At 36.7% G+C, this 60,948-nt stretch overlaps 1 protein-coding gene across 1 annotated transcript; it reads right to left on the bottom strand.

Moving 5' to 3' along the window:
- Nucleotides 1-5,533: 5,533 nt before the first annotated feature.
- On the bottom strand, nucleotides 5,534-47,148 carry VN2R555 (vomeronasal 2 receptor 555). Its single transcript, NM_001102452.1, is given in 5 exon segments — nucleotides 5,534-6,456; nucleotides 15,553-15,676; nucleotides 20,359-20,586; nucleotides 36,737-37,540; nucleotides 46,861-47,148. Coding segments are annotated over 5 exon segments (2,115 nt in total). The 5' UTR covers nucleotides 46,897-47,148.
- Between the last annotated feature and the right edge of the window lie 13,800 nt (nucleotides 47,149-60,948).

Raw genomic sequence — 60,948 nt, 5'->3', positions numbered from 1 at the left:
CATGAAGATCTCTGGGGACCAGAATGCCTGGAGCATCTCCAGCTGAGTCTCTGCATCCAAGGGAAAAACATAAGAGAAAAGTTAACTTTTGAATTCTTAATCCCCCCACCTCCTAGTAGAGAGTACAGTATAGAAACTCCTTTCTAAAAAAGCAATGTCTATGTCTTGGTTCAAAAAAGTACCTATGATAACTTAACTAAATGAAATTTTTCCATGTAGGAGACAATATTTTTTAAAAATAGTTTTTGGCAATTTCTATTAATGGCTATATGAATGATGGCCTTATTGCCACCCCACCCCACCCCTGCAACAATTTGTTGTACCAGATCTAATACTCAGGATTCACAAACTAAAGATCAGGACTATCAAGACAACTAATGAACAAAAATGTGAAGGATGGGGGCCTAGTAGTACCAGATCTTAAACTGTGCTATAAAGTAGTGATCATCAAAACAATACTGGAACTGGCTAAGAGATAGAAGGGTGGATCAATGGAATAGACATGGGATAAATGACCTCAGCAAGATAGTTTGGGTTCAATTAACCCAAAGATCCCAGCTTTGGGGACAAGAACTCACTCTTTGACAAAAACTGATGGGAAAATTGGAAAACATTATGGGGGGAAATGAGGTTTAGATCAATATCTCATACTCTATACCAATATAAATTCAAAATGAGTAAATGACAAAGAAGGAAATCATAAATAAATTAGGTGAACATAGAATAATACTATACTTAGATCTCTGGGAAAGGAAATAAGTTAAGACCAAGCAAGAGATATAAAACCTTACAAGATATAAAATGAATAATTTTGATTATATTAAATTAAAAGGTTTTGTTCAAACAAAACAAATGCAACCAAAATTAGAAGGGAAACAACAAACTGAGGGGAAAAAATAACAAAATTCTCTGGCAAAGGTCTAATTTCCCAAATATATAAGGAACTAAGTCATATTTACAAGAAATCAAGCCATTCCCCAAATGAAAAATGATCAAAGGATGTGAATAGTTTTCAGATGAAGAAATCAAAACGATCAATAATCACATGGAAAAGGGTTCTAAATTCCTCTTGATTAAAGAAATGCAAATCAAAACAACTCTGAGGTATCACCTCACACCTAGCAGATTGGCTAACATGACAGCAAAGAAAAGTAATGAATGCAGGAGGGGATGTGGCAAAGTCAGGACATTAATGCATTGCTGGTGGAGTTGTGAGTTGATCCAACGATTCTGGAGGGCAATTTGGAACTATACCCAAAAGGCGCTAAAAGACTGTCTGCCCTTTGATCCAGCCATAACACTGCTGGGTTTGTACCCCAAAGAGATAATAAGGAAAAATACATGTACAAACATATTCATAGCTGTGCTCTTTGTGGTGGCAAAGAATTGGAAAATAAAGGAGTGTCTCTCAATTGGGGAATTACTGAACAAATTGTGGTATATGAGGATGATGGGATACTATTGTGCAATAGGGAATAATAAACTGCTTGATTTCTATATGAACTGGAAAGACCTCCATGAACTGATGCAGAGTGAAACGAGCAGAATCAGGAGAACAATCTGCACAGTAACTGAAACATTATGAGATGGTCAAATGTAACTGACTTTGCTACTAAGAGCAATGCAATGATCCAGGACAGTACTGAGGGACTTGTGAGAAAGAGTGCTATCCATATCTAAAGAAAGAACAGTTGAAGAAGAAAGCAAAAGAAAACATATTACTTATCACTTATTTATATGGGTATATGAATTGGGATTTTGGTTTTAAAAGACTATTACAAAAATGAATAGTTTGAAAATTGGTATCTAGTGATTATATATATATATATATATATGTATACATATATATATATATATATATATATATATATATATATATATATATATATATATATATATATATGACCCAGTGGAACTGCTTGTCAGCTCTGGGAGGGGAGAGGAAAGAAGGAAGGGAGAGAACATGAATCATATAACCTTAGATAAATATTTTAAAATAAATAAATATTTAAAAATAAAATAAAAGAGCTAATCAGAGAGACATTTGGAAGAGCTAAAGCAAAAACCTACTTTTTCTCTTCAATCTTTGCTCTGACCCCTCCTATTATTTACTCAGAAAAAAAAACTGAAATGGAAGGCAATATAACTACTGGGAGGAGGCGTCTTCCATGGAAAAAATGCTCAAGATAATTTTTTTTTCTGAAATGCCTTCATTCTTGGATTCAAAGTTCTGACTAAACCTGTCCTAGCTAATAAAGAAATATAAATATAAAAGATAAAGTATGAAATAAATAACATATATATAACATATAAAATAAATATAAAACAAAGGTTCGAGCTTCTGAGCTTAATAAACCTGGCCAAGACTCCTTAAATTGTCAGTGAAAACCAATACATACATACAGAATTTTATTCACTAAAAAAACAATTAATATTTAAATTACAACACAAAGTTGAGTAACCTGACTGTTAACTGGAGGAAAGATTAGGGATTTCCAAGCTGTGAGGGTAAGAATAAACAGGTTTAATTGACTGAAATTACAAAAAAGGAATCCTAATCTCCCTGAGTATCTGTATTTAATTTTTAAAAAATGGAAACAGAAAATCTTTTAATAATACAGGGCAAATTTTCACAAAAGATTCATGAGTAGCTTCAAAAGTATAATTTTTTATTAGAATGTATTCATTAGTCACAGATCCTTTCCCCCTCTCCCATCACAAAAGTCTGAAATCTAGCAGACAAATATGTTTACATAGATTTTATCTTTCATGCTTAATTCTCTAGAGATGACATTTTAAAAGTTATACTTCAAATGTTAAATCTATAGCTACATATAATATTTTCTTGGTTTGACTCATTTTAATGTTTATTATTCAATGCAGTTCTTTCCACCTTTTTTTAATTAGCCTGCTTATTGTTTCTTATAGTGCAGTAGTATTCCATCATATTCATATACATATGATTAGTTTTTCTCTTCTTCAATTTATGATCATCCCCTCAATTTTCAGTCCTTTGCCAACACAAAGAATGTTTCTACAAATATATTGAAATATATATGTTCCTTTCCTTTTTGCCTGATCTTTTTTGGAAATAGCCAAGTAATAGTGTGACTAGGTCCAAGGGAAGACACAATATAACTTTCTGATTCCAAAATGCTTTCCAAAATAGTTGGATCAGTTCACAGCTCTACCAATAGCATATTAGTGTTTCCATTTTTTTCACATTCCCTCCAACATTTGTCATTTTGTACCATTCTAATTTTAACCAATCTCATGGATATAAGAGAATACCTAAGAACTCTTCTGGTTTCCATTTCTCTGACCAGTAGTGATTTAGAACATTTTTTCATATACCTTCTATATGGCTCTTATTTCTTCATCTGAACATTGTTCCTATCTTTTATCCATTTGTCAAGTGGGGAATGGCTCTTTTTCTTATAAATTTGACAAGCCTATATATTGGATATGAGGAAGCTGTCTACAAATTTTTCCCAGTTTCATGTTTTCCTTCTAATTTGGCAACATCTGTCTTATCTGTTTTATTTGTACAAAATGTTTCAATTTAATGTACTCAGAATAACATACTTTACATTTTATAATGCTCTCCATTTCTTGTGGACTCAAAAATTTCTCTCCTAACCATAAATCTGAACCCTTATTCTTCTAATTTACTTATGATATCTCCTTTTATATCTAGATCATTGTCACAATTTTATAAAATACTGGTCTAATACCTAGCTTGTACTGAATTACTTTACAGTTGTTGCAACAATTTTTAACCAATCATTCATTTCTTATCTCAAAAACCTGAATCTACACTTTTATCAAATACAAAGTTACTACAATCTCTTCCTACTTTGTATCCACTGATTTACCTTTCTATTTCTTAGGCAATACCAGATAGTTTTGATTATTACTTTTATAATACAAGTTAAAATCTAGGCTAGACCTCTTCCCTTTATACTTTTTTCATTAATTATTTTTATTTTCTTGAACTGTTGTTCTTAAAAGAACTTTTTCTAGCAAATAAAGTATTTTTTGATAATTTAATTGCATGATATTGAATAGGAAAATTATTTTAGGTAGGATTGCCATTTTATTATGTTTGCTCTCCCCATTCATGAACAATTAATATTTCTCCACATTTTAGGTCTGATTTTGTTTGTGAAAATAGTGTTTTATAATTATGTTTACTAGTTTCTGGTTTTGTTTTTACAGGTATACTTCTGGGTATTTTTCTCTATCCCTGGTTATTTTAAATAGAATATCTCTTTCTAGCTCTTTTTGCAGGAGTTTATTAATAATATATAAAAATATTGATGACTTATGAGAGTTGACTTTATATCCTGCATCTTTGCAAAAATTTTTGATAGTTTTGGCCATTTCACTGAATCACTGATATTTTCCATAAATATCATCTGCAAACAGAAATAATTTTTATTATCTCTTTTCCCATTCTGATCTTTTATCTTCTTCTCTTATTGCTATTGATAGCATTTTTAATACTGTATTTAATAATATGGATGATAATGGGCATCCTTGTTTCACTCCTGATCTTATTGTAAAGGCTTTAGTTTATGACTATTACAAATAATACTTGCTGGTGATTTTAGTCAGATGTCGAGTATCATTTTAAGAAAAAATCCACTTGTACCTATGCATTCCATTATTTTAATGAGAATGAGTGTTGCCTTTTGTCAAAGGTTTTATCTGAGACTACTAATATAATCATATGATTTTTATTCTATTCAGATGTATAATTTTGGGGAAATCCTTACATAAATCTTCAGATCTGACTTGGTTTATATTCAAAATTACCTAGATCTTTAGTTAAGAGACTAAAAAATAGGAAGAGATTTCAACAATGAAATAATTTTTTCTTGCAATTCCCATAATTGGAAACAGTTTTCTCACAAAACAGAAATTGTACTAGATCCACAATTTAAAAGAAAAGGAAGAGATTTAGCCTCAGAATTGAGACACAAGATGATATTCGTGTAGTTCACTGAATTCCCACAATTCCCTGTCACTGGTGATAAACAATAAAGAAGATACATTCAAAACAATTTAATAAAATGATTAAAATGCTGTAGAGTTCTGGATAAGAAACCAAAGATCCCAGAGTTCAGCCATTAAGTTATAGTTCACTCAGCTTGTGAAGTAAGCCTTAAACATAAGTGACACTTGGTAGGAGGGATAGGAAAGATTCATCATAACTCTTTTTCTCCCATTCCCTCACTCCCCCAAAGGAAGCACTAAAACCCTGAAACATTCTGAAAATCTGGTACTTCAAGATTTTACACGTTTCTCTGGAAGCAGTGTCTACCATAATTGGCAGCAACATCTGCATAAAGCAAAAGTCATTGTATTCTGGGAAATTTTTGTGAGTAGAATTTGAGAAAATAGCCAGAGATAATGTGAAACATATTAAATAGGATTTGAAAACATAAAAACGGACACAAATGGCAATGCTGGATTAATGTGGGTTATTCTTCAAGCCTAATGTTCACAGAACTGGAAGCATAAGTCCTTGCTACAGAAAAATCTTGCCTCTGGAATCTTTTTTATTCTGGATCTGTTCCAGGGTATTCCTGTCTGGGCACAAGAGGATCACATAACATTTGGGAATAAAGATGCATCCCAGTAACCCAGCACTGGAGGCCAAGATGGAGAAGATCTCCACCACCACCATAGCTTTCCCTTTGGTACTGTGATATGTGGGCAGAAAGGAGGCCCAGACGCTACAAAACACCAGCATGCTGAAAGTGATGAACTTGGCTTCATTGAAGGTGTCAGGCAGGTTCCTGGCCAGGAAAGCCATGGAAAAGCTCCCCAGGGCCAGAAAGCCCATGTAGCCCAGGACACAGTAAAATACAAAGTCAGAGCCTTCATTGCATCTAAGAATTATGTGACCATATTCGGCGTGTGTGTCTGCCTCTGGAAAAGGGGGAGAGATAACCAACCAAAGAGCACAGAAAATCACTTGAATCCCTGAGCAGAAGAGAACAACATAGATGGACACTCTAGGATGCATGAACATGCGGATCCTGCTCCCTGGCCTGATACCCTTGAAAGCCAGAACCACTATCATAGTTTTGGCCAAAATGGAGGAAACAGCCACTGTGAAGACAACTCCAAATACTGTTTGTCGGAGGAGACACGTGGCAACTGTAGGATGACCTATGAAGAGCAGGGAGCAGAGGAAGCAGAAGATAAGAGAGATGAGGAGAGTATAGCTGAGAGTCCTGTTATTGGCTTTCACTATGGGAGTGTCTTGGAACTTCACAAAGACCCATAGAATCAGAGCTGTCAGAAATGAGAAGGAGACAGCCATGAGGGCCAATGTCATTCCCAAAGGTTCTTGCACGTTCAGGAAGGTGACAACCTTGGGGAGGCAGCGATCTCTCTGCTTATTTGGATATTCATCCTCTGGGCACTTTGTACAATGCTCTGCATCTATAGAAGACAGAAAAGAGGTCAACACTCAATATTTATATTCCTGGAAATATTCTTATACCCAGGTTAGGAAATAATCATGATAGCTGCAACAGTTCCTTCAGCCTCTATCGATACAAAATCCCCTTCCCTCTTTTCTAAGAGGCAATGTCACTGGTAACCAACAAGCATGGCAGCCAAGCTTAGACCCACTTTTTTTCTTTTCTAAACCTCCACCTCAAAATCCTGACCTTGAAATACAGTTTATAATTTATCTCATCTCAGACTCTCATTTTAATTTCATGAATTTTAAATATGATCTCAAATCATTTTTACTCAGCCTCTGACCTTATTCTGATTGACTAAGCACCTGAAGAATTGTTAGCTGACAAAAGATGGGAGACTTGAGTAGGCAGCATAATCCACTGTTATCAGCAAGCTCTATGACCTTGTGAAAGTCATTTAGAATCTCTGGAACTCAATTTCCTCTTTGACAAAAAGACAGAGTTGTATTTAATGATTTCTAAGATCTCTTTCTACTCTAAAGAATTCTAAGTTTTGAAAATGGACACTAATGATTGTTTGAAGAAGATAATTATTCATTTTTTTCAGTCATATCCAACTCTTTGAGATCCCATTTGAGATTTTCTTGGCAAAAACTGGAGGAGTTTGGCATTTCCCCCTTCAGATCATTTTATAGATGAGGACCTGAGATGAATAGAATTAAGTGATTTGTCAATATCATACAGCTAGTAAATGTCTGAGAACAAATTTGAACTCAGGAAGATAATTCTTCCTCATTCTAAACCCAATGATCCATCTAGGGCACCATCATGGGTACCTAGGTAAATGTCTTTTGAATATAGTTGAATTTGAGAAGTTTCCTTGGCATTTTCATTGTATATATTGGTGGGAAGTGCAGTTGGTCTACATATAACATGATTTTTGGTCATTTACGTTTTCAAAACAGGAAATGTTTATAAATATATAAAAATTTATAAGGATTTATTTTTTTTTATCCCCAGCAAAATAAAAATAAAAGATCTAAGTGTAAATCAATAGTTTCCATAAATAGTGATCTGGGAACAATAATGACTATTTTATTGCAAACCAAAAAAATATTTATCATGTCCAAATAATAGGAGGAGCATGAAGATTTTATTTTCCAGAAGGAAAAACTTCCTTCCTTGTATATCTGCACTCAAGAAATATTTCTACATTTTATTTTTTATTTTGATTATTTTTTCAATGATTTAAATTTTTTATTATACTTAGTAACCACTATCACCAACAAAGTACATTTAATTTAAAAATGCATTCAAATTATGTGTAAAACCATAAACTCCACATTTCTTACAATTTACACAATTTAAGTATTGATTTGAGACATGGAAAGCAATACCACAGGATCATGCTTCATTGCATGAAAGGGAGTGTTCTGTTTTATGAGGAAAGTCAAATTGGAGTTGCTCAAAAGGAAGTCGAAATCGACAAACTTAGAGATATCTCCACCCCAAATGTTCATGTCATCTATTTGTACTCAACCTACTTATTTTATAGATGAGGACCCAAGGTAAATAGAGTTAAACCATTTGGCAAGATCACACAAATAGTAAATGTCTGAGACTGAATTTGAACTTAGGAAAATGATTCTTCCTTATTCTAAGTCCAGTGCTCCATCCACAACACCACCATGAGCATCTAGGTAAATGGCTTCTGAATATAGGAGACACTGTACATTGACCTAAAAATAGTGATATCGTTTTTGTCCTCTTTGAGTACAAAGGAAAATAACCAACTATCTTGACTTGAATAAAGCTAAGGCAAGGCAAAAAGTTTATATCATTTGATGAGTAATGGGACCATTCAGTCTTCTTCCAATATCTGATAATATATTGACTTCAAAAATACCACAATGCAGAACTCAATTTACCCATTCTTACTAACTCTCTTAAGTCCTCCCTCTTATACATTTGATTTTCAACCCTGTTAAAGGTATTCAGCCCCTCAATGTTCTAGGCAAAGCTAAGAAAAGAAGGTTCAGCTAAATTGCTGATCTGTAGCGTTGGAGTCAATTCCATTAACTCCTTTCCTAATCCTTAAATTCACTTTACCTGTGAAGTCATAGGTCCTGTTGTAGACCCTAGTCACATAACTTCATTTTTGATGTTTGTTAAAATGTTAAAAAGTAAAAGATAAATTATTTTAGCATTCTCTAACAACTCTGATATTTCTATGTCACGCTCTAGATAAAAATTGGCATATGAGTTGAACAATAAAGCAGAGAGAAAGAATATTTGACTGTTAGTCTGTCTATGGGTATTAATCTTTGGAAAGGGCATAGCAAACATTTTAGAGTCATGTAATTACACTAGGTTTCATGTGTTAAAGAAAGCATGGGGAGAAAGGATTTCTGAAAAACCTGCTATGCTTTAGCAGTTGTTCAATTACAAACAGAATTTCTTCTGAATGTAGACATATGTTAGGGCAAATAGTGAATTTTTTAAACCATTTTTCATTATACTCATTTGAGAATTAGGATCTTCCCTGTCCACCCACATCCTCAGTCAGAATTATGCATGACATTCAAAGTCAATTATTAAAACATTCATCTCCTTAACTCATCCTCCATTTTCATCATTAGTCTTGTTTACTTGACTGCTTTCAATGTTCTTTCCCTCCTCACAATTTCTTCAACACTCAAAATTCAGATGCATCGATGAATCCACTGATTTGGGGTTTCTTTCCTTTCTGGAAAATCAGAATTCATCTCTGACTTCCCAACCTGTGACGCTCTTTTGTCCTTCTTGTCCCACAAGTTTGGGAGACTACTGCAGGTCTTCCAAAATGATGAAGACTTTCCCACTAATTCCTAATGTGAACATACCAAGGAAACAATGTGACTGGCCACTTCTCTTTCTTGACACTCACCTTATAACACTTTCATTTATTACTACCCTTCATTGTTTACTCTTATACACCTGGTATTCATATTCTTCTTTTAGTGAGCTCATTGGTTACATGATAAAACCAAATCTCTTCACATCCACTATGTGCCTCTCAATTGCTTTTGGAGTCATTTTCCTTTTCAGTCCTTTGAAAAAAAGTCTTACTCCATATCCCACAAAAGGTAAATAACACTGTTAATAGATTGGTTTTTAAAATACCAGCTTTCATTTCTGGAATAAGATTGGGGTAATAGAGTTATAAGGTTTCCATATTTATAATAGGCTACTCTCCAGCTTCTGTACAACACTGGATCCAACCCAATCACAGTACTATCTGTTCTAGATATGCAGTCTAATGTACCACCTGTAGGTTGTCTTTCTAAAAAAAGTCACAATCTGTGACATTATGTGACATCAAATAAATAATCTATATGAACTCTGTCTGCAATGTGAGAAGTCAAGTAAGGCTCTTTTGAGGCATTATACAGCTCTACTAAAAAGCTCTGTAATGTCCCGGAGCAGGATGCAAATAGAAAAGTGTGGTCTAGAATAGAACCATCTGAGGGACCTTAGCAACTTCTGGGGATACCTGAAACATTTAATGGAAGGACTGCCTCTCTTAATAAGCTTGTTAAGAATCTGTGGAAAGAATGTAAGGTTTGCTTTAGGAAGCCAGTCAACAATCAGTAAGGAGAGACTACAATACTGAATTCATAATTGAATCAAATGCCAAGTAGTATCACTGTGATCCATTTTTGTGTATCACTAAACAGTTTCCTTCTTCCCATATGTAAATGTGTAATCATACTGCCTTCTCGGTGAGTCTAAGGCTGTGAATTCTTGGAATTATACTCCTAGAAAGAAAATATTTTATCCTTGTCCTGTAGTAGACATTTGTTTGACGTTATGTGGACAAACCCAGGTAAGCAAAGGCACAGTTAAAACAACATATAAAGCCCAGAGTTCCTGTATGGCACCCCCAAAGATAAGCAGTGGGGAGGAAGAGGGAGAAAGGACACAAAAAGAAAGAAATTGAGAGAGATTTCAGAGAGAGAAGTATAAAGAAAGATAGGGAAGGAAATTGGAGGCAAAACATGGAGAGACAGAGACAAAACCTGAAGGACAGAGAATACAGAAAAAGAGAAAGAGAGAGAAGAGAAAAGGAAAGAAAAAACTCAGTCTGATAGGGGTAGCTATAACCTACAAAAGCTACCAGTGAAGATTTAATTATTCCCTAATGCTTTCCTTTATTTCTGTTGCTCTCAGGCATCTTCTGACTGATTTTATGCTTCCTTAAGATAGCCTGCAGAGTCAGAACAAAGCTACTGTTCAGGGACTCAAGGATACTCACATCATAATCACAAATGTTGTTTGGAGGGAGGGAGGAAGAGCATTAAGCAAACATTGCCTCTGAATTGGAGCAAATGGGGAGTGTAGCACCACTATATTTCAACAGGAACCCAACTTGTTTTGGTGACCTTTGCAGGTTGATCTCAGATCATAATCCTCACATTGTCACTCAATATAAGCATCACTCTGCACTCTTAGACATCCAGCATGTCTCATTTCAATCACCACTACTAATTTCCTTTGTGTCTGGAACACTTTTCCTGGAACTACCTCCACAATTCTTATTTGTGACTAATTCCCCAATGAAATCTTGCACCCACTACCTTATACACAGTGTGGTAGACTTGAAGAGAGAGAGGTTTTGTAGGTCAAGCCAAGATGCAAGAAACAAGGCTGGGGACCTGTCTGTCCATCAAGAAGAAGGTTCCAAATGGAATGTTGCCAGGAGGAGAGGCAGTTGAGCCTGCCTGAAGGGGGAAGAAGCTGAGAACTGATCCCTGTTAGCTTCTGTCCATGGGTGAAGGACCCTTGTAGGGCTGGTTTGGCTTTGGGGCTCTCCGACTAAGGGAAACCTCTGCTCTCTCTCTCTGAGATTTGACTGACCAAGAGTTGGAGGAAAGCCAGGCTGAAGGAGAGACTTTTCTTGGTGGCTGGCTGAGGGGGAAGAAGCTGAACTGATCTTATTTAGCTTCTGTCCCAGGCTGAAGGACCCTTGAGGGGGGCTTCTGAAATTAGGCTGAGAGACCTTGGTGGCTTTGTGAAGAAGAAAGAAGATTTTAAACAGTTCTCCTCCATCTCTCTAACTGTCCCTCTGAATCACAATTGTGGCAAGACTGACTTTTTCCATAACCCTCCTAAATTCTCCTTATAGTTTAGGGAAACCCTCATCCCTCTTTCCTCAGTTTCCCATCCTGTTGTTTTCCAATAAACCCCTTAACTGAGAAAGAAAACTAGAGTATTTTATAGTCCACTCAGGGGGGAGGGAGGGAGCCAAAAGGCTTCAAGAAGCGGGTGCCACGGTCAGGGTCCAACCTCACTGGTGACTCCAGGGTCCCCAACAGATGGCGAACAATCAGTCAACAAAAATAACAAATGGAAGACAGTTTAATCATAACAGCCATGGGATTGCTTTGCATCTGACAGCTGCTCCGACATTCCCAGGCCTGGGATTTATTTTTATACCTATTTTCTTGGCATGCAGATATACAAAAATCAAAGAGAGATAATTGGAAAAGTGATACATTAACTTTTAACAAATCACTTGATTAACATTCTATATTTTTGTATTGTGATTACAGACAGAATACAAGATAAATGATTTCATCACAGGTGGCTTACTAGGGACTTTGAGTTACCGATTTGTATAATTGAGTCACTGAGGCATATTGAAGCTTAGTGTACCTGTACTGTACCTGTACATATTGTATGGGCCTCTATGATTGATTTGTGTGCTGACTTCAAGATAAAGTTTTGGGCTTGGCCTGTAGCTGCAGTTTTGCTGGGAATTATATACCTAAGTAAAAGTTAATCCATGATAGTTTTTTTGGGATTGGGTTTGAGGTCTGATCTTTTGGTGATGTTTTGGAGAATTAGGGTACATGTGTTTTGCTCTTGCATTATTTCTTTTGAGACTAGGGGGAATAATAATCATGTCAATTCATAGGTAAGGGACATTGATGAAAGAAGTCATGTAAGGGGGATAGAGTGGGCAGTCACATCTCACCAAGGACCACTCTGTGGTCTCCCCAGCTACCACGTGTGACTCTGTCAAGGCGTCATGGACTGATGGCCCCCAGAAAGCAGGTGGTTAAGGGAGGGAGTGAGGGAGGAAGAGGGTAGGAGGACATTAGGAAATAGATTGATCCATTAGCCTCAGTAGGGATCAGTAGGCAGACCCCAGCGCATTCCCCTGTGGCAACATCCCTATATCTGTAGCAGCATCTCCCTCTATCTTTCTCTCTATCTCTCAGTGTCTCTCAAAGTACTTCTATCTCCATTGCAAATAGGCAAGTGTGACCCCATACTACTAGCAGCTGATCTCTAGTCACAAGCCAGAGTATCCAGTCATTGCAACAAGAAATAATTCACAACAGATTAACATTTTCTATTTCATTTGGCACCTCTAATTTGACTCGAACCCCACAATCCTTCAAAATGTTCAAACAAGTGGTTTTTGGTATGGTGGTCTTGGCAGCTATTGCCTGCTTTTGGGTATACCATATTCTATATAGTAGAATAACCCATATGGTAGGGACAGTATAGATTATGTAGGCAACATTGCAATGTCTGTTTTACAATAGTCTACCAATTCAAAATGAAAATCTGATGATCTGTGTGACACTAATTCTGGTTGCTGCAGTGACTGATGTACTCTGGCTTGACCAGGGGCTGCTACTAGTATGGGGACACACCTTGAGGTACCTGGTTACAATGAAGGTAAAGGGACTACTTCAGAGATAGAGATAGAGATGCTGAGAGATGCTGCTACAGAGACAGAAGGATGCCAAATGAAATAGAAAATGATAATCTGTTTTGACACCATTTCTTGTTGCTGCCACATCTGAGGGTACCTAGTTACAATGGAGATAGCTGAGAGAGAGAGAGAGAGAGAGAGAGAGAGAGAGAGATGCTGCAGAGAGAGATATTGCCACAGGGGAATGCTCTGGGGTCTGCCTACTGAACCCTACTGAGGCTAATGGATTAATCTATTTCCTAATCTCCTCCAACCCTTTTCCTCCCTCACTCCCTTCCTTAACTACCCACTTCTTGAAGCCTTTTGACTTCCTCCCTCCCCCCTGAGTAGACTATAAAATACTCTAGTTTTCTTTCTCAGTTAAGGGGTTTATTGGAAAACAACAGGATGGGAAACTGGGGAAAGAGGGACGAGGGTTTCCCTAAACTATAAGGTGAGATTTAAAATGGTTGAGGTCTTAAACTGTAGTGAGTTAAAATGGTGGAAGATATAAATTGTGATAGATATAAGAGAGGGTGAGTAAATTTGACCACAGAAAATATGTTTCTCTACAGTGTCTTGTTTTAAATTAAATATAAGGTGGTCGCCAGGGAATATATTCCCAATTATGAATATGCCCAAGTCAACTGGGTTTTATAGAGAATTTTAATTAAGAATACAATGAGTAATCAAAGAGAGAGAGAGAGAGAGTAAGAAAGGAATAAGTATGAAGGGCCTCGAGCCAATATGGCCTAGACCTGAGTCTTAAGAGAGAAATCAGTCAGTTTTTTAACACTCACCACAAGATCTGTCTAAGCAAGGATTCTAGTGACACCAGGCCAGCATCATCTCAGCTGCTTTCACCAGCTCCCTCCTCCATCTGAATGTTTCAGAATCAGTCTTCCTCAAAATGAATCCTCCTCAATCTGAATGAGTTCTAGCTCTTCTCTGAGCTGTTATTTTTAAGGGCAAAATCTCCTATGTCACCTCCCCTAAGTTCTTCCATCTACCAATCACTGTAGATGTTTTCCAAAAGACAGCCCATTTTGAATTCACAGCTGAGTAGATTAATCTCTTTAGAAAGTCAGGAAAAAATGCTGCTGTGTCGACTAATTTCATTAAGAGAAAACCTCTAAGTAAGTTTTCACCTTTTAGGTCTAAGTAGTTTACAAGTTGCCCCACCTTTATAGGCACCTAGCATCCCATTGTATCAATTCCAAAAACAGCCATGACTCAAAGAACTCCTTTCCTTTATAAGTATGGTTTTCAAGTACTTTCATTGTTTAGCAAGGAGTTTTCTCCCCTAAAGCAGTCCCAAGTAGGGATGGTGGGGTAGAGATCCTCCCATAGCAAGGAGTTTTCACATTCAAGTAGAGTTCTCACTATCTGGTAGGGAATTATTTCAAGTAGGGAATTGGAGGATTCCTCAATGTGGAGTAAAATTTTTAACATTCTTAAGTCTGTGAAATTTTAAGGTTTACAAAGGAGAATTTAGGAGGGTTGTGGAAATAGTCAGTCTTGCCACAATTGTGATTCAGAGGGACAGTTAGAGAGATAGATGGAGGACAACTGTTTAAAATCTTCTTTCTTCTTCACAAAGCCACCAAGGTCTCTCAGCCTAATTTCAGAAGCCCCCCTCAAGGGTCCTTCAGCCTGGGACAGAAGCTAAATAAGATCAGTTCAGCTTCTTCCCCCTCAGCAAGCCACCAAGAAAAGTCTCTCCTTCAGCCTGGCTTTCCTCCAACTCTTGGTCAGTCAAATCTCAGAGAGAGAGAGAGTGGAGGTTTCTCCCTTGGTCAGAGAACCTCAGAGCCAAACCAGCCCTACAAGGGTCCTTCACCCATGGACAGAAGCTAACAGGGATCAGTTCTCAGCTTCTTCCCCTTCAGTCAGGTTCAACTGCCTCTCCTCCTGGCAACATTCCATTTGGAACCTTCTTCTTGATGGACAGACAGGTCCCCAGCCTTGTTTCTTGCATCTTGGCTTGTCCTGCAAAACCTCTCTCTCTTCAAGTCTCTACCACAACTGTGAACAATTTTTGTTTCACCCCAGTACAGCATATATGTATATATCCTCTCTCATCAAGTATTGTATCAAAGACAAGATGAAGATCTATCAACTTATCAGAGAAATAAAGCAGGAAGTAGTTGTTTTGTAGATTTTATTTATCATCATGTAGTGAGGTCAAAGGCACCATATCAGATGTTCTAATTTTAGGATATTTACTCTGATATTCTTTGACCTAAAATGATCTCTTACACAGAGCATGATATTCCTGGGAGTTGTGGGTATGACTACAGAAGAAAATCTCATTAGTTATTTTCCATATGAAGAACAACGAAAAGAGAATTCTTGGCAGAAACTCACTTATCTGGCTGGAAATCTCTCCCTCTGGGCACTGGGAGCACTCGAAGCAGCAGATGGGCTGCCCTTCCAAAGGAGTCTTCCTGAATCCAGGACCACAACTGTCACTGCATACTCCACAGGGAACCTAAAGCAATAACAGGAGAATGGGCTACATTTCATTAAATGAGAGTTTCTGAGGTTGGGGGGGGTGGGAAGGGGAAGCTTATTTTTCTATGTAACTCTTTCTTTAGCAGATGCTGCTGAAGAAAGTTATTGGTAGTATAGATACACTGCTGATCTTGGATTCAGGAAGACCTGAATTTAAATCCAGCTTAATATATTAGCTCTAATACCTTGGCCAAGTCATTTACATTTTCTGTGCTTCAGTTTACTAAAGCTTTCAAATAGGATAATAATACTACTTAACTCATAGGATGGCTGGGAGCATAAAAAGATAAAATTTATAAACCACCTTGCACTCATTAACTGCTTAATAATGCCTCTTCCCTTGTTACTGCTATTTGTAATTTTTTATTGTATGTGATATAAAATACTCATTTTATTTCATTAATATTTAATGTAAATTATATGAAGGAGGTAAGAAATCTAGCAGAATACCCTGTTGTACTGGTAAGTTTGGATTACAGTCTTTGTGGATATCTGCTTGTTCCTGTTGTCTCTCCTTTTTTTCCTTTTTTCCTTAAGAATATTTTTCCATGGTTACATTATTCATGATCTCCCCCCACACACACACTCTTTCCTCCCCCTCCCAAATCTGACAATTAGCTCCACTGAGTTATACATGTACCATTGTCCAAAACCTATTTCCACATTATTCATATCTGCAGGAGAGATTCTTTAACATCAAGTCCCCAATCATATCCCTATTGCACATATTTTTCTGCCATTTATATATTTTCAAGTTGAAAGAGATTCTTTTTGAGAGTGGTAGTTTTAGTGCTATTTTGGAGAAGTTCTCAACTATCATTACTAGAGGGGAGACTAAGCACAATGTAATCTTGGGCAAGAGGACCCCAGATGACAAAGTAGGTAGAAGTGATGGACAATGAGAATGTCTTATTCAAAAGAAACAAAAATTAAAGACATGTCTTGGGAAGGGCTGAATATAGACTCAAGATGGTTGAATATGAGAATATAGTACAGCATAATTGCAAACCCCAGCTTTTCAAACAGATCTAGACATGGATCAGAACAAATTGTCATAGATTCAAGAAAAATTCAATCATTTTTCAAATCCAAGCTGACATAAAGATTATACAGAGAGATCTAGCAATTCTAGATAAAGGGTTTGGACAGGTAAATGCCATATAAGTCTGTGCACCAAGGAAAGAGCAAGTCCTAAATGCACAACCCAACACCTTGATGGGAACTGGTACTTTCTATTAGGTCTGTCCCTCACTATTCATTTTGGATCACAAATCCACGATGGTATGAAAGTAATGTGTACCCACAATTGATCTTCCAGGAATAAGGATTGGTATCAGACTCTAAACTGTATACTATGAAAGGAGCGTTGTAATAACAAACAGGATTTTTAAACAGTTGATTGTTTTTAATCAGTGAAATCAGTGTTGAATGGAAAATTTAGAGAAATAAGAAAGATTTCAAAGAAAAATTGAAAATAGATTAAATAGATTGAAACAAGATGGATACAAACCTACCCTAATAACAAACTCTGAACACCAAAAATGGACCAAATAGAAACCATTGACTTCATGAGAAAACAAGGATTGTAAATTAAAGTCAAAAGACTGAAAAATCAAAGAAAATAAAGTATCTGAAAACAAAAATAAATTATCTCAAAATATATAGAGGAGAAAAAATAAGAATCATAAGAGTATCTGAGTTCCATTACCAAGATGAGAACTCAGATATCAAATTTAAAGAAATCTTAAAACAAATCTGCCTATATCTTAGAACCAGAGAACAAAAAATGAATTTTTTAAAAATCCACTCACTCACACTGAGACTGTGGCATGATCTCCAAAATGAAACTTCTCAGAAAATTCTAGAGAAAATCTAGAGCTTTCAATTCAAATGAAAAATAACACAAGCATCCAGAAAGAAAAAAAATCATTTGTCTTCATGTAATCATGAATTAATTATAATCATGGTAAAGATCACAGATCTAATGGCAATTGCCACCCAAATGGATCATGTAGTTTGGAATACCATATTCCAGAAGGCAAAGGATATAGATTCATAACCTTGAATAACTTTACTAGAAAAACTAAAGACAGAATGTTAATAAATTATTACTCATGAATAGATTCAACTTATATAGGAATTATGAAAAAAATATCAAGAGAATAAAAAACTAGTATAAATGAGAATACTTGGACTTTACCTGCAAGTGGGTTTTTTATGCTTTTATGATATTAAGAGAGGAATTGAAAGATTGGAAGATGACAAGTCCATAAGGACATCCCAGACCCATTGATGCAAAAGCAGCCAGAAAAGACATATTTGCAAATCAGCCCAGACTCTTGGCAAGACCTGAGTCATGAACCTGCAGGTTTAATAAATCTTATCTTGAGGACAGCTGACTTTTTAATCGGCTTTCTTAATTGGCTCAGAACATTTCCAACCAAGTTGACATAAACCTGACCAGGTTAACACAACTTTTGACTCTATCTTGAGACAGAGTGACTTCCTACTTATCTATAGGTCCTGGCACCACAGTCATACTCCCAGGGAATTCCTGTTGTCATAGATTGCACACCAAAGAGACCCTTTGAAGTTTAGGATATGATGTATATGCATGCTCATTATATAGAATACCTAAATATTTTAATTGGTCTAAGTCCTTTAATTGCCAATTAAGAGTGAATATTTCTGACATGTAATCATCTTACTAATATATTACATCCTTTGTAAAACAGTATAAATACTACACTTACATTCCCAATAAATCAGGTCTCTGTGACTGCACATCACAAGCCTCCCTAGGTCCCATGCATCTCTGACTCAGTTGCCTGATTATTCTTTATGCATCAATCTTTCCCTCTGTCTGTTTCTGTCTCTCCCTGTTCTCATCCTGTCTGTCTTTTGCTCTCAGCTCTCCTTTCTGTCTCACTGTCTCTTTAAGATAGCAGTCTTTGCTGACCAGAGGCATTCTTTCCTGAGAGAGAATTTTGAAGATTAAATTTAACTCTCCCTTGATTATAACAAATTAATTAACTCTCCCCCAATGTGAAAAGTTAATTTGTAACCCAGACTATTTTTAGAATACCCTAGTTAAAGTTGAGTATAGAGATTTGCCCATTTTTCGATCTAATCACCAAAAAATGCAAACATCCCACTTAATCATTAAGTGGGAGATCTGTGACCCGTGTGTGCGATAGTGGGTGATGAATCAGAATTGACTGACTGCCTTATGGGCAGTCCTAGAGCAGAGCATCAATTGTGATTGGTAGAAGTAAAATTAGAGGAAGATATAGGAAGTGACACAAGAGAAAATGTCTTTAAAATGGAGTGACAACTTCCTGAAGAGATTCAATTCTTCATGTTTTCAAGTTGAGGCTGGTGAATAGGGACTGACATGTGGTGAGTGAAGAGCTGACTCTTAACTGTTGGTTGTTCTCTGAAGAGAGCAGCCTCAGGAAAGACCTATCCTCTTGAGAAACTTTGTAGGTCCTCAGCTTTGCCAAGGCCAGCTGAAACTAACTCTCCCTGCCTGGGGGTGGGGGTGCAGAAATAAATTACTTCGTGTTTAGACTAGATATCTTACTTTATCCTCTCTCTGATTTCTTACTTCACTCTTTCTATAATTTGTAAATAAATTGTAAATAAATATCTTTGGAATTAATTAAATTCCTGATGACCACACTCTTAGATAATCAAGTCCAACCCTTTCAACATTAACCCCTTTCCCCGCTCACAGAATTCAACTTCTGAGCTACCTGAGCTAACTAGCCTGAGTTGTGGCTTGACTCTTAGACTGCTAAGTATACAAGCATCTGGGGCTAGATTCTCTAAGCACCATAACAGTAGCTACCAGAAAAACCCATGGGAGGGGCTTTCACATCATCCCCTTACAAGAAAATAAATACAATAAGTGGAGAAGTGAATAGAAGGTTAGAGGAAAGTATCTCACATAACCATGGTACACAAGAAGATTATCTGTTCAAACAAAGGATAAGAAGCTGACACTTCAAATTCAGTCTTACATAAACTGCTCAAAAAAGAGAGAAAGTGGAATCAGAAGGTAGATTAACAGAGAGCAGACAGGTGGCACATCAAAGACAGTGACAGGCATAGTCAGGAACATGAGTCTTCCTGAGTTCAAATATGATATCAGGCACTTGTGAGCTATGTGATCCTGACCAAGTCACTTAATCCTATTTGCCTCAGTTTCTTCATCTATAAATTAAATGGAGAAGGAAGTAGGAAAGCACTTTATTTTCTTTGCCAGGAAACCTCCAAATATGGTCACAAGGAGTCTAACACAACTGAAACAAATGAACAAAAATTCAAAGAGGGGTAAGGACTAAGAAAAATAAACTATAACTTAGGATATACAAAAATATTTATAACTCTTTTTAAAGTGGCAAAAATGGTAATTTGAAATGTTGGCCATAAATTGAAGAATTACTAAACAAGTTAGTGACAGCAATTTTCTCATGGAAGACAATGGACTAGATGGATTATTGAGGTCTCTTTATTAGCTGCATCTATAAGATCATTTTTCAAATACTCATTGGATATCTTATATTCAGAAATATCTGCATTGTAGAGTCAACCAAATAGGACAAAAACTGTTCTCGTGATTAAAAGTGTGAATTTAACATTCAAAATGTCTCTGACCTTGGAATTCCACCAGCCCCACTCGATGGCATCCACATGGATTGTGAAATCGTTGTCAAGTGGAACCTTAGGTACAAACTGACCCACTTTTATCAGAGCTTCTGTCTCATTAGGAAAGATCACATAGTTCATAATGGCATATTGAGCTTCAGAACTTTTACTCTCTTCTACAAACACATCATCACCAGCACTGTTCTTAAACTGGGTGTTCTTCAGGAAGGAGTGCAGCTAAAAAGGAAAAAGCAAACTTTAGTGAAGGGTAATACCCAAGAGAAAGATTCCCCAGAATTCAACTTTATAAGTAATATGAAAGATACTGGGCCTGTTTTTTAGCCTTATTGAATGCTGTAGTCTCATTTGGGTGCATGATAAAAAAATATGGCTTTCTACTGGGACACATAGAAATGGATCTCTGGACCTACCATGCTGATTACATACCCAAGGTTTACAACCTCAGTTTCAGCCATGTCTCTTCACCACCTCTCATCCAAGTTAGCGAATATACTTCCAAGGTCTGTTCATTTATCCTTTGTAATGTCTTTCAAATTGAAGCTCTTTTCTTCCCTAATAATGTTGCAACCTCATTTCCTTGCTAATTGACTATTACAGTACAGAGAGCTTCCAGGTGGCTTTATCTGCCACAGCACAAGTCAATCCGCCTACCATCCATCCTCTATTCAACTGCCAAAGTAATTTTTCTAAAGTACGGCTCTGTCTATGTCACTTAATAATCTCAAGTGGCTTTCTATCACCTCCAAAAAAAATACAAAATCGTCCATATGGCAAAGTATTTCATGTACTAGTGCCATTCCCCTAAATTTTCCAGTCTTCTGTACCTTTACACCACTCCACACCATTTACTTTCTAACCCAGAGATATCGTCTTCCTTGCTTATCCATAAACAAGATACTTCATTCATCTTTTCTCTCCAGTAGACATTTCTCTGGCAGTCTTCTACTTCTGGAATTCTTTCCCTTTTCTCTCCATTTCTTGCTTTTCCTAATGTCCTTCAATGAAGCTATTGTTAATTTGGAAATAACACAGAACTACCAAAGTAGTCAGAAAAAAACCCCTATTTAGTCAGCCCAATATCTGGCCCTTTACTCAGAGTCTGGCACCTCAACTTTCACAGGATTTACACCCTGGATTCTGGGGATATTATCCCTGGGAGTGCCACCACACTAGATAACAACTCCAACAAGGAAAGAATTTGAAAGACCTATATACCATTTGGGGAGGTCCAGGAGCAGGGAAAGATGATTGATATTACCATAACTACAAGAAAATGGGGGTGTTCAAACTATACTGACAGGATATCATGAAGCTTGGGAAAGGAATCATAGCCAGAGGCTAGGGTGTAAGGAAAGGGGCTACTTACAATAGATACTAAAAGGATGCTCCCCGCCCAGGTGTGGGTCTTCTTGGGAAAGGGTCTCTGATACAATGGGGAAACTACCTAAGACAAAAATAGTACTTAGCATTTGCTTAAACCCACCTAACTGGGATTGTCATTTACCTTAGGGTCCATTATTCAGAAACTACTAGCCTGAATACTAGTTGAGCATCAGGCATTTGTCCATAGCCACCAGGGTGCTCTTGGACATGGGTAACAGCTTGTCTGTTGTCCCAAAAATTGGTGGGGGGAGTCAGCAGCCCAAAGAACCACCTAGAAATACGGCCTTGAGTTACATGGTTTTGAAGTGTGGACCTGATAGAAGCAAGTAATTGGATAAATGGCAAACAGTGACAAAGGCCAATCCAAAGGTAAGCTGGCCAAGGTGGGGTTTCATTTAATGAGGAAAAGATATTGTCTCTGAAGTCTGTTTTAAGTGAAGCAGGTCAAGAGATTGAAGAAGTCTTCAACCAATGACTCGAGAAATGAACCCAAAGAAAAACCAGGTCAGAACAGAAGGGTAAGAACAAGAGAGAGGTGAGGGCCAGGAGAGCTGGTCAGAGACGCGAATGGTTGGCTGAAAGCTTTTAATGGGAAACTTGAGTTGGAGTGTGAGAGCCTGAATGTTCAACTGAAAGTCTGAGTAACTGCTTTAAGTTGATTAAGAGAGAGAAAGTTTCTTCATGAATTGAGATACAATGGCTTGAGGTTTAAATGGTTATAAAGGTTTGCCAAAAAAAGCTTCTCATAGAAGCTTAAGAACTTAAGTTCTGGATTTCTTCTCCAATTTTTTTCTGTGGGCTTTTGCATGTATTATATGTCTAATGGATTTCTTAGGTGGAGACTTCTCTAATAACTTCAAATGCTTGTGATTTAAACGTTAGCAAATAATGTCTGAAAGTTGTTAACAATGAATTCCTCCCAGCAAAACTGACTATATTCTTACCGGGGAAAATATGGTCATTCAACAAAATAGAAGAATTTCAAGAATTCGTAAAGAAAAGACCAGACCTGAACAGAAAATTTGACGCCCAAGCACAGAACTCAAGAGAATCATCAAAAGGTAATTAAAAAAGAGGGGGAAAAGAAAAACAAAAAAAAATTTTAAGAGACTCAATAAGTTAAAATGATATGTATCCCTATAAGAAAAGAGGTCATTGGTAACTCTTAAAAACTGTTGTTATTAGCTGGGCAGCAAAAAGAAGTATACTTAGAGGGAATAGCAACAAACTGTATAGGATGAAAGGACAAGACATAAATAGGTATATAGATATATGCATGCAAAAATACATATGCATGAGTATACATACATATATTTATATATATATATAACTAGAGCTTAAAAATAGGTTAATATTAAAAGAAATGGGAAAAGAAACAAATGGGGGTAAATTTATATGTCATAAAGAAGCTCATGGTGGGAGGGGGGAGAACATCGATACACTGGAAGGGTAAAGAGGTCAGAGACAGGAAATACTCAACTTTTACGTGCTTTGAAACTGACTCAAAGAGGGAAAAACAATCCAATCCATTGGGGGCAGAGAATAGATTTGCGCCCTAAAGGGGAGTAGAAGGGTAACAAACAGTCTGGTGGGGAGGGAAGCAGTACAAGAGAGGGAGGGAGAGGGGGGTTAATTTTAGAAAGACTAAAGGAAAAATAAGGGGGGGATAAATAGGGAGGGGGTAGAAAGGGAAGTAAAATAAGGGTGGGAACAAGGGGGACTGTTCAAAAGCAAACATTGGTGTAGAAGACAATAATGAAAGAAGAAAAGGCAGGTAAAGGAGCAGAAATCAAAATGCTGGGAAATACACAGCTAGTAATCATAACTCTGAATGTGAATGGAATGAACTCACCCATAAAACGCAAGCGAATAGCAGAGTGGATTAGAGTCCAAAACCCTACCATATGCTGTCTACAAGAAACACATATGAGAAAGGTAGATACACATAGGGTGAAAGTAAGAGGGTGGAGCCAAATCTATTGGGCATCAACTGACAAAAAGAAGGCAGGAGTCACAATCATGATATTCAACAAAGCCAAAGTAAAAATAAATGTAGTTAAAAGAGATAGGGAAGGTAATTACATCCTGATAAAAGGCAGTATAGACTGTGATCTGTACTCAACATGTATGCACCAAATGGCATAGCATCCAAATTTCTAAAGGAGAAACTAGAGGAACTCAAGGACGAAATAGATAGAAAAACTATACTAGTGGGAGATCTGAACCTTCCTCTATGCAAACTAGATAAATCAAACCAAAAATAAATAAGAAAGAGGTAAGAGAAGTGAATGAAATCTTAGAAAAATTAGAGTTAGTAGACATGTGGAGAAAAATAAATAGGGACAAAAAGGAATATACCTTCTTTTCTACAGCACATGGTACATTTACAAAAATTGGCCATGTATTAGGGCATAAAAACATTGCAAACAAGTGCAAAAGAACAGAAATAATAAATGCAACTTTCTCAGATCACAATGCAATGAAAATAATAATTAGTAAGGGAACATGGAGAGGTAAATTGAAAATTAATTGGAAATTAAACAATATGATTCTCCAAAACCAGTTAGTTAAAGAACAAATCATAGAAACAATTAATAACTTCATTGAAGAAAATGACAATGATGAGACATCCTTTCAAAACCTATGGGATGCAGCGAAAGCAGTACTCAGGGGGAAATTTATATCCTTGAGTTCATATATTAACAAATTAAGAAGGGCAGAGGTCAATGAATTGGGCATGCAAATTAAAAAATTAGAAAGTGAACAAATTTAAAATCCTCAGATGAAGACTAAATTAGATCCTAAAACTCAAAGGAGAAATTAATAAAATTGAAAGTCAAGAACTATTGATTTAATAAATAAGACTAGAAGCTGGTACTTTGAAAAAACAAATAAAATAGACAAAGTACTAGTCAGTCTAATTTAAAAAAGGAAAGAAATAAACCAAATTGACAGTATCCAAGATGAAAAAGGAGACCTCACTTCTAATGAAGAGGAAATTAAGGCAATCATTAAAAACTATTATGCCCAATTATATGGCAACAAATATGGCAATCTAGGTGATATGGATGAATACTTACAAAAATATAAATTGCCTAGACTAAAAGAGGAAGAAATAAATTACCTTAACAACCCCATTTCAGAAAAAGAAATTGAACAAGCCATCAAAAACTCCCTAAGAAAAAATCCCCAGGTCCAGATGGATTCACAAATGAATTCTATCAAACATTCAAAGAACAACTAATCCCCAATATTAAACAAACTATTTGACAGAATAGGCCAAGAAGGAGTTCTACCAAATTCATTCTACAACACAAACATGGTACTGGTCCCAAAGCCAGGCAGGTCAAAAACAGAGAAAGAAAACTATAGACCAATCTCCCTAATGAATATAGACGCAAAAATCTTAAATAGGTTACTAGCAAAAAGACTCCAGCAAGTCATCACAAGAGTCATCCACTATGACTAGCAGGATTCATACCAGGAATGCAAGGATGGTTCAATATTAGGAAAACCATCCACATAACTGACCATATTAACAAGAAAACTGACAAAAATCACATGATTATCTCAATAAATGCAGAAAAAGCCTTTGATAAGATACAACACCCATTCCAATTGAAAACACTAGAAAGTATAGGAATAGAAGGGCCTTTCCTAAAAATAATAAACAGTATATATCTAAAACCATCAGCAAACATCATTTGCAATGGGGATAAACTAGAAGCCTTTCCAATAAGATTAGGAGTAAAACAAGGATGCCCATTATCACCTCTATTATTTAACATTGTACTAGAAACACTAGCAGTAGAAATTAGAGAAGAAAAAGAAATTGAAGGTATTAAAATTGGCAATGAGGAGACCAAGCTATCACTCTTTGCAGATAATATGATGGTTTACTTAAGGAATCCTAGAGAATCAACCAAAAAGTTACTCGAAATAATCAACAACTTTAGCAAAGTTGCAGGATACAAAATAAACCTGCATAAGTCATCAGCATTTCTATATATCTCTAACCCATTTCAGCAGCAAGAATTAGAAAGCGAAATACCATTCAAAATCACCCTAGACAATATAAAATACTTGGGAATCTATCTGCCGAGACAAACACAGGAACTATATGAACACAACTACAAAACACTTTCCACACAGCTAAAACTAGATCTAAACAATTGGAAAAACATTGATTGCTCATGGGTGGGACGAGCTAACATAATAAAAATGACAATCCTACCCAAATTAATTTACTTATTTAGTGCCATACCCATTGAACTACCAAAAAACTTCTTTACTGAATTAGAAAAAACCATAACTAAGTTCATTTGGAAGAACAAAAGATCAAGGATATCCAGGGAAATCATGAAAAAAAATGCAAATGAAGGAGGACTTGCAGTCCCAGATCTCAAACTATACTATAAAGCAGTGGTTATCAAAACAATTTGGTACTGGCTAAGAGACAGAAAGGAGGATCAGTGGAATAGACTTGGCGTAAATGATCTCAGCAAGACAGTTTATGACAAACCCAAAGACCCCAGCTTTTGGGACAAAAATCCATTATTTGATTTAAAAAAACTGCTGGGAAAATTGGAAGACAGTGTGGGAGAGATTAGGTTTCGATCAACACCTCACACCCTACACCAAGATAAATTCAGAATGGGTGAATGACTTGAACATAAAGAAGGAAACTATAAGTAAATTAGGTGAACACAGAATAGTATACCTGTTAGACCTTTGGGAAGGAAAAGATTTTAAAACCAAGCAAGATGTAGAAAGAGTCATAAAATGTAAAATAAATAATTTTGACTACATCAAATTAAAAAGCTTTTGTACAAATAAAACCAATGTAACTAAAATCAGAAGGGTAGCAACAAATTGGGAAACAATCTTCATAAAAACCTCTGACAAAGGTTTAATTACTCAAATTTACAAAGAGCTAAATCAATTGTACAAAAAATCAAGCCATTCTCCAGTTGATAAATGGTCAAGGGACATGAACAGGCAGTTCTCAGCCAAAGAAATCAAAACTATTAATAAGCACATGAAAAAGTGTTCTAAATCTCTTATAACCAGAGAGATGTAAATCAAAACAACTCTGAGGTATCACCTCACACATAGCAGATTGGCTAACATGTCAGCAAAGGAAAGTAATGAATGCTGGAGGGGATGTGGCAAAGTAGGGACATTAATTCATTGCTGGTGGAGTTGTGAATGGATCCAACCATTCTGGAGGGCAATTTGGAACTATGCCCAAAGGGTGATAAAGGACTGTCTGCCCTTTGATCCAGCCATCGCACTGCTGGGCTTGTACCCCAAAGAGATAATAAGGAAAAAGACTTGTACAAGAATATTCATAGCTGCGCTCTTTGTGGTGGCCAAAAACTGGAAAATGAGGGGATGCCCTTCAATTGGGGAATGGCTGAGCAAATTGTGGTCTATGTTGGTGATGGAATACTATTGTGCTAAAAGGAATAATAAAGTGGAGGAGTTCCATGGGGACTGGAACAACCTCCAGGAACTGATGCAGAGTGAAAGGAGCAGAACCAGGAGAACATTGTACACAGAGACTGATACATTTTGGTACAATCGAACGTAATGGACTTCTCCATTAGGGACAATGCAATGTCCCTGAACAACCTGCAGGGATCTAAAAACACTATCCACAAGCAGAGGATAAACTGTGGGATGAAAAGCAACTGCTTGACTACAGGGGTGGAGGGGATATGACTGAGGAGAGACTCTAAATGAACACTATAATGCAAATTCCAACAACAGGGAAATGGGTTCGAATCAAGAACACATGTGATACCCAGTGGAATTGCACATCGGCTGTGGGAGAGGTGGGGGGGGGGGGGGAAGGGAAGAAAAGAAAATGATCTTTGTTTCCAATGAATAATGTTTGGAAATGACCAAATAAAAATAAAAAAAAAAACAATGAATTCCTCCCAAAAAGTGAAGAGGCAAGACTGGAGCTGGCAATCTAGATACGAATATCCAGCAGGAGGCAAAAGGAGGGCCAGAAATTCTTAACCTTAAGGTCTAATTTTTCTTTCCAAAGTTTTGGTCTTGTTAATTTGTGAAATATACTGTATCAAGTGCAGTTAATATTGGTAACAAGGTGCATTTTATTCTAGGTTCTAACCTGGTTATTTGAGTGCTATAATTTCATTTTTTTTCAAGCTGTTAATTGTTTTCTAATAGCAAGGTATGTGTGAGTTCTGGAGTAAAGAAAGTTCATTTTAGGATGGTCAACTACAGACCTGACTGGTCATTGAATTGGTGTAAATGACAAGAAATAATGGGGAAAAGGGATTGCTTTAAAGGGTAAGGAAACCCTGAACCTTTTAAACTGACCCAGTAAATTTCCTCTTTAGGAGCCGCTTTAGCCTTAGGCCAAAGTGGTTTGAGGCAAGGATAAGAGAAAGGCAAACTTGGAGCCAAAAGTAAATTAGAGCAAAAAAAAAAAAAAAGAAAAGAAAAGAAAAAGAAAAAGAAAAAAGAAAGAAAGGAATTGTAGAAGTATTCAGAGTTAAAGGTAACTTTTAAGCTTTCCTAGTAATCCTACGTTTTGTGTTTGGAGAAGAATGTTATGGGTTTTGGTTTTTAAAAGGTAAAAAGAGTCATGGACTATAACCTGATTTTGAATTTTTAAGGCAAATTTCCAGAGTGCAACCATTACAATAGAAAAGTTGTTGTTTAATAACCAGCCAATACTGATAATTAATTTTACTTTTTAATTGGAGAGAACTAATGGTTTTGTGATCATTATTTCTGATGATCTTTGGCATATGACTGCTAATAAAGGCATTTCTCACCTGGGAAACTCAAATTTCTAGGAATGTCCTGTATTTTACCACCCCAGTTCTGGAGTGTGGGTGAAGCGATTAAAACCTATTAAAGTTTTATTTCAAGACATTTCTTAGGAGCCAAAAGCCTGGACAAGATTTTCCCATAGCCTAGAATCTGAAGGATTCCTAAAGAAGACATCTCTACAAGAAATCTAAAGGAGCCCCAAGATATTGGATCTGGATAAGTATTGTTTCTCATCATTTTCGTTGACTAGAAATGTTTCTGTAACAGACATAAAACTGCCCATTTTATTTACCCTGAAAATTCTATTTACCCTGAGCAAAGTCCCTTTAAGTAGAGAACCTAGAAAGAACAGAGCTATTCCAAAAATTTAGTAGAAGTAGGAAAAGTTTAAATAGGATCATTTTACCTTAAGAGGTTGAAAGTAACATTTGTTAATTTAGGAACTTGCAGCAGAAATTCCAGAGTGCTATGTTATCTTAAAGTAGTATCAGAGGTTTAGAGTGAAAGGATGGAACCTAAATGTAATTGACTAATAAATCCCTAGTATTTCAACCTCCCCAAAGGGGAGTGTGTGAGGTGTGTATGAGGTTTTTTAAATTAAGGAAAATTAAAAGCATTTTTTATTGTGAGAATTTTTGGGGTTTGTTTCAATATTGTAACTTAAATTTGACTTTAAAAATAGTTTTAGAGCTGAAATGGCCATACAGTCATTTTTAATGTGGTTTTGGGTTTTGGGGTGATAGAATATCTAGTTAGAAATTTATTTGGTGCTAGACAAACTATTTTAATTTTTGGCCACAAACAGGAGGTAGGGCCATTTCCAGATTTACAAAGTCCTGAATAACCTGTGATATGGATTTTGTTTCTGCTTTTATATTTCTATAGTTTGTAGTAAAGTAAGGCAATCTTTCTGTTTAAGCATGTAAATGACAATTTTATATCGGAGGAAAAGACATTACTAAAATTAAAGAGATGGGATTGCAGATTTAAGGTTAGCAGCATGGATAATCTTTGTAGTGAGTAAGCATATATGAAATTGATCAAGTGCTATTAAAGAATGTGTTTATGGATTTCTCGTTTTCTCTTGCAGCATCAATGAAGCTGTCTGATAAATAAGGAGTCTACAGGAGGACAGAAGTCTGCGAGAGAGAAGGCTGAAGGTAACTCAGGAGATAGAAATTTGTGGTTCTGTACATATCAATTTATTAAGCAATGTATGCCAATTATAAAATGTGAAGACCGGATGTAGCTCTTCCCTGATTGTAATAATGAAGGTAGTTAGCTCTTCCTTCATTGTGAATATTAAATTGTAATCCCCTGTCTATTTTTAGATTTTAATCCCCAAAGTGTAAACCCAGTCCTTAAAGTAGATATACCCATTTTAACCACAAAAAGGTATGAACAAACCACAAAAGGTGTGAACACCCATTTCATACATTGAGTGGGAGATCTGTGACCCACGTGTGAAAGAGTGGGCAGACCTGGAGAAAAGTATCTGCTGTGATTGGTAGAAGTAAAATTTAGGGGAGGTGACACAAGAGAAAAAGTCTTTAAATAGTGGAAACAGACACACAGAGATCAATCAATCACTCAGGCTTGGAGTGAAGATCATCAGTCACTTGGAAAGACTGGGAGGCAGTTACTTGGACTGAGAGTGAAGACACTTGGCTGTGGAACTGGACCCCTGGAGGAGCCCCTGCAGGAGACCTCAGACTGTTTTCCTTTTAGACGATCACTGTGGTGAGTGTAAAGGCTGACTTGGTTCCTTGCCCTTTCTGGAGGTGTGAACCTCTGAAAAAGGCCCCTTTGTCTTGAGACTCCTTTCCCCTGACTGGTGCCTTACAATCTCTACCTGGGTCAGAAGAAGCTTGCTCTCTCTCTCTCTCTCTCTCTCTCTCTCTCTCTCTCTCTCTCTCTCTCTCTCTCTTTCTCTCTGTCTCTCTCTCTGTCTCTCTCTCTGTCTGTCTGTCTGTTTGTCTGTCTCTCTGTCTATCTCTCTCCCCCTTTTCTCTCTTCCTTAATATCTTTCTGCTATTGTAAAAATAAAGTCCGATAATTCCATTTACTTGAGTAATTCATTTTGGGATTCAGAAATTAAATCCCTGGTGACCACTAATTTAATATTCAAGTCCAACCATAATAAATTTACAAAAACAAATCACTACCAGGACTCCTCAGCTTGGAACTGCTATGCAAAAAAAAAAGGGGGGGGGCGGTAAATATTTATGCATCAAAGAAAATAATAGGATATAAACCAGGATGCCAGATTATGTAATCTGATTTCTAATGGGGGGGGGGGGGATGTCGATGCTTCAAGTTGGAAAGGTGGAATGAATTCATTCCAATTATGAGGAAACAAGTATGGAGGCAATGAGAAAACTAAACTATTACCCTTTGCAGATGATATGATTGTATTATTAGATAATCCTAGAGAATCAACTAAAAATATTTGAAATAATTAATAACTTTAGTAAAGTTTCAAGATACAAAATAAAGACATAAATCATCAGTACTTCTAAATATTTCAAAAAAAAATCAGCAGCAAGAGTTAGAAAGAGAAACACCATTTAAAATCACTCTAGACAATAAAAAATACCTAGGAATCTTCTTGTCAAGGAAAATGCAGAAATTATATGTTCACAATTACAAAACACTTCTTACACAAATAAAGGCAGATATAAACAATTGAAAAAATATTCATTGTCCATGGGAAGAATGAGCTAATATAATAAAAATGACAATTCTACCTAAATTAATTCATTTATTCAGTGCCATACTGATCAAAACTAACAAACAATTATTTTATAGAACTAGAAAAAATGATAACAAAATTTATCTGGAAGAAAAAAAGATCAATATCAAGGGAACTAATAAAATATGTGAAGGAAGGTGACCTAGCAATACCAGTCTCAAACTATACTATAAAGCAGTGATCATCAAAATAATTGGGTACTGACTAAGAAATGGAAAAATAGATCAGTGGAATTAATTAGATACACAATATACAGAGGTAAATGACCTTGGCAACCTAGTGTTTGATAAACCCAAAAATCCAAGCTTTTTAAAGAAAAACTCATTAGTTTAAAAAAAACTGCTGGGAAAATTGGAAACTATGGCAGAAGATAAGTATAGAACAGTATCTCATACCCTACACCAAGATAAGATCAAAATGGGTATATGATTTAGATATAAAGACTAGTACCATAACTAAATAAGAACATAGAATAGTTTACCTGACAGATCTTTGGAGAAGGGAGGAATTTATGAATAAACAAGTAATGGAAAGTAATATATGGTATAAAATGAATAATTTTGACTAAATTAAAAAACTTTTGTACAAATTTAATGTAACCAAGATTAGAAGGGACACAACAAAAGGGGGGATTATAACAAATTTCTCTGAAAAATGTCTAATTTCTCAAATTTATGGAGAACTAAGTCAAATTTATAAGAATACAAACATTCCTCAATTGACAAATGTTCAAAGGACATTGCACAAGCAATTTTCTGATGAAGAAAGCAAGGTGTTAAATTGTTATGGTTGGGCTGAATATTTAACTGGTCATCCCCAGGGATTCAATTTCTAAATCCCAAAATGAATTACTAAAATAAAATGGAATTTGTGGTAATTTATTTTTACAATAGAGGAAACATATTAAGGAAGAGAGAAAAGGGGAGGAGAGAGGAAGAAAGTTCTGGCTTCCTCTGAGACAGGTAGAAATTCTAAGCCCCAGTCAAGGGAGTCTCAAGATGATGGGTCTTTCTTGAAGGTTCACATCTCCAGAAAGGCAAGGAAACTAAGTCAGCCTTTAACTCACCATGATGACTGTCTAAAAGGAAAGCAGTCTGAGGTCTCCTGCATGAACTTCTTCAGGGGTCCAGTTTTACAGTCAAGTGTCTTCATTCCAAGTCTAAGGTTCTGTCTTCCAGTCTCTCCTCAAGTGTCTTTCTACCAGTCTCTCCTCTGAGTAACTTTTATTCATTCCAAGCCCAAGTGACTGATCTTGATTACAGTCCAACTCCGAGTGACCGAATTATCTTTCAGTTTTTTTTGTGTGCCTCTGTTTCCTCTATTTAAAGACCTTTTTCTCTTGTGTCACCTCCCCTAAATTTTAATGTCTACCAATCACAGCAGAGGCTTCTCTCCAGGACTGCCCGCTCAATGTATGAAATGGATGTCACCCCTTTTGTAGCTATTTTACACCATTTTTGTGGTTAGTTATCACCTTTTTGGTCAGTCAACATCTTTTTGTAGATAATATGGGTAGATCTACTTTAAATACTGAGTTAACACTTTGAGGATTAAAATCTAAAAATAGACAGGGAATTATAATTTTATCTTCACTATCAAGGAAGAGCTAAGTACCTTCATTATTACAATCAGGGGAGAGCCAAATACAGTCTTCACAAAGGCTATCAATAATCATGTGAAAAATATTCTAAATAGCTCTTGATTAGAGAAATGAAAATTAAAACAATGCTGAGACACCATTTCATAGCTATTGGATTGGTCAATATAGCAGTAAAGGAAAGTGGTGAAATGTGGGAGGATGTGACAAAATTGGGCCACTAATGCATTGTTGGTGGAGTTGTGAACTGATTCAACCATTGTGGAGGATAATTTGGAATTATACTGAAAGGGCTTTAAAACTGTGCATATCCTTTGATCCTGCAATACCACAACTGGGTTTGAATTGCAAAGAGATTTTAAAAAGGAGGGAAAACCTACATCTACAAAAATAATTATAGCCATTCTTTTTGTAGAGGCAAAGAATTGGAAACTGAGGGAATTATCATCAGTAGGCGCCTCGCTGAAGAAATCGTGGTACATAATGGTGATGGAATACAATTGTGCTATAAGAAATGTATCATTTAGCATGATAATTTCAGAAAAAGCTGGAAATATCTGCAGAAACTAATGTAGAATGAAATAAGCAGAACTGGGAGAATATTGTACATGGTATCAGCAATATTGTATACAATGATTATCTGTGAAAACATGACTACTTTCAGCAGTGCAATGATCTGGGATAATCCCAAAAGGTTTATGACTGGAAATGCCATCTACCTCCAGAGAAGAATTATTGTAGCCATCTTTCACATCTGTATATTTCTGTTTTGTTCAGGGTAGGAGGGCTGTTTATATATGACTGTGCTCTTACAAAGTGAGCAATATGGAAATGATTTGCGTGACAATAAAAATGAAATTTAAAGTTTAAAAAAGTTCAGAAAAAGTTCAGAAGATTATATCAGAGAAAATGAGGATTTCTAGATTACACTGGTTTATATGTTCCTAATTTCATCAGATTGAGGAGCTCACTCATGAGGTAACTCATTCTATTCATTCAGATCAGCATCTGCCATATACATTACCAAATTCTATCCTTTTAGGATAACATGGGTCATGTAAAGTCTGAGTGAGTTGCCTATGTCATATAGTATTTTCAGGCAGCAGATCTGAACCCAAGTATTCCTGATTGGAAGATCTAATCTAACATTATTTTAAAACCACTGCCTTTCTAGATCACATCTTAATTGCAAAAATGTGAAGGGACACCATCACCAATGAAGTGAACCTAAATGAGGGTTACTAAAAATGTATTTGCTTGCTACCTGGATATTCGGTGAACAAGGCTCTGAAATGAAGAAAACGGATAAGGAAGAAAACTGCTAGTATAGAGTTAGTATGACAGAAAACCAGAAATAAAGGTAATTTTACCATACAAGAGAGAGTTAAGTGTGAGGATTGGATTTGGCTCTCCCCTTATTGTAACAATGAAGGTTCATAGCTCTTCCTTGATTGTGAAGATTAAATTGTAATCCCCTGTCTATTTTTGGATTTTATCCCCAAAGGGTAAACATGGTACTTAAAGTTGAGTGTAGAGTTCTATTTTTAGATTTTTAATCAAAAAAGGTAAGAACATCCACCTCACACACTGAGTGGGACATCTGTGACCCACAAGTAAAAAAGGGGGTGATGAAACAGAATCAAATGACTGCCTTCTGGGCAGTCCTAGAGCTGACCATTGGCTATGATTGGTAGACACAAAGATTAAGGGAAGTGGAACAAGAAGAAAGGTCTTTAAAAGAGAGTGACAAGGGCCTGAAGTTCAGTGCTTCTGGAAGTTCAACTTGGACTTCCACTTCTGCTGGAAGTCTACTGGCAGTTCTACTGCAGTGGAGAATAATTCTTCATTTAAAAGAGTGTTGACTGGACCTGTTTTTCCTGATGACCCTGTTCCTTTGAACTGACACTTGGTGAGTGTAAAGACTGACTCTTTTTCCCTTGGCCTTTCTGGAGGCACCAGCCTCTGGAGAGGCCCATCATCTTGAGATTCTTTTCCCTTGGCTGGGGCCTCTGAACTCCTGCCTGTCTCAGAGGAGGCTGGAGCATCTATCTCTCTCTTTCTCTTCTCTTTCTCTCTTCCCTAATATCATCTTTCTTTATTGTAAAATAAACCAACATAAATTCCATTCTGACTTTAATAATTCATTTGGAATTAAGTAATTAAATCCCTGGCAACCAACTAAAATAGTATTCAGTCCAACCATAAATTTAACATAAGGAAAATATTAAGTAGTGGTCTTCCAAAGTCTGAATGCATGTCATCTGAAAGAATTATTGTGTTGGGTCTATTTGGCTCAAAAGACATAATATGGAAGAAGTTCTGAAAATTAAAGAGAACTTACTACTGGGTACCATGGTATATGCCTATAGGCTCTGTTTTAGGGGTGCTGAAGTTGGTGGACAAATCAGTAAATTCAGAACTTGTGAGGTGAAACAGAGCTATATCTGATGGAGTAAATGAACAAATTCTGTGGAAAATATGTCAAGCCCATGATTGTAGATGGTCACCAAAATGGCTAACATCAAGTAGACCAGATCAGAGAATACAGTAGGTTAAATGTTCAATTGTGAAAAGTATTGGTAACAAGCCTACAACTGGCCATTGTAGGAATATCCCTTGTTATACAGAAAGATAGTTTGAAGAATAAAATGAATTTATGAAAGAGGCTCTAGCTTTGCTTTTATAAAATTAGAGCACTAGATTATCTTTTCTTCCCACAGAGACTAAGGATGCTACTACTGTAATTGAAAAGGGAATAGAGTCATAGAAACAATCACTTTAGCATCCATATGAAAAAAGTAAACTTTCATGGTAAGACTGTTCAAAGCATGGAAAGAACTGAGAGAATTTATTTACTGGAAGACTGAACAACTGTAACCATCATGAAAAATTCTAAAAAGCATTTTAAGAGAACTAAGTTTACATGAATCTGTGGAGATAGCTTGAGTAGAATTTTGAGGAACTTTGATATCTAGAAAGAGTTGACTGGTGAAAGAATTTCTTTCCATAATGATGGAAAAAAAAATTAACAGTTTCTATTAATGACTAGAGATGATTTTATCCAGAATCTTGATCACCACAGGTATATTATTAAAATATTCCTTTGTATAATTTGTTACAATCTTAATAAAATTATATGTTCATGGGAATTTGTGTTTGCCTTAGCCTATTATTCCAGGAATGAATGAAAGAGATCATTAAAATCCTTTTAGAAAAGAAGTGTCTCCAGTTTATTTATAAAGAGGGATTAGGTTCAGAACTAATTGATTGATTAATGAGAAAGTGTGCATCATAAATCATTTATGAGGAGGTACTGCTTTAGAATGGTTTCAGAGTAAAAATTATTGGGGAAATTACTCACTAGCAGATAAATAAGTTGTGGGAACCAGTCATTGGCTTTATTGTCAGTGAGTGTAAGACACTTTAAAGCCTAGCCTCCTTCACCTTGACAAATTATGAATACTTTTTTCCAACAATTACAGCTGTTTTAAAAATGGAATAAGATTCCATTTAAATTATAGGTTATCCCATGACTAAAAAGCATAGTGCCAAAGTTGTTCCAAAAGGACACCTGCACAGACACATGTATGATTTTCAGATGGTACGTGAGATCTTTTCTAATTCTAACACCCTGTGAAAGTAACAGAAACTATAACCTTCAAATGTGCATCAACAAGTATTAGAAATGAAGAATGCAAGCTTTAAGGAACTTATAATCACAGAATCTGGGGGTTAAAGAAACTTCATTTCCAGCTTGTCCCATTTATAACCCCAAATAAATTCTCTATACCACAGCAAAAATGTTGCCACCCATTCACTATTACCTGCCATGGAGAAGGTATTAAATGTTCTTCGTCTTCTATTGTCCTTTTCTCTGATTTTCTCACAAACATTTCATGGAGAGCCCAAGCCACAGCATAGACAGTATTGTAGATGGTGTAACTCAAGCCAGATATGGTCATATCAAAAGAACACAAAGGCAAAATCGCTAACGAAGCATTTGGTGAACATATCTCTTGCTCTGGGTTTTTTGGTTGATCTGAGCACCTAAACGCTGAGAGCCAGAATCCCCTAAGTAAAATATTATCTGGGTATTTAAAAGGTGTAACTGCCTTAAGGAAAGTCTTAAGCCCAGGAATTTCATTTGTCAAGTATGAAAATGTGAGAGCCCCTTTGAAAATATAACCATTAATATGGAGTGGTCTCATTGTAATGTCCCAGTGAGATGTGGCAATCCATACCTTTTCAATCACGAAAAAATGAAATTGTGAGTATCTCAGAATCATCAATGAATCTGTGTCCCCATGAATGACAATTACTTTGCTTGATGATGCTAAGATCCTGGGCATGAAGTTCTCATATGATTCCATATGTCTTCTCTCACTGACAGGAATCTTCTCTGTGAAGGACAAGCAAACACCATTCTTTACCATTTCCTCTTTCATTTCCCAGGAGAATTTCTCTCCTCTCATATCATTTGAGACAATGAGTCCTATCCAATTCCATTCAAAATATACAATTAAGCGAACAACACCTTGGTGAAGAGAAGAGTCTTTGGGGGCCATCTGGTAGATGTAAGGAAACTGGACCTTGTCACTAAGAATGGAATCAAATGGTCCATAGCTGATCTGGATGAGAAAGAAACATGGATCAGTTTGACTCTTGGTAATGAGTGAGTAATGAGTGAGGAAGACTCATCTGCCTAAGTTGAAATATGGTCTCAGATCTTAATTGCTATGTGACTCTGGGAAAGTCACTTAACTATGTTTCCCTTAGTTTTCTTACCTGTAAATTGAGTTCAAGAAAGAAAGGACAAACTATTCAAGTATCTTTGTGATGAAAACTCCAAATATAGAAATGGAGAATCAAACTAAATAACAATTTTGAGAGAACTGAAGCAAAATGCAATTATCAGGTTTACTTTGGAGATAGGAAACTCTATGTAGACTTCTGTGCACAGTTTATTATAGGTGATATTTTAATGTCTGAAAAAAATCTCTGCATTGATTCCCCTCTCTTAGCCCTGAAGAAGAAAATTTTTCAGTAAATACAGAGTTATAAGATTATTTTTTTATTTCTGTACTAGCCAGTGTATCATTGGTATGATTTCCAAAGGAACCAGGATACAGTTTTATATCTTTGTTTATTTATTATGTAGTATGCAACAAAAGTATTTTTAAATATAGAAAAAAACAAGAATGAGATTCTGTTATTTTTTAACTTTGGGAAAAATATATTTCACCAGTACATATTTGAAGTAGATTTAAATTTGTATTTCAAATAAGAATATCTAATTATTTCTCAATGAAACTGGAGTATGAACTCTTGGTTGTTTGAAAACAGGACTCTGAAAGTGATAAATGAGATTAGTGGAATCTAAATGAGCCTAGACCCAAAAGGAATTCCCATTAAAATGTAGCTTAGTTGTGAAGATCCAGTCTATGACTGAAGACTTCCAATGAATACGATTTTACTAGGCATAAATATAGCCTATTCTTTATGTGTAATTATAATAGTTATATTTTTGGAAAGAATATATCCTCCTTTCATCTAATATAAATTTATGTGTTTTCTTAATTTCCAACAATTGATACTGGTCCTACTTTACCAGTCTCTATGAATAAAATATAATCTCTCCTACACATCATAGACTTTCAAATATTGGGAAATAGTCATTATTGTCCTTTTGAACATCTGCCTCTATCTCATTGTTTCTTCTTAAGTTCATTCAACAAATCTTCATTATACTTAAGATACCACAACCTAAATGTCTTATCCCCTTATGGACACTCTCTATTTTATCAATGGCCTTCTTAAAGTGGGGGTCCCCAAACAAATCCCAATATTCAAAATGAGTTTTGAAGATAGGGCACAGAGGAAATCACTATTTTTTCCTGGAAGCTACCCTTTCTTAATGCAATCCAAGATTGCATTAGATTTTTTGGATTCTAAAGTTGACCCACGATGAGTGAAAGAATGAGTGAATATATGGGTGGAAATATATGTATTATATACTCTGTTCCAGACATTTGCTAAGTTTGAGAACACTAATACAAAAGATAAAATAGATCCTCCTTCCAATAGTTTATATTAATGCAGGAGATGATAACATATATTACCTAGGAAGGAATACTTTGTCTTGGGAAGACATTGAGATGATGAGTGGTGACATAAAGTAATTGTTTATCATGTCTCCATGAATGGGAGTATAGATTTGATTAATATATCCTGAGTTAGAGGTGGAAAAAAATCTGTCAGAAGTTGCAGATGTTAGTTCCTTTGAAATTAGCCCATAATATTATTTGAGATGTTATTTCAAACAAATTGGTAACACATTTTCCACAATCAAGATATTGGTAAATATGCACATTGCCTTTTCTTTTTTTAATTAATTAATTAATTTAGAATATTTTTCCCTGGTCCCTGATTCATGTTCTTTTGCTCTCCTGTTCCCTCCTCCCTCCCAGAGCTGACAAGCAATTCCACTGGGTTATACATGTATCATTGTTCAAAACCTATTTCCATATTATTAATATTTTCAATAGAGTGATCATTTAAAGACAACATCCCCAATCATATCCCAATTGAACCATGTGATAATCATATGTTTTTCTTCTGCATTTCTGCTTCCAAAGTTCCTTCTCTCAATGTGGATAGCATTCTTTCTCATAAATTCCTCCGAATTGTCCTGGATCATTGCATTCCTGCTAGTCAATAGCAAAGTCGGTTATTTTGGATCATGCTATAATGTATCATAGTCTCTGTGTACAATGTTCTCTGGGTTCTGCTCTTTTCATCTGCATCAGTTCCTGGAGGTCTTTCTAGTTCACATGGAATTCCTCCTGTTCATTATTCCTTTCAGCACAATAGTATTTCATCCACATCAGATATCACAATTTATTCTGTCATTCCTCAAACGATGGACCCCCCTCCTTCATTTTCCAATTTTTTGCCACTATAAAGAGTGCAACTATAAATATATTTGTACAGGTATTTTCCTTATTGTCTCTTTGGGGGACAAACCCAGCAGTGCTATGGCTGGATCAAAGGGCAGTCAATCTTTTCAAGCCCTTTGGGCATAGTTCTAAATGCCCTCCAGAATGGTTGGATCAATTCACAACTCCACCAGCACATACTGCCTTTTCTAAGGTCTATGTGAAAGAAGTTATTTAGAGGGCCTTGATCATGAGGACAGAATCTAAGCTCTGGTATCCCTTGGAGTCTTTGGGAACACTAACAATTAAGGTTAAGGTGGGTGACAATGCTTCAGAGCTAATATCCCCTGGACTTCCTTAGTGAAAGAGGAAGGGCCAACAGTGGACCCACAGGCATGATGTATAAAAGTGAGAAGGTATGAAAAACCCAGATGGGAACATACTGCCATACTGCTCGCCTCTCTCTGTCTCTCTGTCTCTCTCTCTGTCTCTCTGTCTGTCTGTCTCTATCTATCTATCTATCTCTATCTCTCCCTCCCCCAAGAGATAAGACAGATGAGCTGATGTTGAGGTAGGAGATAGCTGTTACTTAGTCAGCCAAATGGAGAATTGACCCTACTCAGGTTTATCTTTCCAGAAGGAAAATATATCTATATCTCTTCTCTCTCACTTTCTCATTTTATTAATAAATGCTTATAACTCTGTCCAAGCCCCTTTTTATTCCTAACAGGTCAAACATTATTCTCTACATATGTATTTGCCAAAACACCTCTTTTCAGATCAGCATGCTAAAATAATTTGCTCAACAATGTAGAAACATGCAGGAAAAAGACTAAAATTAGTTGGAAACAAATTTAATTATAACATTAAAATGGTTGAGGTCTTAAACTGTAGTGAGTTAAAATGGTGGAAGATATAAATTGTGATAGATATAAGAGAGGGTGAGTAAATTTGACCGCAGAAAATATGTTTCACTACAGTGTCTTGGTTTTTAAATCAAATATAAGGTGGTCACCAGGGAAATATTCCCAATTATTCAAATACCCAAGTCAACTGGGTTTTATAGAGATTTTTAATTAATAATATAATGAGGAATTAGAGAAAGAGAGAAAGAGTAGGAAAGGAATAATTATGAAGGGCCTAAAGCCAATATGGCCTAGGCCTGAGTCTTAAGAGAGAGAATCAGTCAGTCAGTCTTTTAACACTCACCACAAGGTCTGCCTAAACAAGGATTCTAGTGACTCCAGGCCAGCTCCATCTCAGCGGACTTCACCAGAGAGCCTTCCAGCCAGAGACTGTTCCAAAAGGCCTCTCTCCAGAGCCTCCAGAGGGACAGAGTCCCCTTAGAGGAACTCCAGCGAGACCTCCTTAGAGATTGTCCTCCAAGAGCTTCCCTTCTCCAGAGCCTCTCTCAAGAGATTCTTCCCAAACGATCCTCATCAGAGATCCTCCAAAAGGAATTCCTCCAAAAGGATATATATCCAAAAGGATCTCCCTCAAGAGATTCTGCTTTTTCTTATATAGGGGTTTTTCTCCCATGTCACCTCCACTAAGTCCCTACGTCTACCAATCACTGTAGACGCTTTCCAAAGGACTGCCCATCTAAATTCCTACTAAGTCAACCAATCTCCTCAGTAAGTCTGAATCAGAAAAAATGCTGCTGTGTCCACCAATCTCCTCAGTAAGTCTGAACGAGAGAAAACACAGCTGAGTCAACTAATCTCCTCAAGAGAAAATTTGCCCAACCCTTTTAGGTACCTAGCATCCCATTGTATCAATTCTAAAAACAGGCCTGGCTCAAAGAACTCCCTGCCTCATCATAAGCATGGGTCCAAGTACTTTCATTGTTTAGCAAGGAGTTTTCTCCCCTAAAGCAGTCTTAAGTATGGGTGGAGTAGAGATCCTCCCATTTCTGATCCTGGCGAGTTCTCACATCAAAATGGGGAATGTTTCTCAGTAGGGAATTTGTTCCAATTAAGAATTCCCCAATGGGGAAATTTTTAACATTCACAAGTCTGAGAGATTTCAAGATTTACAAAACTAAATAACCTTAAGAATAAGTGTGACAAAGAACAAATCATGAACAATTAACAATTTCATTAAAAAGAATGACAATAAGACAATGTATTAAAATTTGGGGGATACATCCAAAGCATTGCTTAGGAGAAACTTAAAATAATAATATAGTATGTTATTATATATAACATATCATAATATAATATAATAAATTTATATAATAAAGTAGGGCAAGATAAATCAATGAATTGGGCATGCAACTAAAAAAACTAGGAAAAGAGCAAGTTAAAAATCCTGAAAAATCAAATGAGATATTTTTAAAATCTGAAAATTAGAAAACAATGGAACTAATTAATAAGTCAAGGAACAATTTTTATGAAAAGCTCAATAAAATAGTTAAAGAATTTGTTCATTTGATTTAAAAAAAGGAAAGAAGAAAACTAAATTACCATTATGAAAAATAATCATGGTAAATTCTTGATCAATTAATAAAAATTAATTTGTCCAATTAGATCATAATTAATTCAACAATCTAAGCAAAATAAATTAACATATTCATCTTCAATCTATATTTCTCTATCTACTAACATATCTCTACAAATCCCTACCTGTATAATATTTTATAAATATATATATAATTGCCCAACTATGTCTAAAAAAAAAAGAAAGAAATTGAATAAGCCCTCAGAGAATTCCCTATGAAACAGCACCAGATCCAGATGGATTCCCAACTGAATTCTACCAAATAATTAACAGACTAATTGTTTTATTATATAAAATATTGGAGAAAATGGCTGAAGAAGAACTTCTCCCAAATTCCTTTTATGACACAAATATGGTATTGGCATCAAAACCAAGAAGAGAGAAAAAAAAAACAGGAAAAAGAAACTATAGATCAATCTCCCTGATGAATATGGGTGTAAAAATTTTAAATATAATACTAGCTAGGAGATTACAACAATATATCACAAGAATTGCACACTATGACCAGACAGGCTTTATACCAGAAATGTACAGATGGCTTAATATTAGGAAAGCTATCAGCATAATTGATAATATCAGTAACAAAACCAATGGAAATCACATAGTTATTATCTCAATAGATACAACACACTTTCCTTTCAAAACACTAGAGAACTCTGAAATAAATGAAACTTTCTTTAAATTGACAAATAGCATCTACCTAAAATCATCAGCAAACATTATCCATAATAGAAGTAAGCTAGAGGCCTTCTCAATAAAAGTAGGAGTAAGGCAAAGATGGTCATTATCACCACTCCTTTTCAATTTTATCCTGGAGAGCCTACCTAGAGTAGTTAGAGAAGAAGAAAGTGAAGGAATTTGAATAGGTATTGAGGAAATTAAGTGATCACTCTTTGTAGGTGATATGATATTATATTAGAACATCCTCGAGAATCAGCTGAAAAACTAATAAAAGCAATTAACTTAATCAGAGCTGCTAGATACAAAATAAATCCATATAAATCATCAGAATTTCTTTATTCTACTAACAATAAGAGATAGAAAGAGAATTCCTACTTAAAATAAATGTAGGACATATAAAATATCTAAGTGTCTAGCTGCCAAGAAAAACTTAGAAATTCTATGAACAGGGGGCAGCTGGGTAGCTCAGTGGATTGAGAACCAGGCCTAGAGATGGGAGGTCCTAGGTTCAAATCTGACCTCAGACACTTCCCAGCTGTGTGAACCTGGGCAAGTCACTTGACCCCCATTGCCTAGCCCTTACCACTCTTCTGCCTTGGAACCAATACACAGTATTGACTCCAAGACGGAAGGTAGGGGTTTAAAAAAAAAAAGAAATTCTATGAACACAACTACAAAACACTTTTCACACAAATAAAGTCAGATCTAAACAAATGGGGGAGGGGAAACATCAGTTGCTCAGAGATAGGTAGAGGAACTATAACAAAATGACAATTCTACCTAGATTAGTATATCTATTCAGTTTCAGATTAATCAAACTTAATCAAACTAATCAAAATTATTTCAAAGAGCTAGAAAAAAGCAATAAAATTTATTTGGAGAACTAAAGGCCAAAAATGTCAATGGAATTAATGAAAAAAATAATATGAAGTAAGATAGTCTATCTATGCCAAATTTCAAACTGAATTATAAAGCAATAACCATAAAAATCATCTGCGGTTGGCTAAGAAATAGAGTAGTGGATCAACAGAATAGAATAGGCATTCAACATGCAATTGTAAATTACTGTAATAACCCAGTGTTTGAAAAGCCTAAAGATCCAAGCTTTTTGAAGAAGAGCTCACTATTAGATTAAATACTGCTGAGAGAACTGGAAAGTATAGGAAAAACCAGTCATAAACTAATATCTCATACCATACATATATGAAGGTAAAGTCAAAACTTACATGATTTAGAAAGAACAATTTAGGGAAGCACAGAATAGATTACCTATGAGGCCTATGGAGAAGGGAAAAAGTTATGTACAAACAAGGCATAAAGAATATCAAAAGATATAAAATAGATAAATTTGATTACATAAAATTTTAAAAGTTTTGCAAAAACGGAACCAATGCAATCAAGATTAGAAAGGAAACAATAGAGGAGAAATTACAGCAATTGTCACTGACAAAGGTATCTTTTCTCAAATACCTAGAAAACTGAGTTGAACTTTTAAGAATACGAACATTCTCCAGTTGTCAAATGGTCAAAGGATATGAAAAGGCAATTCTTAGATGAAGAAATTAAAAATATTTTAGTCATATGAAAAATTCTCCAAATCACTATTAATTAGAAAAATACAAATTAAAATAACTCTGAAATACCACCTCACACCTATCAGAAAGGTTAATATGACACAAAAAAGTAAAATAATAAATATTGGAGAGGATGTGGAAAGACTGGGACATTAATATACTGTTATTGGAGCTATGAACTGATGGCATTATTCTGGAGAACAATTTGGAGCCATGCTTAACCCATCAAATATTGTCTACCCTTTAACCCACTACTACCAGGTCTATATTCCAAAGGGATCCAGGATAGGGGAAAAGAACTATTTATACAAAAAATACTTATAGCAGCTCTTTGGGGATTAGCAAAAATTTGGAAAATGAAGTAATACCCATCAATTTGGGAATAGCTAAACAAGTTGTGATATATGATTGTAATGGAATATTATTGTGCCATAAGAAATGGTGAACAGAAAGATCACAAAAAAATACAGGAAAGTCATATATAATAAAGAGCAAGAAGATGTATTTGTAAATGTTTGCTGATTTTTAGATGAATTCAAGGCTTCCTTTGCATAAAAAGATACTGTTACATTTACTAAAACAATTTAAAGTAATTTGTCTCAGCTTTCAATATTTCTATTTATTAGTATAACAAATGTGCCCATTTATGGAATAAAGTGTAAGGATGATGTCTCACTGAGTGAAGGATGGGTGAAATGGTTGAAGATAATTTGAAGCTTACATTATAAAAGATGGAACATTTAAAGGCATTGAGAAATATTTAAGGAAACAAAATATAATTTAAAAAGAATTGAAGACATTTAAAATGTGTGATAAAACTATTTAAGTGGTGTGGTACTCCTTTACTGCTCTCAAGCACCTGAAGAACACTGGATTTTGAAAACATGGTAACATTCTATCAAGCTTTCTTGACTATAACTAACATAACATTTCATATGTAACCCTCCATTCTACAGAAAAGACTTCATTAAGGGTAGTCAGGCCAATCTGAAATGTAATGTCTATTCTCAAAGAGGCATCAGAGGTTCTGCCCAACTCTCTGATACTCCTTACCCCCAAGCTACAATGAGAGCACAGGTTTCATCATTAAAAAAGAATGTTCATTAACTCCATAATAGGACTGATAACAGGTCTTGGTAACCACTACTACTACTTTGTGATATCAGAGGATTAAACATGTGCTCAAACATCACAGCATAAAGAAATGTCCTCATTTGTAGCAGCAGACAAATTCTTCCTCTCCTGCCATGCTGTTCCCCATCAGGATCATGGAAAAAGAACCCCAGAATGGAAAAATCAGTCTTCCTCTTCCCTATCTAGGGTTTTATGCTACTCAATCATCTGACAAAAAGATGCAAGATGCATCTTGTTGCATGGATGCCCTGCCTTAGGGATCTCACTCTGGTCTTCCAAATCCCAACCCAGACTTAATCCTGGTCCTTTGAGATTGGAGTTTTTCAGGCTGGTTTCCAAGTGTATGACCAGAATTCTCTGTTATCCCAATGCTAGTTTCAGCACAAAGCACCACTGGCAAATCCTCCTAGGTCCACAAATGCTGAATGTGTATCTGTAGTGCTATAGGGGATAAATAGTGAAGTTACAAAAAGTTTAACATAGTGTGAAGATGAATGGACTTTGAAAGTTGAAGAACAGAGTGATATAAATTTGATTTATTATTCAACTGAAAGTATAGACATGTACGTTCTAGTACCTACTCATTCATCAGTGAATAATGTAATGCTGTATAAGCACTAACATCTCCAATCTTTAGTGACTTCATCTGTGTAAAAAGCAACTTGATTCAGATTTTGTCTCAGATTCCTTCATGGATGAAAACTAAATTATTCCAATTTTATTTCTAACCCACAGAATCTAAGTGATGCTCCAGGAGAGGTTCACCTACCCTTGTGGTTGAGTTAGCTGCAAGGTTCAGTAACTAGTGTTAAACTGATGTTAAGAACTAAGGTCAAATCCTGCCACCACAATTTATTAGCTTGGATAAGCCTTTTAACTTTTATGTTTCAGGACCCCATTCTGCAAAATGAAAGTAATAATAGTATCTACCTATAATAATAATATATAATATATACTATAATAATAGTATCTAGCCTATAGGCTTGTTGTGAGGATGAAAAGAAATGCATATGTTAAATACTTCTAAAATTCTAAAGCTCTTCATAAATAGTGGTTATGATAATGACGATGATAACCATTACTATTTTTGTTAATAGACAGAATGTTGGGCTCAAAATTCCTCACCTGTGGAAATTTGTAGAGGTCAAGTAGGGTCCCCATCTGGACAGAAAGAGCTGATGTGTCTCCTCCAACAACAGCCACAGAGTTGTCCTGCACCCTGCAATTGTAGTTTGGAATAAACTGGCCATTCCCAGACAGCCATCTCAGGGAACTCTCCAATGTTTTCTCATCGCTGTGGTAGGTGTTATAGAGATGATATCCCAAGGAAATGTTGGGCAACAGACTAGGATTCTTGTTAATCTCCTCTACAGCAAATACTAAGGTCAGAGCCTGTTGATAATTTTTGTGCAGCCATCTGTGGGGGTGAGAACATAAAATATTTTAGAAGCCTAAAAGAATATTTTTCAGGAGGAAGTATTCCTCTGCCATGTGAGTCAAAATAAAAGACTCTACGAGATATTCAACTTATTTCATTTATATTAAAAATGGCTTCCCACTTACACCTTCTTCTATACTCTTCCCTTCTTGTGATTCCTGAGATAATAAGGACTTTTGGTTTTCATTTCTTATGGATCTCTGCCTGAGTCAGAAACAAATATTGAGCATCCAGTATGTACTAGATCTTAGAGAGGATCTGGATGGCCTTTAACTCCATAAAGCCAACGGTATCATGAAAGAGAAAGAATAGAAACACCAAAAAACATTATGTAAGATGGCAGGGGATAGGGTGAAAGATAATAACACTGAGACCTAAGAAAGCTAAGTAAGAGAGAGGCCCTATCTTCCTTTAGAAATAAGAAAGGATTCATAGAAGGCATTATGGCCCAGGAAATGTGAGGATAATTTTGGTATTTGGGGAAGAGGTCATTCGAAGGGGGAAGAAATGATATGAAAGTTCACACAGGTATAGGAACAGGAGGCACTGCACATTTGGACCCCTAGGATCTTATTTAGAGCCTATCTGATATCTCCACTGTCTCCCTCATATCTTATCTCTTCCTTACCCATATGGAGACAGAGAAGAATAGAAAATCTGCAAAGTCATTTAGAAGATTATAATTGAGGATCAGGTCTTTAAACAGCAAGCCAATAACATAGAACTAATACAAAGCCAATCTAGTACTATTTCCCCAGTTATTACCACCTCTCAAACACTTCAGGCCTACTTTAATGGAGGCAGAATGTGAACATGACAGAGTCCTGTCTACCTCAGTTACTGTGAAAGCATCCCCGGAATATTCAAATGTGCCTCTAGAAATCACTTGGTAGATTTCTGAGAATTTAAACCCTATGACCATTTTTCCCTTTTCATTCATTTTCAATTGAATTAGAATCAGGAAGGACAGAAGGAGAGCTCCTACCCTCACTAAGGAGCAGCATTCTGGAGAAAAAATTCCAAAACTGCTGAGAGATTAAAAAGGTATTTGGGCTGTGAATTGTAGCTATGAGTGCCAGGAAAGGGCGGGGGAGGGGGGTGAAGTTATGGAAAATGGGGTCCCTAGATAACTGGGGCAGGGAAGTAGAGGAGAGAGAGAATGTAGGCAAGGAGTTGTGTGTGTGTGTGTGTGTGTGTGTGTGACACAGACAGACAGACAGACAGACAGAGACAAAGAGAAAGACTGAGAAAGATTGAGAGTTAGAGGGGGATGTGTGTTGTCTTCAGGGATAACTAGGGGAGCAGCCATTGCCCTCAAGTTCCATTTAATATATACATAGATAGAGACACATATGCACACACACAGTCAAACTTTCTCCTCTCTGTTGAGTGGGGAAGTGAGAGTAAAAGGACAACAGAAAGACCTGAAATGGGAGGGAGAGCTAGACTGGAGCACAGCCATCACCAAACCCATAGCCCTCAGAGTAGCAGCTGTCCAAACTTTGCCTTGTCTCAGCCTGATCCTCCCAGTTCACTCTGTGAATCTGAAGTAAAGAGGACGTGGATGAGAGAGGGAGAGAAGAAGAGACAGAAGGAAGCTGAGCTTCTGAGAGATAGCTAGGGAGGGAGGGGGAAGGAAAAGGTGCCTAGGACAGCTACCACAGCCACTCAGGGCTTGGTGCACTTTCTGGGTGAGGGCCTTCACCACCCCTATGTACCCCAGGGATAGCATGGGGATCCTTGTGGAGATGCCCACCTTTCCCCTTCACCTTTTCCCCATCTCCTCCCTTCAGTGCTTTCCTGGGGTGGGTCGTTCCTCACTGAACCCCTTTCACACTGCCCCCCTCTCCCCAACCTCACACTGCCCAGCTAGGCTCTGCCCTCTCCTCCAGGCATCCAGCTCTGAATGAATATATCTGTGTGTGTGAGGGAGTAAAAATAAAATGCAAAAAAAGCATTTGAGTTCAAATAGGATTTTTCATTCAACTTTCACCAAGTATAAGTAGAACCTTCTTTGCTCAGGAAGCCAAGTAACCAGTTCTGCTTAGCTGTTGAAGAATCAAAGAAAGTAAAACAAGAAGCAGCATATATACCAAGAAAGTAACTAGTGATTAAAATAATGATCAATTTTGTCCTTTCAACAAAAGGAGAACTAAATATTTATAAGAGTAAGGAAAAGTATAAAGAAAAGGAAGGGAATCCAGAGGAATTTTAAAAGGAAGAAAAGAGAAGATATATATTTGTTTACAAGAAAATATCAAAGAAGTCAGAATGACCATCCATCAAAGGACCACCCATCACGTAGTCTTTGTCCCACAAGGAGAGGACAGAATCAACTGTTGGGTTGCTTTTTATCCTCCATCACAAAATCATCCAGGAATTGGGGTGTGTTAGGCTGAATCCCATTTCTGCAGTGCAGACTTAAAGAGGCTGATATGGGAGTTTGCAATGGCACACACAGAGCTCCTGCTATTGAAACCAGGGCTTCTACTATGGGAGTTAAATGTAGGGAAAGCACAACTCTGAGATTTTTTCCAATTTTCTGGGATGCCTTCAGTTCAGCAAAAAGTAGAGAAAAAAACAAAGTGAAAAAAGAAACAAACAAGAACTCCAAGTCTCTCACATATCACCTAGAGAAAATCAGAACACTTCTAGAAACACTTGGAATTCAATTCCAAGTTCCAAAACAAGAATTCAATTAAGAAATTTCTAAATCTCTCGGTACTTGTCACGATTGTAGCCTGGCCACACTCACTCTTCCCAATAAAGTCAAATCTCCTAACTCAGTTTCAGATTATTTCCCAGGCTGATCTGGTTAGTTTTTTAGGAGTTCCCTAGCCAGGACTGCTCCAAGTGTTATGAGCATGTAACTATTACCAAGAAGAATAGAGGGAAATGATAAATTCACACACAAACAGACATGCATACAAGAAAGATCTGATAGCATATTTTCCACTGGAAGATGATGTGGGGGGGTTGGGGTGTCTGTATGTACTGTGTTTAAGGAAATAACATCTTCACTGAAAAAGGAGTCTCCAAGGTTCCCTAAAAGTTTTGTCAATATATCAGGCAATTGTCAACAGGAAATGTGGGAGTTTTCGTTTCTGTGAATGGAGCAAACTTCTTGCCCAATTCCAATGAACTCAATAGCATTAAATCTGCCCAAGAATAGAAAAGGGGCACCAGGCTTAAGACCATCTACTGCTTCAGGGTATTAACTTAATTTGAGGAGACTGGGATCCACTTCCACTTTATAAGTATAAATGTGAGGTCAAAACAGGGGATGTGTGATGATAAAAGACTGAGTCTGATGAGGACTCATCTTCCTGTGCATAACTCTTTAGAGGGAAGTACACAGGTAAAGTAGGAGAGGCATTTTCTTTTTAATTTTGAAAGTGGATGACACTGGGTAGATAGCCTCATTTTCCATGGCTCTTCCCTTCTGTTCCATCTATAAGGTCATTATAATGATCAAGGTGAGAATAAGCCCAAACAAATAAAGATAACACTTACTGATAAGGTCTACAAGCTTTGTCAGGAGGACTTTCAAACAGTTCTGCTCCTGCTACCCCATTTACTTCAACTGAAAACAAGGATAAGAAGATCCCAATGACCAAGTCCCCATCTTGGGAAACAAGAGGGTTAATCTGGTGAAAGCAGGGAAGCTTCTCTGGCCAGGATCCAGTGCCTGGCAGCTGCAGCAACAGAGATATGAGAATGGAAGCAAGCCACTGAGCCATACTTTTCCAAATATGAGGCAATAACTGCCTGAAAATTAAGGCAAAGTCAGCTGCCTTTGCCATGGAGTGATGAGCATCAGAAAGATATGTGATCCTGTAGCTGTCCAGCCTCTGGTCTGCCTGACACACCTGAGGAAATGCAATGGAACATTAGTCAGGTCCATGTCTAAGATAAGGACAATGGTGCAAGATGAGTGGACCTTTTATAGCTTCACCAGCTTTTAGAATAAACTGTATCACATTACCTTTATTGTTAGCTATGGATGGGGGCCAATCCTCCTACCCCAGTCTCCACAGAGACATCTTTGTCCATGAAACCCTCTGGGGACCAGCCTGCCTGGGGCATCTCCAGCTGAGTCTCTTCAAACAAGGGAAAACCCAAGTGTAAAATTATATTTTCCCCTTATTGCCAACAGAGGCTACAGTATAGAAGACCCTTTCTAGGAAATTAACTTCTGTGTCTTGATTACAGCAAATGGCCTATAGTGACTAAAATTCCTGGAAAATTTCCTGGTAGGTGACAAGATAAAAAAAAAACCTTGAGTAATGGCAATTTCCCTGACACTCTCCAAAACTGATGGCCTGGATGTTCCCCTACTTTCCTACACCAGGTGCAGTGGAAGCCTCGCACTCAGGACTCACTATAATCTATCCTAAAGATCTATTATGGTATAGACAATGCTTACCAATAGGGGGTTCTCCTGTTTCTCCCTTCACTCCTTGGACAGGATCATAGTGTCAGTTTTAGAGATAAAAGGGAGCTCAGGGGTTACTTAGTTCAATAGGCTTATGACAGACTTTCATTCCTAATGACTATCATTATAGACACACACAGACTCATATTCTCTATGTCAGTAAGCCCATATGGACACCCTTGATGGATACCCATTTCTGCTCTGTTGATGACCAGAATGAAGAATTTAGAGATGCCAGAGGTATGTCGAGGTAATCAGACTTAATATCTTCATTTACACACTAATTGTGTAGCAGATAAACTCTGGTTTTCTGAATATGAAGCTAATAGGCTCTACTACCCATTACTACCCCCCTAGAGAAGTGCTTAAGCATAATCCTTCCACTCAGAATACAAATGGACCTATATCTGTCCCTGCATCTCCATTACAAGAATTTTACCTTCTGGGATCCCCAGAGTTATAAACCTTAGAGATCATTAAGCATTAGACATAAGAGAGATATCTGAGCATTCTAGTGTGTCAGATTAAATTCAGTAAAGAAAATGCAAGTTTGCAAGACCAGTCCATCTCAATATTACTAATTATGCGCACCCCACACGGCCTGAAGGATGAAGAAACAGGATGATGATGTGAATGAATGAGAGGACTGATGAATAAGTGAATGAAAATTGATTTCGTTAAGTGCTCTGTAATATAGTGGTGACACAAATACTAAAGCAAATACAGTTTTGGTTCTCAAAAAGGTTATAATCTAATAGGAGGAGTCAGCACATATAGGGGAGTGGTGGCTAGGGAACTATATTTTGGTATGAAAAGTCAAAGGCCTGGTGATTAGAGACACAGGGGATCCGATTTATGCATTTATCCAGAAGAAATGACAGACTTGATTTGATTCGAATTCCAGAAGTGGAAAGTAACTTGGAATTTACTAGCAATTAAAATGAATTGTGGCTGCATGTGAAAATAAACATAGAGTGTCATTAAAGTAGTCAAGAGAGCAGCTCTGCAAGATAAGTTTAAGTTTCCAATGGTTAAGTCTTTGGTACTTGGCTTCAGAGGAGACAAGTGAAGCAGCCAGTTTTCTATGGTTAAGTGTAGTTGAGCATGAGTTGTAAAGAAGCCTAAAGCTTCACCAGGGAAATCCACAAGCAGAATATGTTCATCACTCCTGCTAACAATGCTAGTGATCTTGACACCTGTGTGCTTGAATCAGGATTTCAGGACTGTAGCCTTTCTACTTTATCCATAAGTCTGCATCTGTTGTCAAGGAAATCGTGTTACTGCCAAAGAGAATGAGGGATAATAAATGGCTGTGTAGGAAGGTGGACAGAGAGAGTATAGAGAGGAATATAGAAAGAAAAAACACTAATTAAATTCTTACTATGTGCCAGCCTCTTTGAGCCTGGGGAAGCAAATTCAGGCAAACAAGTTTAATGATTAAAATTAATATCCCATACTCCAAGTATTATATTTAATACTATTTATTAAATTCAACTTGAAGCAAAGGGAAAATGAAATCTAGAGAAACCAAGCAAGCTGCTCCCCACCTCCAAGTGGATCCAGTTAGAGCCAGCCAGCGAGCCAGAGAGAGAGGGGGGCCAAAAATAAAACTCCAAACCTCAATCAATATAATAATGCATATACACAAAAGGGCAAAGGGAATTGTAGGAATTGTAGTCTTTAATACCCCCCGTAACCCTTTGTGAGACCAGTCACATCAATGGATCATAAAAAAACATAACTAACTTGTAACTTGAACTAGAGGTATATACTAATATTGCAGTTTTTAAAGGGAAATTAAAATAACTTGGGATAAGAGGAAAAGAAAAAAGAAAAGAAATAAAACCAATGGTGCATTGACAAAAACCAATCAGGGGCAGTCCCCTTCAGCATAAAAGGTATAAATTCAAAATAAAAGCATTGCAAAACTCCCAAAGTTCAAATTCACCATATCTCAAAGTTCACTCTGGATCTTCTGGTGCACCATGGGGTCTCTGCAGGCATCTTCACAGTGCCTTCTAGATTCTGGGAGGTAGTCTCTTGTTCTAAATTATGCTCAAATTCAAGTCAAAGTTCACAACAATAACATAGACCCCCTGAGGAAAATAATAATACATCCCCCCCCATGAGGATTGAGAGATACACTTAGGAACTGGACAGGGATACATGGTCAAGTCATAAGGCATATGAATCAATTATCAAAAATATCAAAGAATTCAAAGAAATTAAAAAATAACCTCTGAGTAAAATATAAAAAGAAAACTTTAAATATTCTTGGAAGAAGGAAAAAAAAATTCACAACTCACAACAGGTTCTGGTAGAGATCCATGTCTCATGAGCATGCAATGACAATCACTCACTAGCCCAATTTATCAGTCTGAACTTCAGTAAGTTGTCACATCATGAAAGAAAATAGAAAAAGAAACTAGATCTTGAGAAAAATGGGAAATAGAATTCCCTGGTTCAACCCTTTTCCTCACTTTTCAGGATAAAGAAGCCAGAACAATTGATGTTATGTTCTTAATATAGAGTGTGGTACAAAGAAGTCCTGCATTTAACACATGTTAAACAGCCTCAACCTCGAGTCTCACACATGATCAAGTCAATGTGCTTTTTTGTGCAGAATATCCTCAATCCCCATAGGATTGGCTTGGTTTCTTATACCTTTTCTGCTCATTTGGCACTTTTCAGGTCAAATTCTGTGTTCCTGTGTGGTCCAATTTCTACTTGGATTAGACATAATCATCAAGAAAAGTCTCATAATATTTAAATAATGAGTGACAGGTTGCCATTGTTCAAAGTTTTTTAGGTATGTTTTTATATGTTAGGTAAATGGACATCTTAGGTTATACTGTTGCAAAAGGTAAAACAGATAAAACCTTTTCAATACTAGTGATGTGTTTCAAAGGCAAAAAGAAGAAAAATAAAATACTATATGACACATGTAGGAAGAAAACAAAAATATTAACATTGTGTGTATTTAACAATTACAGAGGTAAAATTGGGAGGCTAATTTTCAAAAAATAAGATTCATTTCCTCTTTGACTTACCATGATTCTCAGTGTGAGTACAAATAAAGTAGATAAAACGATGTGAGTGCAGATGAGGCAGATAAAGCAATAATACATGCAAGAAAATACAAAAAAAATAGAAAAGTTAAAAAATGTTACAAAAGGCACATCAGCTCAATACAGGTCACTAATACAGATTTTCTTCTTTGAGGTAGTATACATGTTGCCCTACAAGGCATTTTATGCAAATACAAAGATCAACCAAATAAAGTGCAACAAAATAGTACAAATACAGCAATAAAGAAGTCTTGTGTGAATCTTAAAATTTCTCAGACTCTACCTTGGAACATTATCTTAAGGTTATGGTTAAGGCTATTCTCCATTTTAAACAATGCAGCTACTTGGTCAGGAATGTATTGAGAACATAGCATTACTCCACCCATACTTAGGCATATCTTAAGGGAAGATAAAGTTGTAAAACTCCTTACTGAACAATGAAAAAGTCCCCAACCCATACTTATAGTGAGGCCAAGCCCTTAAGCTAGGTCAATTTTTAGATCTAATACAAAAGGGTGCTAAGTATCTATGAAGTTCAAATTAATCACTAAAAGGTCAGGCAACTTGCAAGGGACAACCTTAGCAAAGAGGTGTGAAATACTCAGAAGTTTTAGTCTACCCAGAAAAGGTGATAACAAGATGTGAATTAAGAAGGTGATAACAACATGTGAAATAAGAATGGTCAGTCCTTTGGAAAACGTCTACTGTGATTGGTAGATGTGAAAATTTAGGGGAGGTGACATAGGAGAAAATTCTCTTTAAAAGGAGGTCAGAGGTCTCTGGACTTAGTTCAGCTTAGGAAGCTAAATTGAGAGCTCTCTCAGTGGCTGAACTTAGTTGAGCTCAGGAGCTGAACTGGAGGGTCTCTCTGAACACTAGAATTTTGCTTGGAAAGAACTTGTGGTGAGTGATTAAAGACTGATGTAGTTTCTCTCTTAAAGAGAAAGTCCTAGGCCATTGGCCTAAGCCCTAGTCTTTTCCTTTTATTTCCTCTTACTCTGTCTCTCTCCCTTTCCTTAATTCCTTCATTTATATTAATTAAAATTTCCATAAAACCCAACTGAATTGGGTATTTCATATTTGGGAATTTTTCCCATGGTGACCACTATATTTTGATGTAAAATCAAGACACTAAAATTTATCTTTACAGTTTGGGCAATTCACTGTCTTGAAACCATATTTTCGTGGTCACAGTTTATGGCAACCACTCTTTTGTCTGTAACACTTATCACAATCAATAGTCAAATAAAATCAGTATGAGCATTCAATATCAACAGAAGGTACTCATTTTACATGGTTACAGTGAATCCATGAGTCTCTCTCTCCAATTTTTATGGCTGTTGCTAAAGTTAGTAGGACCTGGAATGGTGCATAATAAGCAAGTTCAGTCAATGTACACACTATTACCTGGGTTTAAATCATGAAGCAAGAAATCAATGGAGCCTGCTTGGACAGCAGCTCCAGAGTCATGGAGTTCTCACAATTTTGTTTGTAATTGTCTGATATATGTAGTTTGTATCCCCTCCTAACAATGAGGTATAGGTATAGGCAGGGGTAAATGGTTGTACCTGAATAAGTGGGTGTCCAAATAGCATCTCAAATGGTGAGATGTGTAAATCACCTCTGGGTCTGCTTCTGAGATAAAATAGGACCAGAGGAAGAATTTTGGGACACTTTAAATGAGTCTCCATGCACAAATTGCCAATCATGGTTTTAAGTTCCTTATTCATTCATTCTACTTGGCTGGAGCTCTGGGTGTGTGAAATTTAGAGTTATCCCCAAATATGAATAAATTTGAGATAAGACCAAATGATTAAAATGAGTTTTGTTATCCTAATCAATAGGTGCTGGTGAGCCTAAACAAGGAGTAATTTCTTTCAAAAGGACTTTGACAGCAAAAGCCTCTGTGGCATAAGCAGTAGGAAATGCTTCAGGCCACCTAGTCAGTTGATTGACTATGATGAGACAAAATTTGTACTGTCCAGCTTTTGACATAGAGATAAAGTCAATTTGTAGGTGCTCAAAAGGTGTGTGAGCAAGAGGACATCCACCAAAGGCTTTTCCTCTAAAGGCATGTTGATTAAAGGCCTGGCATATAGGACAAGCTGTATATACTTTGGAGGCAATTGTGTGGAAAGGAAACTAAAACAAGTTCTGGAGTGTCTGCCACTGTGTTTGAACAAGCAACAGTGGGAATATTTGAGAGAGAAGAAATTGACAAGACTGACAGTTGGTGGGGGAAGGGGCAACCGGGAGTGGCAGTTGGTCTTGTGACTAAGACTTCCTTCCTGACACGTGAAGTGGGAGGAGTTTTCCTTCCCAGTCTCTAGATAGAAGGACTCTATTTTCTTCAGCCTGAAGGGACAGGCCCAACCAGCTCTGAAGATCAAAACTTTTCTTGTTGCTTGCTGTCTACTGCTAAGATTTTGAAATTAAGAAAACTAGCATACATAAAGTATAGACAGGAATAAGACAGCCTGTGAGGCCTGGACTCAGATTCAAAGCTGAGAACAACTCAAAACTTATCTAGAGAAATCCCTCTTCCCTGATACCTCTCCAATCCAAACTGATTATTAAAATTTATCTTATTTGAATATCACAGTCTGATAAGTGGACTCACTTTTCAAGGGGAATAGAGGGAGCTGAACCTCAGTTCAGTCATTCAACTACCAACAGTCCTTTTCATACCCCTGCTGGGCGACCAAAGTCTGGGGAAATGCTTGTCCCTCAGGAGGGTCCATGTTTACCTGCTCTGGGACATCTTTGGCATCAATCCATAGAGAAGACATCCCTGCAGGCTATCAAAAGTGGTCTATTTCTCAGACACCCCATTTTGTTCAAAAATAGCCTCTTGGCAGGGGGCATCTCTCTCCTTTTGCCTCACTGGCAGCCATATTCCCTCTCTCCCTTCAACTCCTCCATTCCCTGCCACAAACCTTCTGTATCCCCTGTTCTTCATATCCACACATCTTTCCCTATAAATATTATAATTATAGTTATTCCAGGTGGTATCCATACTCTTTTAACAGAGATACAATGCCTTGGGTACCAAAATGACCATGTTTATGAATGGAGTGACAAATCTGGTTATAGAAAACTCTAGGGAGTAGGGTTTTGCCATCTGATGATACCCATATTCCATTAATCTGTTTTGCTTTAAATTTTTGCTTCCATTTTCCAACTTCCTTGTCATTATAGGAAAGAGATATATCCAAATCATCAGTAATTATCAGTGGCAAAATTAATTCATGGCCTTCTAAGGCTGCTAGTTTGGATGCAGTATCTGCTTGGTTATTTCCCCTGGAGACAGGGTCAGTGCCACCTGTATGGGCAGAGCAGTGAATGACAACTATGGCTTTGGGGAGCTGTATGGCAGAAAGAAGTACAGTAACAAGATTTGCATTGGCAATACATTTGATGTTAAGATGTTAAGAATCCCCTCCATATCTAGAGCATACCAACAGCGTGACATATGCCAAAGGTGCAGTGGGAGTCTGTGTAAATTGTGACTCTTTTATCCTTTGCAATGATACAGGCATATTTAAAATCTGTGAGTTCTACACCCTGCACACTTACATTTGAGGGTAAGGAAGCTGACCACAGAACATCAAATCCAGTAACTACTGCAGCTCCTATATAGTGCACACCATCCCTCTCATAAATGAAGAATCATCTATAAGTAATATTAAATCTGAATTATCCAAAGGGGTGCCCAGTAAATCAGTCCTGGGTTTATCAGCAATGGGCACTAAAGATGCACAATCGTGTAAAGGTTCTCCAGAATTTGGCAAATCAGGGAGCAAGGTTGCAGGATTAAGAACTCCATAGCATTTTAGTGATATGTTCAGTATTTAATAGGGTTATCTCATACCTAGTAATCATTCGGCTGGTAAATGCCTGTGTCCTATGTCTTAATAACAATGTCTCAACCTCATGTGGGCACATTATGTTCGGAGTCATCATCGCAATACCAGATCAGCAGATTTGGTTACCAATAAAGCTGTGGCAGCTACTCCTCCAAAGCATGGTGGTGCTCCAGCAGATACTATGTCAAGCTGGGCTGAATAATAGGCTATGGGGTGTTGAGCAGGTCCCAAAAGTTGAGTTAGAACACCTGTAGCTACCCCCTTTTTGTTCATGGACATATAAGGTAAATGGTTTATCATAATTTGGTATGCCTAGAGCAGGGGCAGACAGGATAACTTATTTCAAATTTGAAAGAGCTGTTAGGTGTTCTGCTTCCAGTTTAAGTGGTTCAGGGACCAAGTTCTTTGTGAGTGCTACAAGGAACTTAGTGATTTCCCCATAGCAATGGATCCACTGTCGACATAATGCTGTTGCTTCAAGAATCACCATCAATTGCTTTTTAGTGGTAGGAGCTTTTAATTATTAGATGTTTTTCAATAAGCTTGGAAGAAATTAAATGGGACCCCAGAATTAAAATGAAGCCTAAATATTGTACCTTGGGGAGACACCACTGAACTTTGGAGATCTTGTGGCCTCTCTTATGTAGCTCTAAAAGAAGGTACTTGTTATCCTCTTGGCATGCTTCAGTGTTTGGTGAAGCCTAGAGCAAATCATTCATATATTGAATTAAACAGCTGAATTTAAATTTTATGGCATCTGTATCAGCAGTTAAAAACAGTGTAAACAAAGTAGGGCTGTTCATGAAACCTTGAGGCAAATGAGCCCTGGTCACTTATGCCCCTTCCAGGTAAAAGCAAAAATGTGCCTGGAATTCGCATGTATAGTTATGGGGGGGGGGGGGAAGCTGAGCACAAGGCTACTACTGTGAAGTGTGTAGCTGTGCTAGGAATAGAAGAAAAAATAGTATTTATGTTGGAAACTACAGGGTGTCTCTTTATAACGTGATTGTTCATAGCTCTCAAATCCTGGACAAATCAATAGAGATGCTTGCCATCGGGCCCCAATTTTGGCTTCTTAACAGACAGGATGGGTGTATTGTATTCAGACTAAATTCAGTGAATTTAGGACAAGGGGTAATGCCATTAATTGCCTCTTTTGAAAGAGGGTACTGAGGAATGGAAGGAGGTGGGCTAGATTTTGTTTTAATTTGGATGAAAACAGCTGATTTAAGTAGACCAATGTTAGAAGATTATGTGGCCCAGAGAGACTCGGGTATATCAGTTGGGATCTCAAAAATATGAGTCTCCTTCAACTCATGAGTATCTGAAAGAAGTACAGGAAGCAAAGTTAAGGGTTCCTTGGGCAATTCCAGTGATATAGTGCCATCTGGAGAGAATTTATTATGGCCCTAATCTTGCATAAAAGATCTTTCCCCTGCAAATTTATAAGGGACCCAGGCATTAAGAGGAAAGAGTGTTCCACATGAAGGGGTTCTAAGAACATTATTCTAGGGGAAAACTTGGGAACCTTTAGTGGTGTCCCTGATACCCCCCACAATATTTATAGAGCCAATGGAACTGCAATCTGAATCAGGTATGCCCTTCAATACAAACCAGGAAGCTCCAGTGTACAAAAGACAAACATAATAGGTATTACCAACCTTTACTGTTACATGGGGCTCATCAGTATTGGGGGGAAATGGATAGGGACAACAGCCAGTAATATGTCAGGGTCTGGAAGATCAAAGGTTATATCCTCTGATTCCTGTGCCCCAACCCCCTCATATACCTTCATAATCCTTGGTAATTCCTTGGGCTCCCCACTGAGAGGCAATATCACCCTGGGTGGTTCAGGGACAAGCTCCACTGAAGATATACTACTGTGGGGTCTTTTGGTATGAGTTGTCAGGTGCCTGATTTATATTCCTAGAATTATTATCAGTCCTAAAGTTACAATTCTTGAAATTGTCACTATAATTATTATTTTTATAATTGTTTCTTTGATAATTTTTTCCAGTGGATATTGTTTTTCATTGTTTGGAACAAATTCCTACAGTTCATCATTATGTGGCCATTCCTCTAACAGAAGGAACAGGTAAGGGACTGATAGATTCTTGGAGAGAGGCTAGTGCCATTAGTTTAGCATCCTGCCCTTTGTCTTGTTCATCAATCCTATCCTTTAAAGATTTGATTTCTTTTTGCAAGGTTTCTATGAGATTATTAGTCTCTTCTTGTTTTTCTTCTTGGTCTTTAGAGACATAAACAGCAGTATTCCTCAACTCTTTAAGGCCATTGTGGGAATGTGTTTTAAAATAATCCTGGATCACCCTGAAAGTTATTGACAAAGTGTCGCTTTATTTCCTTAATAATTTTGTCTTTAGAAATATCAAGGTCTAACTACTGACC

Source organism: Monodelphis domestica, chromosome 3, assembly GCF_027887165.1.
Source record: "Monodelphis domestica isolate mMonDom1 chromosome 3, mMonDom1.pri, whole genome shotgun sequence".
NCBI lineage: Eukaryota > Metazoa > Chordata > Mammalia > Didelphimorphia > Didelphidae > Monodelphis > Monodelphis domestica.
Note: the sequence above shows the minus strand (reverse complement) of the source record. Positions and strands in the feature narration are given on the sequence as shown.